The sequence below is a fragment of the Nyctereutes procyonoides genome, unplaced genomic scaffold (genome assembly GCF_905146905.1).
Source record: "Nyctereutes procyonoides isolate TBG_1078 unplaced genomic scaffold, NYPRO_anot_genome, whole genome shotgun sequence".
NCBI lineage: Eukaryota > Metazoa > Chordata > Mammalia > Carnivora > Canidae > Nyctereutes > Nyctereutes procyonoides.
In genome coordinates, this window is record NW_026575046.1 from 40439724 (window position 1) to 40511812 (window position 72089).

At 39.7% G+C, this 72089-nt stretch overlaps 2 protein-coding genes across 3 annotated transcripts; one reads left to right on the forward strand and one right to left on the reverse strand.

Annotated features, from left to right (window-relative positions):
- Positions 1-421: 421 nt before the first annotated feature.
- On the reverse strand, positions 422-3011 carry LOC129509898 (uncharacterized). Its single transcript, XM_055325800.1, has 2 exons — positions 2351-3011; positions 422-530 (listed from the first exon to the last, which is right to left on the reverse strand). The coding sequence occupies exons 1-2, from the start codon at positions 3008-3010 to the stop codon at positions 525-527; spliced, it is 666 nt and encodes a 221-aa protein (XP_055181775.1). The 5' UTR covers position 3011; the 3' UTR covers positions 422-524.
- MAT2B (methionine adenosyltransferase 2 non-catalytic beta subunit) lies at positions 440-17916 on the forward strand. Of its 2 annotated transcripts, none has more exons than XM_055325799.1 (7): positions 440-556; positions 9581-9775; positions 11851-11965; positions 12155-12307; positions 14917-15110; positions 16504-16617; positions 16971-17916. In XM_055325799.1, the coding sequence occupies exons 1-7, from the start codon at positions 527-529 to the stop codon at positions 17139-17141; spliced, it is 972 nt and encodes a 323-aa protein (XP_055181774.1). In that variant the 5' UTR covers positions 440-526; the 3' UTR covers positions 17142-17916. The 2 variants fall into 2 exon arrangements, with proteins under 2 accessions (XP_055181774.1, XP_055181773.1); XM_055325798.1 differs by lacking the exon at positions 440-556 and adding an exon at positions 2938-3071.
- Positions 17917-72089: the final 54173 nt, after the last annotated feature.

A 72089-nucleotide genomic window follows, 5' to 3' on the forward strand; every position in this document is an offset into this window, starting at 1 on the left:
ATAAAACCTTAAAAAAAAAAAAAAGAAGATACTAGGCAGAAAAGCACTGAAAAACTTTACCAAGACTCTGTTGCAGTAAGGCATAACTGAATAAAATATTTCAGGACTCAATTGCAAGATCTGTGTGGTTTCCAACTGTGAGTCTTGCTTTTCTTCTGCAAGAAAATTGCAACAAGTCTTCACAGGAAGTTTTTTTGTTTGTTTCTTTGTTTCTTCTTTTTTTTTTTAAATTGGTTCTCCTAATGGTTTTGCTAATAGACCCTAACTTGGCATGCAATTAAACATAAAACTTCTCATTGGGTATTTTCAAGACTGCCAGGGGGAATCAGCTGCCAGTTTACTGCAATGTGGAAAACTGCATGAGATTCTGGGATTGGAATCAAAATGCTAATTTAAAAGGTCGAGTGAAGCTGGGGCTCACGTTTTTGCGTGCCTGCGCTCTCTTCAGGCAGAACAAAGACCCAGGCAAAAGAGGCAGAGGCTGAGGCTCATCCCAAATCTGTTTTCCCGAGGTAATTCTGGAATCATGCCTGAAATGCCGGAGGACATGGAACAGGTAAGAGCTAGCTATTCAAGAAATGAAGCATTCTGGAGTTAGTTTCTTTAAAAAGCATCCCAGTGAATGGTAAAAACCAAAAGGGTGAGTTAAAAAAAGAAAAAGGAAAAAGAAGTGGGCGTCATTCATTTCTTTAAAACATGTAACTTTGGGACATGGAAGAATCAGCCAACTTTAATGATTGACCTGAGAACCAGGCTTTGAAGAGCTCAGCTAAGTCTCATTAATTGACAAAAAAATAAAATGCAAAACAGAACAGCAGTTTCTTTTACTGGATTAAATGCAATGGTGTCGGTGAAGGTTCTATATAAGAAAGGATTTTATCGGTAATTGTGTGCTCCAGCCTTTCTTTGTCTTAGCAAGAATTGAATTGCTAACCTAACTTTAGCTCCAGGCTACCCTCTTTAAATTCATAGATTTAGCCACCACAGGCACTTGGATTTTGTCAGTACGACAGTGGCATTTTTGTTCACGGAGAAACTTTCATTTTTAAAGAGAATGATTAAAAACTGTGCACGAACACAGTATGTCTCTCGAACTAGACTCAAGTTTTACCTGGGACGTGTCAACCCAGATTCTCAAAGGGCAAAAAAAGCTCTTGTTCCTAACTCCGGACAAGGCTGCTCTGAAAAATTAAAAAAAAAAAAAAAAAAAAAAAAAAGCAATCGCATATGCATGTGCTTAACTGTTCGCACTGGATACTTAATTTTTTTTAAACCAGAAGGATCCGGTTGCATCAACGCGGCGCATCTAGAAATTAACAACCACAAAATCCAACTTTTAAAGAAAAGGATTAGTCGGATCTTGAATTTGCCTCCCCTTCCCACCCTCTTTGTCTGCAGATTATGAGCGTTTTGCGCTGGGCCAGTCCTCTCAAGGACTCTCTGAATAATGCGAAACTCGATGAACAGGAACAGCTCGGGTAAAAATTAAATTAAAAAAAAAAATCGGAAAGTGCGAGGCCTCAGGCTCTCGTCCCCCCCCATCCCCCCACCATCCCCCGGTCCAAAGATCGGAAAGTGCGAGGCCTCAGGCTCTCGTCCCCCCCATCCCCCCCCATCCCCCGGTCCAAAGATCGGAAAGTGCGAGGCCTCAGGCTCTCGTCCCCCCCATCCCCCCCCATCCCCCGGTCCAAAGAAAGCTTGTTTACTCGAGTAAGGAAAGGAGTTCTGGTTGGGGGGTTGGGTAGAAAGGAGACTCCGGGGCTCAGACAAAGGAAAACTTTTCCAAAAGGCTGCTTAGTCTTTAGCTCTAAAAACAAGCAAACGGGGACTATCAAAATAAGGCCTTTGAGGAGAAGCCCCCCCCCCCCCCGCCGGCGGCCAGGCGCGTGGGCGGCCTAGCGGTCTGGCTGGTGCCCCCCGCCGGGCTCTGCCCGAGGGAATCGCGCGCGCGGGGACCGAGCGGACGCCGCAGTTCTGAGCTGGGAGGGAACCCAGCTGCCCCGGGGGCCGTTTCCACCCTGGGGGGTGGGGGAGGGGGGGCGTGCAGCTGATTCGTTACTTTTCAGAAGCCGGAGGCGCGGGGAAGGAAGGCCTGGCGTGCCCCTGGGTCCCCTCGGCTTCCTCGGTGTTGGACGGCGGTTGCGGAGGCCGGGCCCGACCCGAGCGAGGCTCGAGTGGGGCCTGGACTCCCCGGTTCGACCTCGCAGAGCCTCGTTCTGCGTTTATGGGTAAAGTCCGGGAGTCTGCGAACGATGAAGCGGCCCCCGGATCATTCCTCCCCCGAACCCGTCGCTTTTTATTTCGGACTCGGTTAAAAATAGTTTTGACTTATTTGGAATTTCACACGTACCACTTTAGAACATCCCAGGAAGACAAACGGGTTGTCGAGGTGTCCGTGACTCACCGACACTTGTATTTTTATTCTTTGCCTTTCTGACTCTCTGGACCAAAACAAAACAAAACAAGAAAAACCCCCACAAGACCCCACTCCTGTAGCTGCAGGGATAGATGTCTGCGGTCCTCCCTCCTCGTCCTCCCCAAACCCACCCCTGGCTTTAAAATATCTGCTCTCACGTAATGTATTACAAGCCCGGTTCACTGTTACGCGCTGCGCAGTCTGCAAACTTGAGAAGCCAGGCGATCCAGTCCAATCTTTCCCGAGTCCAGAACAAAGGCAAAGAGGAAAAAAAAGTACACAAAATAACCCCTCCCAAATCCCAAACTTGTGTTCGCTGCGTAGGGCCGAGGCCTCGGTTTGGCGTATCCCTTTAAGAGTTGGCGAGTGGGCTGGGAGCGTCCTGAACGCGCCCGCCCCCTTTTGGGGGGGCATCGGCTGAGCGTGGCCAATCAGCGGGCGCGGCCTTGGCGGCGGAAGCCGGAAGCGGAGAGCGGGGGCCGGGCCCGGAGCTAGGGAGGCGGGCCCAGGGCGACGGAGCTGCGGCCCTCGGCGTTCCCGGGCTGGAGGAAGTGGCGGTCGCTGCGGCGGCGGCGGCGCGAAGACGGCGGGCATGGTGGGGCGGGAGAACGAGCTCTCCATCCACTTTGTTCCCGGGAGCTGCCGGCTGGTGGAGGTGAGGCGGTCGGCCCTGGGGTCTCGTGGAAGCTGGGAGTGCAGAGGGGGGCGGTCCAGACCGTGGGGGCTCGAGTGCTTCACCCTGCGCATCCTGCAGGAATGCGAGCCCGGCCCGGAGTCGCCCCAGCACCTCCTTCCCAGCTCCGGGGGAGAGGGCGGCGCCACCGAGTTTGTTTATCTCCGTGCACACCCGCCGGTATTTGCGCTTCCAGTTCTGCGGCAGGAAACGAGTAGGTCTGGGTCCACTCCGGTGTCTTCTCTTTCCCCTGCCGATAACGAAGAGGGGCTCTTGGGAGCTCTTTCGGTTTTGCATTATCTCTCTGAATTTCCTTTTTTTCATTCTTTGTTTGTATCTTTTGATCTTACCCGTTCTTGCCCCTGAGAAAGAATGGGAAAGTGGTTTTTCAGAAATAGCAGTTTTGGAGAGGACAACTTCCTGAACTCTTAGTTCGGTGCAGGGCACTGTGTGTGCACTTTGCATGCATTGTTTAATCGTCATAACTCTAAGATACTGTTTTGCTCCATTTTACAGGTGAGAAAATTGAGCCCTACAGAATGAGTCCTTCGCCCAAGTTCAGGAATCTTTTTCACTTTGTCAGGTTTCAGAGCCGCTGTGGAGGTTACATAAAGGAAGGCGGTTACTGTGGGAGAGCTATCGCAGACCTCCCCCCTCCTCCATTCTTGTATTTCATTCCAGGCCTCCCAGCATTCAATCCACAGAATATATCTAGCAGTGGGGGAAAGAATGCCTAGACCGATATGTCTTAACGGGAATAAGATATGGGAGTTGGCTGGTTTTGATCATGCAGAATTTTTGTGCTTCCAAGATATAGTGTATTTAGTGTTTCTAATCAGTTTGGGGTTTGGGGGATAAAGTTAGGCTAGATGGGCTATATTTAAACTTCTGTATTGTTCCTATGTGCCCTCAAAAATACTGAGTGCCTAATGTTGCCTATTGTTTACATATATTTATATATACACACACACACACACATGCATGGGTGTGTGTAAAGCTTAATCTTTTTTTACAGTAGTTCAGTGAACTAATGAAAATAGGTTTTCATGATTCCCTTCACTAAAAACTATACATCCTTAATTAAAAAAAAAGATTTATTATAATTTATTTATTTACTTATTTTAAAGATTTTACATATTTATTCATGAGAGACAGAGAAAGGCAGAGGCATAGACAGAGGGAGAAGCAGGCTTTCCCCGGGGAGCCTGATGCAGGACTCTGACGCCAGGACCCGGGGATCATGACCTGAGCCAAAGGCAGACGCTCAACCACTGAGCAACTGGGGTGCCCCTGATTTTTTTTTTTTTTATTTTAAAATAATCTCTACACCCGACATGGGGCTCAAACTCACAGCTCTGGGATCAAGAGTCGCATGCTGTACAGACTGACCTAAGATTTAGGTCCCCAACCTAAATCTTGACACGTTCTTTGATGCTCTGTCAAAACGTGTAGAATTAAAATCCACTTGTGAGAATGAATTTCACAATGCCTTACAACTTATATTGGAGAAGGCAACTGTAGTGATACCTGTTAAGACTTGTAGAGGGCAGCTTGGGTGGCTCAGCGGTTTAGCACCACCTTCAGCCCAGGGCCTGATCCTGGGGTCCTAGGATCAAGTCCCACCTCAGGCTCCCTGCACAGACCCTGCTTCTCCCTCTGCCTGTGTCTCTGCGCCTCTTTCTCTCTCTCTTTCTATCTCTCTGTCTCTCATTAATAAATAAATAAAATCTTAAAAAAAAAAAAAAGACTGTCTATAAGGATACAAATAGGGTGACAGTAGCAGTTAGACCAGTGTCACCTAGGTTATCATAGCATCTTGAGTCCAGTGATTACTACTCAGAGATGCCTCCAGGGGAATGTTGAATGAGGATCAATTAAAGAAATGAATAGAAAACTGCCAAATTTAGGTTCTAAAAATAGCAAAGTATTGTATTTAACCACTAAAATTTAAGAAGATCTCTGTTTAGATGTTAGTGATGTCTCATTCTTTTTCTAGGACATTTTTAGTAGAAGTTAATGCATGTGTGCTAAAGTACAAACCACTGTCCCAAAGTAGTGTTTGACCATTTTGAAAGAGCCATTTATTACATTACCTGTAGTTTGGAATCATTTGATTAGGTAGCCTAATAAAAGTAGTAAGTCTACATTTATTTTTATGTGTTTAATTTTTCAGGAGTTCTTTTGGTGTCTATAAATCTGGTCACTGGGGGTTCTGTACTTCTAAGAGTTTATGTAATTAGAGGCAAATACGTTCAGAGTAATTTAAAGTAATGTTTGACAGAAATTAAGGAAGTAGATTTTTCAAGCAATAGAAATTAAGGAAGTAGATTTTTCAAGCAGAAAATATTTTCAGCCCTTTATTGTGATTTGGGTTAACTACAGCTTCTTATTCATTCTGAGTTCCTTGAAGTGCATGAACACTCCTATGTTTTGTAGGACTAAAATATTTTATGGAGTAACAGTCCAAAGTAATTTTTTAGGATAATGTTTCTTTTCTTTTAAAAATTTAAAAAAAAAAAAACCTGTGCACTTTTGAAAAACTTCAGGTGGATTTCTGTTTATATATAGAAAGTAAAAAATAGATGTTTTTGTTTGGCATTTTTTAATTTCAGAATGAGGCATATTTTATTTGCCAAGCACCAAAAAATTTGCAATCCAAGTGAAAAAAAAATCTTGTCTTGGCTCCTATAGTGGTGACAGAAGGTGCTCATTGAGTCTCTGGAGAGAACTCTGTGAAAAGAGGAAAAATTAAGTAAATAAAGTTCCTTTCACTCTTTTCAGACTCAGTCCCCTCTGTGTTAAGGATAATATGGAAAATGTTAGAATTGTAGAGCTGTAAAGTTGGAAGAGCCGTAGTTATCTTGTCCAAATGCCTCATTTTACTAATGAGGAATAGATCAATTGAGATTTCAATAACTTCTCAATACCACATTTTGTGGCAGAACAGTTAAATTTTAATCATTATGAAATCAAATAGAAGGTCCAAGGATAAAGACACAACTCAGTACGTATTTGGCTAGACCACAGAAGCTAGAAACAAAAGAAACAAGTTCTGGGCCCAGCCTTTTCCCTGTACTGTGGGTAAAGCCTTTAACATCTCTTGGGCTTCAGGTTGCTCAGTTTGGAAATATTTGCCTTGCATGTCCAACAAGGCTATTATGATTGGAAGGTAGGCTTACATAACACTCGATAGTTTTGAAATATAAGATTGTGCAGTATCATTTCCGTTTTAGAAAATGCTTGCACTTCAGATCTCTGCTCTTTTAATAAAGACAATTTTTGAGCATTGACATCTAGCCACTGAGTACCATGGACTATTACATATTTTCTTCTAGAGACCTTACAAATTACCCCAGAGTATGAGGATATAAGGTTGTATTTTTTCTATGCAATCTCATCCTTTTTTATTTATTCATTTTATTTTTTAAAGGTTTTATTTATTCATGAGGGATCACAGAGAGAGTCAGAGACACAGGCAGAAGGAGAAGCAGATTCCTCACAGGGAGTCCGATGGTGGACACAATCCCAGGACCCTGGGATCACGCCCTGAGCCAAAGGCGGATACTCAACCGCTGAGCTACCCAGGTGTCCCAACCTCATCCTTTTTTGAAGTTAAACATATTAAATTCCCTAAGAGCCTTGCTATCCTTGTAATTTAATACTATATTTCATCAAGTCTAAGACGTACTTGATTATAAGATAATCTGGGCTCTGATTTTAGGATGCACTAAAAAGCAAGACATTGCCAGACTATGACAGTAATAAGATGCATCTCTATTTCATACATTTAACAGGGATGTTAAAATGAGGAAAAAGTGTGCTTCACAGAATCAGTGAAATATGCAGGGATCTGAATTCACTGTTCAGTAACCTTTGTGGAGTACAGAATACTTTTTCCTTGACATTTCTTTTCCTTTTTTAATGGGAGAAGAGGGAAGGAAAGATCATGTCACTTTTAGAAAGGTAGATGATAATTTTTTGGCGTCTTTGAATAAGATAAATATATCTTTAAGAAAAACCTTGGACTTTCCCTAGAGTTCAAGATTACACTTCTTCTCAAAGGACAGTTCCCAAATCACCATCTTCAGCACATTCCTGGGGACTTGTTAGAAATGCAAATTACCAGGATTTATCCCGGATGTACAGAATCTGAAAGCCTTGTGCATGATTCTTAAACAGAGTGAAGCCTGAGAACTACGAACTAAGAACTGTTATATATTCTTTTGCTTCTTTAATGTGAAGTAATAAAAAGTGAGAAACTGAGAAGAAATCAAATCATAGCTCTTGTATAATATTTTGTCAGGGATCTTTATGGGACTTATCCTGTATAAATTGTTTTCTGATTGTATCTACTAGACTTGGCTGTTTTCTCTTCTTTCCAAATCAGTCTTTGTAGAGCTGTTTTCTTGCCAAAACCCAAAGAAAATATTTTGCTGGCTGAAGTTCTTGTTTTCATAGATCAGTTGGCTTAGAGCCAAGTTGTACAACAGAGAGCCGTGATGAATTTCCTTCAACTTTTAAAATATTTGGAATTGGTGAACTAAGGAAAAAATACCTTCCATAGTTTACCATTATGCTTTATTTTTAAAAATATTTTATTTATTTATTTTAGAGCAAGAGTGTGCATGTGCAAGAGAGGAGAGAGATAGGGACAACCCAACTCCTGAACGGAAACCAAGAGTTGAATGCCTAACCAACTGAGCCATGCAGGCATCCCTACCCCTTTATGCTGTTTCAGCCCTTTCATTTCTGGTTTTTCCTGTGGTAGGGATACCTAATTTCAGTGGCCTTTTTTTTTTTTTTAGGCGTATTTATTTATTTCAGAGAGAGAGAGAATGCACATGCTTGCTCATACTAGGTGGAGGGGCAAGGAAAGTGGGAGAGAGACTCTCAAGCACACTCCCTACTGACAGGGCTCAGTGTCACATCACAACTCTGAGATCAGGACTTGAGCTAAAACCAAGAGTTGGAGGCCAGACTGCACCACATAGGCACTCCACCCTCATGGTGGCTTTCTTGTAAAAAAAAATGCAAAAGATAGCGCTAAATTTTTCTGCTGAACCAAGGACTAACAAAGAAAGATCTTTAGTTATTGTATGCTTGTTTAAAGTTTTTTATAGCTCAGAATAGGTGACTATAAACGCTTGAAATAAAAAGATATCGAATTGATAAAATGTAATATATGTATATTTTTAAAGTAGGTTCCACACCAACTTGGGCTTGAACTCATGACCCTGAGATCAAGAGTCGCTTGCTGTAGGGACTCAGCCAGCCAATTACTCCAAATAAAACTTTTCGTTGGTGGCTTTTAAATAATAAATGTTGATTTTATTCAAGAGTCTGGGAAATTTAGTGTTACCCATCTTGGGAATAAGGGAAGTTTTTAAACCGCTTTGGAAACAGAACTTGTTTTCTAAATAGTAGTTCCTTTTAATTTCATTGTGTAAGGAACTTTTTCTTTTTCACATAAGAACACAAATCAGTTTAAAATATTCTAGTTTCTTTTTTTCGCTTACCCTCTGTGTTAGTTTTTTCTTCTTTTTTTCCCTCCCTACTCTGTGTTTTAATTGGCCTATTAGGTTAAATTTAGGGTTAACTCAGGAACATTTACCGGTTTGGAATATTATTACTATAAGGATCACATTTATTTATCCTCCACGTAAATTCCTGTGAAATCTAAATCCTGTAACTAAGACCTATCAAAATATGATAAATCACTGAGATTTGAAAGAAAACTTGGCAATCACAAACTGAAGATCAAATTTGTCAACTTGTATGTTGGTAGAACACAGCCAAATAGGCCTTAAGAAATTCATAAGCTTCAAACTAGTTGTATGTTTTTATAAACTAGAGAGCATAATTAAAATTGCTATTTAGGGGCGTGTGGGTGGCTCAGTGGTTGAGCTTCTGTCTTTGGCTTTGGTCCTGATCCTGGGGTCCTGGGATTGAGTTCTGCATCACACTCCCTGCAAGGAGCCTGCTTCTTCCTCTGCCTATGTCTCTGTTTCTTGTGAATAAATAAATAAAACCTTAAAAATAAAAATAAAATTGCTGTTTATTCATTTGGACATCGTTGATCATTAAAGTAAGATTCTTCCATTATTAACAGGAAATCAGAGCACCTGGCTAGCTCAGTCAATTGGAGCATATGACTCTTGATCTTGGGATTGTAAGTTCCAGCCCCATGTTGGGTGTAGAGTTTACTTAAAAAAATAAAATCTTTTTTTAAAAAAAAATCTAAATCTGTTTGACTAGGTATATCCTTATCGTATCATCTTAGGTTCTTTTTCATGAGTAGGATTAATAAAACTTTTTCTTAAATGATACAATTATTGATGCAGTTTGATCTTTGATCTTTGTCTAATAGATTTAGGATATGAAGCAAGCAACTTAAACTTGAAGTATTTGGTGAACAATGATAGTGCTAACTTTGTGGAGAGAATATTTTCAAAATAAGTAACCCTTTCCCCCCCCCCCACTTCACCTTTTAGGAGGACGTTAACCTCCCTAATAGGCGGGTTCTGATTACTGGTGCCACTGGGCTTCTTGGCAGAGCTGTGTATAAAGAATTTAAGCAGAATAATTGGCATGCCTTTGGCTGTGGTTTTAGAAGAGCAAGACCAAAATTTGAACAGGTTAATCTTTTGGATTCTGAAGCGGTTCATCACATTATTCATGATTTTCAGGTATGTTTATTTTAGCACATGAAAACTATATTAAGAATTGTCTGGATGATTTAGAAAATGTTCTTGCTTTCAAGGGAGTCACTATACTTAAGCTTTCACCATTAAGCAACAACAGTACACAGTTGACCCTTGAATAGTGCGGGGTTTAGGAGTGCTGACTCCTGCACAGTTGAACATCTATGTATAACTTTTTACTTCCCCACAATAACTGCTAATAGCCTACTGTTGACTGGAAGCCTTAGCAATAAAATATATAGTTGATAAACACATATTATGTATATGTATTATGTACTGTATTCTTAACAATAAAGTAAGCTAGGAGAAAGAAAATGTTACTGAGAAAACATTTATGGTATTATGCTTATTAAAAAATAATTGGAGCTTTAGAGAAAGTACATACATGGACTTATGCAGTTCAAACCCATGTTCTATGGTCAACTGTATAGTGCACTTTTTTTCTGGTAAGCATGGCCAAGTATATGCAGTCCTTAAAAAGATTAGGTTGAAACAAAGATTGACAAACCTTGGAAATATGAAGCTTTTTATAAAAAGCTTATGTTTGTGAGGTACTTTTGTTAAGTATTACTTTCTGTGCAAATGCCTTTTTAATATTATCTGTAATCCTTACAACACTGCAAAATAGGTATTACCATTTCCATTTTAGAGATGACAAAGGCTCAGAGAGGTTAAATAATTTGTTGATCATTGCCACAGAAGAGTTACTGAAAAATTTAGATTCTATTCTACCTGTGTCTGATCAGATTGAGAGTTAAAGTTCTTTTCAAAACTATGGTCCAAGAGATACGTGCATCAGAATCAGTTGGGGAACTTATTCTTTAGGTCTCACTCCCAGAGATTTTAATTCAATAAGTCTGTGGTGGGGCCCAGGACATTTCAAGGTGTGTCCCAGATTATGCACATTCAAGTTTTATTTATTTATTTATTTATTTATTTATTTATTTATTTATTTATTTATTTATTTATTTATTTATTTATTGGAGATTTTATTTATTCATGAGAGACACACAGAGAGAGGCAGAGACATAGGCAGAGAAAAGCAGGCTCCTTGAGGGGAGCCCAGGGCAAGACTTGATCCTGGGACTCTGGGACCCTGCCTTGAGCTGGAGGCAGATGCTCAACCACTGAGCCACCCAGGCGTCTCACATTCAAGTTTTAAAACAACTCTTAAGATGATGCCTCCTCAAAACAGTTATTAAGGAACGAGATAGTTTGGTATGTTTGTACATTAGTCCTGCCTGTCCGTTGTTTTACCAGATCTTCGCCTTTATTCATCTTCTCTGGGAAGTAGATGCCCTTTCTCTACCAGGGACTCTGAATTTCTTTATCTTTAATTAAAAAAAAATTTTTTTTTTTCCAAAGTAAGCTCTAGGCCCAACATGATGCTTAAAATCACGACCCCAAGATCAAGAATCGCATGGTCTGCTGACTGAGCCAGCCAGGTGCCCCCATTCTTCTATCTTGATGTCTGTCAAGCTGTACTGAAACAGTCTCTTTACCTATCCTTCTTTTCCAGTAGATTATGAAATCCTTGTTCCTTGCACAGTGCTTAGCATATAGCATTCAGGCATACTAAATGCTCAACTGGGAATATAGTTTTCATGGATAGTTGACATTCTTTAAATGACTGGCCTAAGAGATTTGACTTTATTAATTTAATTTGAAATTGGTATTCTCCTTTTAACATAGATTTATTAGGTATTTAGGTCATATTACATAAATATTAGCTCTTTCTCCCATCGAAATTAGAGGACATTAGCTTACTTTGATAGAGAAGTAGTAGTTGACGCTGAGTTTGTCTGGTTTTGCCTAGGGATTACTAAATTGATCTTTCCTTTCAGCACCTACATTTATTTTAAGGAAGTTTGAAACTTGGAAAACGGAAGCATGACAAAACTATTAACAGCAATTCTTGAAAAAAAAATTACAGTAATTCTGTAGTTGAAGGAATGTTGATTTAACAAGCATATTTTTATGAATTGAGTTACTGTTGGAAGGCTGTAGCTCCCCTGTTTTATTCCTTTTGGGTTAAAAATACATCAATGTTTAACTTCCAGCCCCATGTTATAGTACATTGTGCAGCAGAGAGAAGGCCAGATGTTGTAGAAAATCAGCCAGATGCTGCTTCTCAACTTAATGTGGATGCTTCTGGGAATTTAGCAAAGGAAGCAGGTAATGATGACTTTATAAAATTTTCATAAAATATTAAATAATTGCTGAGTTTATAATGATTAAAGTTTTCTAGATGGCTTATAAGAGATTTGTTTGTATTTGACGAAGAAGCTATTATAAATGCCAGTACAGAGTAATGTTCTGCAATAATTTAATAGATTCTTTTCTTTTATGTCTATCTTTTTTTAGCTTTAATTGGAGCATTTCTAATCTACATTAGCTCCGATTACGTATTTGATGGAACAAATCCACCTTATAGAGAGGAAGACGTACCAAGTCCCTTAAATCTGTATGGCAAAACAAAATTAGAAGGTGAAAAGGCTGTCCTAGAGAACAATTTAGGTAAGACACAATTTCTTTAGCCCCTGACTATTTTGATTGAGGGTTTATGTGTGTGTATATATAACATTGTTATACATAAAATACATAGAGAATATAGAAGTATGTAAAAATATATTTTAAAAAATATATAAAATATACTTTTTAAATTTTGGAAAAACTAGTCAAGGAGCATAAATCATTGGAGAAAATTAGAGAATATAGTTAATAAAAAAGAAAAATAAGAATTTTAGATACCATGAAGAATTTATGAATCCTTCCAGACTTTTTCCAGTATCAGTGTATACATGAATGTCATTGTATAGGGGCACCTGGCTGGTTCAGTCATTAAAGCATGTGACTTTTAATCTTGGGGTTGTGAGCTCAAGCCCCACATTGGGTATAGAGCTTACATTAAGAAAAATGTTATTGTATAAAGAAAAAAACTTAAAGTATAAACATTTGTAATCTACTTTCAAAAAACAGATTAGTATCATTTCTCCTAAATTGAGGAGTTATTATTATTATTATTATTATTATTATTATTATTACTTTAAAGATTTTATTATTTGAAAGAGAGCACATACAAGCAGGGGGGAAGGGCAGAGGGAAAGGAAGAAGCAGACTCCTTGCTGAGCGGGGAACCCAACCTGGGCTTGATCCCAGGACCCTGGTCATAATCCCATGACCCAAGCCAAAGGCAGACGCTTAACTGACAGAACCACCCAGATGCCCCTTTAGTATGGTTTTCAAAATTTTTTCTTTTCTTTTCTTTCTTTTCTTTTCTTTTCTTTTCTTTTCTTTTCTTTTCTTTTCTTTTCTTTTCTTTTCTTTTCCCTTTCCTTTCCTTTTTCCTTTCCTTTTTCCTTTCCCATCCCATCCCATCCCATCCCATCCCATCCCATCCCATCCTCGCAGAGGGAGATAGAGAATCTCAAGCAGGCTTCACACCCAGCACAGAGCCCAACATAGGGCTTGATCTCACAACCCTGAGGTCATGACCTGAGTTGAAACCAAATGTCATACAGTTAACCAGCTGAGCCATCCAGGTGCCCCAGTTTTTAAATTTCTGTTGGTATGGCTCTTCTCCTATGTGTATTTGTGTATACATGCACGTACGTGTGTACTGAATATAAAAATTATACCCTCATTGAAAAAAATAAAAAAAAAATTGTAAAGAGCAGTTCTTTTATAATGCTGCCTCCAAGAAGCACCGGATGTGGTTAGGTATGAAAGCATTTTTTTTTTTTTTTTGTGAATTTCTAAAAACAATGGGTTTGGTTTTATAACCTGGTCCCCCCATATCTGTATTTCAGTACATATTGAGTCATTTCTGGGTTATCTTTTTGCTATCAGTGGCTGCATAGTACTTGTTTTAATGATTCCTTGTACTGCCTTAGACTTATAGACTCTTTGAGAAGCATCTCCTAGTATAGGTACCATACTCACAGGCATTTAGCTTTCCACATGTTTTTTGTTTTTTGTATTAGAAATTATCCTGCAGGCATCATCCTTGAGTACATATTTATACATGGTTATCCAATATGTTAATTTAATTAAAAAGTGGTTTGTTAATTTTCAGTTTAAGTGTTAATTATTCAAAGTCTGTTGTAACTGCTCAGTAGGCACCAACAGAAAATCTAAATACCTCATAATTCCTTAATCAATGGTTTCAAGAATTATGTGGTAAAACACTCATATAACTTAATGTTTTGCCATGTGTCTTGTGTGTACGTGTGTATATTTTTTTTCCAAACTCGTTGGGAATTGTCTGAAATTCACCGCAAAATACTTCACTATGCTACTTACCTTCTTTTTTTTTTTTTTTTTTTTTTTTTAAGATTTTATTTATTTATTCATGAGAGACAGAGAGAAGGCCCAGACATAGGCAGAGGGAGAAACAGGCTTCTCGCAGGGAGCCCGATGTGGGACTCGATCCTGGAACTCTGGGATCACGCCCTGAGCTGAAGGCAGACGCTTAACCATGAGCCACCCAGGCATCCCTTCTTCTTCTTCCTTTTTTTTTTTAAAGATTTATTTATTTATTTATTTATTTGAGGGAGTGGAGGAGCAAAGGAAGTGCATCTTAAGCAGACTCCCCACTGAGCACAGAGCCCAACACATGGCTGAGATCATGACCTGAGCTAAAACCAAGAGTCGGACATTCAGCTGACTGAACCACTCAGGCGCCCCTATGCTATTTATCCTCTAACAAGAATGTTCTTTACATAATTACAGTGTAGTTATCATACTCAGGAAATTTAACATTAATATCATGTTATACTATATCATCTATGTAGGAATTTTCCCACCTGTCCCAATAATGCCTTCATTGCGTTTTATTTTTTAATCTAGGATCTAATCAAGGATCATTCATTGCATTTAGTTGTCATGATCAGTTTAATTTCATTAATATGATTGTTAAGAATAGTATGTAAAAATACCCCAAATGAACAGAACTTTAAAAATATTGATTACAATATTTGTTAAATGGGTATTATTATAGATGAACTGTGTCATTTTGAAATATTGCCAGTTTCTAAAACAGGATTGTTTAAATCCACATACTTTCATTTTATATCAAGATTTAACCAGGCAGCTTTAAAAAATTACTTGTTTTTATTAATTCCTAGGAGCTGCTGTTTTGAGAATTCCTGTTCTGTATGGAGAAGTTGAAAAGCTTGAAGAAAGTGCTGTGACTGTTATGTTTGATAAAGTGCAGTTCAGTAACAAGTCAGCTAACATGGACCACTGGCAGCAGAGGTTCCCCACACATGTAAAAGATGTAGCCACTGTGTGTCGTCAGTTAGCAGAGAAGAGAATGCTGGTGAGAATCTTTGGAAGGAAGAGTTCCTAACTTCGATCAACAAGTGAAAGTCAAAGTGTTTTTGTTTTCTTTATTATTATATATAATACATATTACATATAATAATATGAATTAGTTTTTATTTAAAACCTTTTTAAAATTACAAGCAGAGCAAACAAAAGTAGTTTGCAGATAGTAGGCTATATTTATAAATAGTAAAAATATTTTGCTCCTATGTTTGAATTTTTTTTCTCATGTACTGTAGTCTTGTCATTCTTTTATTGCAAGATGACTAAAATCTTGTATTTTTTTCTTTGGATGACAAAATAATGTCTTTAAGAAGTTGTTCTGTTTAAGATTAATGTATGCCAATGAAGAATCTCCAAAGGAATTTATAACTTCAGCCATTTTAAGAATGATTTATAATTTTCTTTTTAGATATTTGGATAGGAGTTAATTTCAGACATTTGAAAAATTGGCAACTAAATAGAATATTCATACAAAGATGAAAGACTGATTTATTTTTGAATGTTAGTAATAGTTTGTCTATAGCTTTTTAACACATAAAAATTTGTATTTTAAATAATGTGCTCTGTAACTATTTAAGGATGTTATGCCTAACTAGTTCATCCTACAAAATGGTCCCATTAAGTTTTGGTTTTAGCTTAGGATAATTAGAAATACTCATTAAATTGGCCTATGTTTCCATAAAAATCTGTGATCATTCTCAGGTTTCCTTCTAAATAAAATTGGAACCATTAATATTTTTATTTAAAGGGATCCCTGGGTGGCGCAGCAGTTTGGCGCCTGCCTTTGGCCCAGGGCGCGATCCTGGAGACCCGGGATCGAGTCCCACGTCGGGCTCCCGGTGCATGGAGCCTGCTTCTCCCTCTGCCTGTGTCTCTGCCTCTCTCTCTCTCTGTGACTATCATAAATAAATAAAAATTAAAAAAATTTAAAAAAAAATATTTTTATTTAAAAAAAATTCTTAAGGCTAAATCCTAGAAATTGCTTCTCATGTTTAGCTGGGTATATTTATAAATAATTTGATTTTAGACATCTCATGGGAACATTCCAAAAAGGAGGGATGCATTTTAATTCCTGGACCTTTTTTTTTTTTTTTTAAATTTTTTATTTATTTATGATAGTCACACACACAGAGAGAGAGAGAGAGAGAGAGAGAGAGGCAGAGACAAAGGCAGAGGGAGAAGCAGGCTCCATGCACTGGGAGCCCCATGTGGGATTCGATCCCGGGTCTCCAGGATCGCGCCCTGGGCCAAAGGCAGGCGCCAAACTGCTGCGCCACCCAGGGATCCCTAATTCCTGGACCTTTTAAATTAGCTTTTTTATCCAGCCTGTCAAACCACTCAACTCAAAACATTGAAATTATTTTGAATTTTTATATCCTTATTAGGATCCATCAATTAAAGGAACCTTTCACTGGTCTGGCAATGAACAGATGACTAAGTATGAAATGGCATGTGCAATTGCAGATGCCTTCAACCTCCCCAGCAGTCACTTACGACCTGTAAGTACACGGCGTTTAAAACCTTCTCACTTGGTGAAAGCCCAGATCTGTCACTATAGTATATATTATTGATAACATTTTTCTTGTTGCTTTGCAAATTTTGGCTAACTTCATTTTTTGGTACTAATGAAAGTGAATTTTGTATGTTGGAAGTTTATATTGTTTATCTCTAAATTATCATGTACAAGGAGGCCCATGAGTATTGGTGAAGTTTATAGGAAAAGTGTCTTGATTATTTGTTTGTGTATTTTTCTGGGATCCAAATCATTTTTAGTAAGGGCAAGGGAAATAGAGAATATGAAACTGCAAAATAGGTTTTTCTTTTTTTTAATTGTTTTTATTTTTCTTTAAAGATAACTGACAGTCCTGTCTTAGGAGCGCAGCGTCCAAGAAATGCTCAGCTTGACTGCACCAAATTAGAGACCTTGGGCATTGGCCAGAGAACACCATTTCGAATTGGAATCAAAGAATCTCTCTGGCCATTCCTCATTGACAAGAGATGGAGACAAACGGTTTTTCATTAGTGTATGTGCAGGGTTTTGTTTTTTTTTTTTTTTTTTTTTTTTTTTTTTTAATTGAGAAGTATATAGTAAGTGGCACTTTTTAAAGAAAAAAGGAAATAGTTTTGTATGAGTGCTCTTTAATTGTGACTCATGATCTTTCAGGTAAATGATGCTCTTGCACTAGTGAAATTGTCTAAAGAAACTGAGGGTGATAATGCCTCATTTGACGTAATGATTTTTCTTTTTATCATTTTGTTCTGGCTTCACTTTGTTTGAGTATAGTAAATTATGATTCTTAAATACTTCCGAGCCAGGATGAGACAGATCTACTGTAGACTTTTTCTTGGATGAAATGCATTGTTCATTCCTATAACCTCTCCATTTTCAGGACTTTTGCAACTGTTGACCTTTTTATGTTTTAAAGTGAGTTAAGTAGTATGAAAATCATTGGTGTTCATTATTTGCATTGCTTGAGCTCTGATCAAAATGTTTGAAGAAAGAAACTTTATTTTTGCAACTTACATGCAGTTTTTAAGCTTGAGATATTTCAACATGTTATGTATATTGGAACTCCTGTAGCTTGATGCCTCCTGCTTTTGTAGCAGTGTATGGTGAGCACTTGACAGAGAGAGTATGTGTATATGTGTATGTATTTTTTTAATATGTGTAAAACTGTCCTTTTCACTCCATGTCACTAAGTGATATTTCATATCTGTGGTTATACTAATAATGATGGGCCTTGTAAGTCTTTTGGCCATTCAAGAGTAATAATAAATATATACTGCTGGCATGGTAATGCTTAGTTTTCTTTTATTTATGTTTTAAATGTAAGGACCAAACATCTAAACTCACTGTTATTTTGTTGCTTTAATTTTTAAAAATTACATTCTTATGTAACATCTGATGGTATAAGAAAATATAGTTGGTGTCTATTGAGATTTAAATAATAAAATGAATCCTGGTAAACGCACCACTTGAGACCTAGAATGTTACAGATAATGTATCTACATGTGCCAACTGATTGTTTTTTAACTAAAAATAACTATGTAATGTTGCTATATATTTACTTAGAATGTTCTTTCTGAAGAATACAGAATATTTGAATGTATTATCTATACTAAGTAACATTGAGGTGACCTTAGCCTCAAGGATATTTTAGGTCCTTAATAAGGAATCAGAATGGTGGAATGAAGAGTATGATTTGTCTGCTATTCAGGGGTCAGTGCGAACCCTGGTTTTAGATTTTCTCATTTTTACTCTGGGGATATCCTTTCCCTAGGTTATGATTTTATTCTTCATTGAACAAAAAATATTTGTTTCTAAGTTCCTAATTAAGAATTTAAGTGTAGAGAGAATCAGGTTTGGATAATTTGGTTAAAGAACCAACAATTAAGTAACAAACAATGTTAAATTTTATAATTAGGGAAATTTTAGTGGTACCTGACCCCTAAACTGGACTCAACTGAAATAGAATTTTTGGAATTGAGACCTGCTGATCTCGTTTTAAGTTTTCCCTGGATGCTTTAAAGTACTCAGCCTGGCACTTGCATTAGCAACCACCAAATTAAAGCCCCCCCCCTTTTTTTTAAGTTACTTCATTTCACATAGTACAAAACTGAAAAGTTTGAGTGCAAAACCTTTTTCATTCTTCTCTAACTACTGATTTTCCATCTGTGGAAGAAACCAGTGTAGTGATTCAGATCCTGGTACATTTCTGCAGGCATTCTGTATAGTAAGAATACACTCATGTGTGTATATATATATATCACCATCCCTTCTTTATGCAAATAGTATCATAATATGTATTTTTCTGTACTTTTAAAAAATTTAATATGCTTAGAGGTTTTTCTATATTCGTTATAAAGAATGTCTATAGTTTTCTTTTTTGTTGGTTTTTTTTGTTTGTTTTACTATTCACCTTGAAATTTCGATCTTTTTTTTTTTTTTTTTTTTAAGATTTTACTTTTAAGTAATCTTTACACCTAACTTGGGGATCGAACTCAAAACTCCGAGATCAAGAGTTGTGCGCACCACTGACTGAGCCAGCTGAGTGCCTTTGAAATTTTAATCTTAAAAGAAAAGTTGTCATAATATCACAAAGAATGTTTGTATTCCCCCTTCCAGATTTCCCAATTACCAACGTTTAGGTACATTTATCCTGTCATTTTCTCTTTCTCTTTACATACACACACAAGGTACAGTTTTTTTTCCTGAGCCATTTTAAGAGTAAGTTACAGATATGATTCCTAATCACCCATCTTTTATATAAGCATCAGAGTATAATTTCTAAACCTCAGGATGCTGTTCCACATAACCCCATAATATAATCATCAGAATCAAGAAATTAACATTGATCCAGTATTAACCAATCCACAGACTCCATTCATGTAAATTTGCCAGTAAATAAGTGTGTCCAATCCAGGATTACTCGTGGCATTTTTTACCATTTTCTTTCAACTTCAACCTGGAACAGTTCTTCAGTGTTATTTTCTCTTTCCTGATCTTGACTTTTCTGATCTCTCTCTCTGAAAGAAACGGAAATTCATGTTGATACTTCAGCACTAGTATTGTTCCATCCTTTGTGTTTGTAGCATCATTCTCTGATGAGAAATCTAGCTCCCATTATTCTTTTTTTTTTTTAGATCCCCATTATTCTTAATATGCTTACTAATTAGCTCAGGTCATCTATTAAGAACCATTCTGATCACAGACCTCCATGAGTCAGTTGAGCATCCCTGACCCCTGGGCCATGGTCCTGATGACAGTGACCGTGTCAGTCACTGTACCTGGTTAAGGCCACCCTTTCCTTTCCCAGCCTATGAGGTGCACTGTGTCAACAGCCACAGAATCTACCACATGCCTGTAGAGCGCCAAAGAGAAGGAACGAAGTGTTCTTTCATGGCAGTATGTATTCTATTGTATCAGTGAATGAACCACCGTTTATTTAATTACTAGTTTTTTAATGATGTACTTAGGTTGTGTGGAATTTTAGAGCATGCTTTTAATGAGTCCAATGTATAAAACATTCACATTTGTTAGACTTTCTGTTCTACTGGATATCCACAGTTTATACCTGTAAGCTCACAGGTGTGTGTGTGTGTGTGTGTGTGTGTGTGTGTGTGTGTGTGTGTGTGTGTATAAAATCCTACAGGTTCTGGATGTATCAATCTGTGGAGTAAGAATGAATTCAGAAAAAAATCATTACCAAAATAGGAAAAGAGCTTGGCGTAAAGACCTGAATGTATGAAGAATAGAATGTATCTTAAATATTTCTCAGACTATTTTTGTTAGATGTTTAAACCACTGTCATATGTAGTTAAAGGTATTTGCTTATTTGGGGTTTTAATACAAAATAGTAATCATTTCAGCCACTTTTCAGAAGGAAATAGGAAACATCCAACTGTCTAATAAAAACTTTGGGAGAAATTACTGTTGGAGTCTAAATTCTATCTCTTTGCAAGCCAAATCATATCATTAGCAGTAAATAAGGCAGTAGATTATAATTCGACAGTGCAGGTTAAGAGAATTTTCTAACTTGAGGGCAATATTACATATAGCAAAAAGAAACAGGCAAATCTGGATTTGAATATGGTTCTACCACTTTTTCCTAGCAAGTTGTTTTTCCCTTGAGTTTCAGTTTCTTTTTACGGTTAAGTGGGAGTAATACCACCTATTTCACACGTCTGCTGTGGAAATGCCTAGAGCACAGATGCTTAGCAAAAGGAGCAGTGGACTTACAAGTGTCTAGAGGAAGGGCTTGATGTGTGAAGGAGCCTGTGCTTATACTCTCAGTGTTAGCCGTACTTTCTGACATAAGACAATAGGAGTTTTCCCGCATATGTAGGAGTACGAGTGGGTTTTTTTCTTTGTGATTTTAAAAATATTTTTCAAGTTCTCTACAATGAGCATACATTTCCTATTTTGGAAGTAAATTTTAAAAGATTTTATTTTTTAAGATTTCATTTATTTGATAGTGCAAGTGGGGCAGGAGCAGAGGGAGAGGGATAAGCTGACTCCTCACTGAGTGCGGAGCCCAATGTGAGGCTTGATGGATCCCACAATCCTGAGATCTTGACCCCAGCCAAAGTGAAGAGTCAGACACTTAACCTCTTAAGCCACCCAGAAGCCCTTAAAAGGTTTTAAAGAGGATAAATTATTCTTATAACTTTTTCAGCCTGCTTCTCAAGTTCTGTATTTTGCCATATTTGGCAAAATACTTGAATTTTTATGTAGCTAATTGTATCTCTGGAAATTGGATTCGTTAAAATTCCTGTATTTGCAATTGATTTAATTTATTTTTAGTTTTTGTTTTTTTAAGTAGGCTCTATACTCAATGTGAGGCTTCAGCCTCACAGCCCTCAGAACAAGACTTGTATGCTCTACCAACTGAGTCAGCCAGGTGTCCCTCCTCCCTGCCCTTTTAAAAATATTTTGTTGTTTTTTTCAATTGACTTAATATCAAGGGATGGACATGAAATTGCTTATCTTATTCTCATAATTGTTTTGCTTTCCATGGATTCCACCTTCCTTCTGATTTTTGACAAACAGAACATATTGAACAATTTCAATTTTGCCCCTTACAGAACTTAAAAAAAAATGTTTCTTTTGAAATGTAAACTTGTTATAGAGGTTTCAAAAAAAAAAGTTTTTTTAAAGTTTATTTATGTGGGGAATCCCTGGGTGGCTCAGTGGTATGGTGCCTGCCTTTGGCCCAGGACATGACCCTGGAGTCCCGGGATCGAGTTTCACGTCGGGCTCCTGTATGGAGCCTGCTTCTCCCTCTGCCTGTGTCTGCCTGTGTCTCTGCCTCTCTCTGTCTCTCTCTCATGAATAAATAAATAAAATCTTTTTAAAAAAAATAAAGTTTATTTATGTAAGTAATCTCTACACCCAGTGTGGGACTAAAACTCGTTACACTCAAGATCAAGAGTTGCATCTTCTTGACTGAGCCAGCGAGGCACCCCAGTTTCAAAATGTTTTAATGTGGGATCCCTGGGTGGCACAGCGGTTTGGCACCTGCCTTTGCCCCAGGGCGCGATCCTGGAGACCCTGGATCAAATCCCACGTCGGGCTCCCGGTGCATGGAGCCTGCTTCTCCCTCTGCCTGTGTCTCTGCCTCTCTCTCTCTGTGTGACTATCATTAAAAAAAAAAAAAAAAAAAAAAAAAGTTTTAATGTGAGATGCCAAAACTTTTCCAGGAGAAGTCTAACACTTGGGTATACTGGGGAGCTGGGAATAATTTTTTGTTCTCAGTCCCCAGGCTGTAGTATGTGCTTTAGTACATATTAGGTTCTTGGATAGTTGAAAGTGTGATGAGGGTTCTTCGGAAATGTTCTGTAGTTGGAATTCACCCTGAAACTATAGGACAGGGATGGGTGGTGGAAAAAATACATGCTGTGTGAGATAACACCACATAAAACAGCATCACTGTCTGCCTACTTTGAATATATGTCTCTCAGCAGCATGAGGGATCATCATCTTTAATAATGTCAACCTCAAAACATTTCTAAGTTCTCTTAGTGACTCATTACAGATCCGTCACCCATGATCCACTTAAGTCAGCTAAACCAACTTAACACCTATCTCCAGCTACAGATGGCTTAGCAGGCCTAGGTTGTTTATTTAAAATCTGGAAGAGATAAGAAATCTAGATGTGAGTTTTAGTGAATAAATTTGTTTCATCCTGATCTTAGAATCAAAAAAAATTTTTTTTTAAAAAAATTTTATTCATTCGAGACAGATGCAGAGAGAAAAATAACACAAGTAGGGGGAGAGAGAGGGGGAAAAGCAGACTCCCTGCTGAGCCAGAATCCCAATGTGGGGCTTGATCCAAGGACTCTGAGATCATGACCTGAACCAAAGGCAGATGCTTAACCATCTGAGCTACCCGGGCACCCCGAAAAACATGTTTTTAATTGTGATAAGTCATAAGTACAAAAGTGCATAAGATGTATATACAGTTTAAAGAGTAATGATAAACACCGTGTGTAATAACTCAGGTTAAGAAATAGAACATTATGGGATCCCTGGGTGGCGCAGCGGTTTAGCGCCTGCCTTTGGCCCAGGGCACGATCCTGGAGACCCGGGATCGAATCCCACGTCGGGCTCCCGGTGCATGGAGCCTGCTTCTCCCTCTGCCTGTGTCTCTGTCTCTCTCTCTCATTCTGTGTGACTATCATAAATAAATAAAAATTAAAAAAAAAATCCAGACATAAGTCAGGTATTACCTTTAAAAAAAAAAAAGAAATAGAACATTATGCATACCTTAGAAGGTCTATACAATAGTCCCCCCTTATCTGCAGTTTCACTTTCTGTGGTTTCAATTACCTGCGGTCAACTGTGGTCCGGAAGCAGATGATCCTCCTGACGTATAGTCAGAAGGACAGTAGTAGCCTAATGCTACAACACAATGCCTACATCATTCACCTCACTTCATCTCCTCACATAGGCATTTTCTCATATCACCATAAGAAGGGTGAGTACAGTACAATAAGAAAATTTGAGAAAGAAGCCACATTCATACAATTATATTTTACACTATATTATTATAGTATGCTATTGTTAATCTCTTACATTGCCTACTTATAAATTAAACTTTATCATAGGTATGTACATATAGGAGAGATAGTGTACAAAGGGTTCAGTACTATCCACTGTTTCAGGCATCCACTGGGAGGTCTTGGAATATAACCCACATGGATAAGAGACTATTGTATGACTTTGCCCTATTCTACTTGTATTGGGGTTCTCCAGAGAAACAGAACCAATAGGGTGTGTATATATGTTGAAAGAAATTTATTATAAGAAATTGGCTCATGTGATTATGAAGGCTGGCAAATTGAAGATTTGCAGGTTGCTCCCACAGGCTTGACACCCAGGAGAGCCAGTTTTCCAGTTTTAGTCCAAAGGCAATCTGCTGTAGAACCAGGAGGAGCTGATATTGCAAATAAAGTGTGAAGGCGGTCTGGTGGTCAATTGATTGAATTGAGGCCCACACACATTATGGAGGGCAATCTGCTTTACTGTCTACTGATTTAAATGTTATCTCATTTAAAATGCCCTTATAAAAACACATAGAATAATGTGTGACCAAATATCTCGGGTCCCTGTGGCCTAGCCAAGTTGTCACAAAATTAACCACTATAGTGTCACTTCTCCCTATATTGTCAACCATTATCCTTACGTAAGACACATTTTTTTAAAAGATTTATTTTAGAGAGAGAGAGAGCATGCATGAGCGGGGGCCCGGGCGGGGGTGGGGTGGTGGGCTGGGCAGAGGGAGAAGGGGAAAGTCTCAAGCAGATTCTGTGCTAACTGCAGAGTTGGACATGACACTCGATCTCATGACCCTGAGATCATGACCTGAGCTCAAACCAAGAGTCGGATACTTAACTGTGCCACCCCAAGCATTCCCCCCCATTCCCCCCCCCATTTTTAAAATTGTGGTAAAATACACATAACATAAAATTTGATATCTTAACCATTCTAAAGTGTATATATAGTTAAGTAGTATTAATTATATTCACCAACAAATTTCCAGAACCCTTTCCATCTTATAAAACTGAAACTCTGTCCATTAAACACCTTCCTATTTCCTTTCTACCTCTGGCCCTTGGCAACCTCCATTCTACTTTTTTATGAACTAGGCTATTCTAGATACTTAATATAAGTAAATCTTGCAGTATTTAATTTTTTGTGACCAACTTATTTCATTTGGCATAATGTCCTCAGGGCTCTTTCATATTGTAATGTGTCAGGATCTTCATTTTTCAAGTTTTTAAAACATTTTTAATATTCCATGGTAATGTATATGCCAAGTTTTGCTCATTCATTCATTGATGCTTCCACCTTTTGGCTGTTGTGAATAATGCTGCAGTGAACATGGTTGTCAAGGGGCTCTGAGACCGTGCATTCAGTTCTCGCGTCATACTGAGAAGTAGAATTGCTGGATCATATGGTAATTCTATTTTTCAATAGGAGCTGCCGTACTGTTTTCCATAGTGGCTGCATTCAGTTCTCGCGTCATACTGAGAAGTAGAATTGCTGGATCATATGGTAATTCTATTTTTCAATAGGAGCTGCCGTACTGTTTTCCATAGTGGCTGCATCATTTTACATTCCTACCAATGGTGAACAAGATTTCCAATTTCTCCTCATTTTTGCCAGTACTCACTTTCTGTTTTTTAATACTAGTCATCCTGCCATCCTTCTTTTTTTTTTAATAAATTAATTTTTATTGGTGTTCAATTTACCAACATACAGAATAACACCCAGTGCTCATCCCGTCAAGTGCCCCCCTCAGTGCCCGTCACCCATTCACCCCCACCCCCCGCCCTCCTCCCCTTCCACCACCCCTAGTTCGTTTCCCAGAGTTAGAAGTCTTTATGTTCTGTGTCCCTTTCTGATATTTCCCACACATTTCTTCTCCCTTCCCTTATATTCCCTTTCACTATTATTTATATTCCCCAAATGAATGAGAACATACACTGTTTATCTTTCTCCGATTGACTTACTTCACTCAGCATAATACCCTCCAGTTCCATCCATTGAAGCAAATGGTGGGTATTTGTCGTTTCTAATGGCTGAGTAATATTCCATTGTATACATAAACCACATCTTCTTTATCCATTCATCTTTCGATGGACACCGAGGCTCCTTCCACAGTTTGGCTATTGTGGACATGGCTGCTAGAAACATCGGGGTGCAGGTGTCCCAGCGTTTCATTGCATCTGAATCTTTGGGGTAAATCCCTAACAGTTCCTGCCATCCTTCTGAGGTATATCCTGACCTTTGTATTCCTCGCATATCTTTGTATATGTATGTCTAGCTATGTATTATTATTTTTTAATATTTTATTTATTCATGAGATACACAGAGGCAGAAACATAGGCAGAGGGAGAAGTAGGCTCCCTGCGGGGAGCCCATGCAGGACTCCATCCTAGGACCCCGGGACCATGCCCTGAGCCAAAGGCACATGCTCAACCACTGAGCCATCCAGGCATCCCATTATGTATTATTTCTTTCTAAAAAATTGATAATAAACATTCTCTAGCCAGAGAAGAGAAGGGTAATATTGCCACAGCCAGTGACAACTCCCAGGAGATGATTAAAGGAATGCCTCTGGGTTCGCCTTTCCTAAGTTTGTACAGAGCTCCTGGGAATTCAGTGGATAAAAGCGTAAATAATAAGTCCTAGGAAAATTGGTCCTACTATAGAATAACGCTATGAACCAGGGACTGGATGGCCAGTAGGAATGTGGTAAGGGGGATTGCTTCAAGAGCTCGTCATGGCCTACCTCTGGCTCTCAGACATTTTGTGGGGGAGTAAGATGAGGTTACTCACCTATTGCAGGCATCACAGCATGAAGGACAGAGTAGGAATAGATGATATTTTACTCAGGCTCATCTGCCATTCTTAGATTTTAAAACAAGATGGAAAAAAAATAAAACAAGATGGTACGACTGCAGAAGCTTCTTGATGGAATCAGCCCTCAACTTACTCCCTTTAGTCATATTGCTCTAATCTGGACTCATTGCCTTGTATTTTCTGATCTCCCTTCACTGTTGTCCTGTAATTTCCCCTGTTCCTTCTGTATTGGGTCTCCTGTTTTCCTGTATTTCATTTCTCTTAGCTTCGGTTGGCTTCCTGAGAAAAGGTATATAAGAGATAAGAATGTCGAGATTTGACTGAGTGCTACAGCACAAAATTTTAACAGGGGAATAATTTTTCCCCAATTTTTTTCCCCAAATTTTTGAAGACCATGTTCCATTGTGTTTGTGTTTCCAGTGCTGGTATTGGTAAGTTCAGAGCCATTGTGATCTTTTGTTTTTTGTTACATTTTTTTGCCCCCTCTGGAAGCTTGTTAAATCTTTTTGTTTTGGGTATCCTGAAATTTTATGGCAGCGTGCCTTATTGTGGGTCTATTTCCATCCATATTGCTTAGTACTCAGCCCCCTCCATCTTTAAACTTAAATTCTTCACTATTGGGTTGCTATCTTTTCCCCATTTTCTTATTCATTATGCTTTATGGTTACTGTCCCTTAAGTTTTGATTGTGGTAGGTTGAGTAGTGCCTCCGACCCCAAGACATCCATGTGCTGCTAGTCTCCACAACCTGTGAATGTTACTTTATATGGCAAAGAGACTTTGCATATGTAATTAAGAATCACAAGATGAAGTTATCCTGAATTGTTGTAGTGAGTCCAGTATAACCACAGAGGTCCTTTTAAGAGAGAGGGAGGAAAGCAGAGAAGTAAGACATGTGAAGCAAGAGTTGGGAATGATGCAAGGAAGAGATCACAAGCCAAGGGATACAGCAGGCTTCAGAAGCTAGAAGAAGCAAGGAAACATTTTCCCCTAGAGCTTCTGGAGGGAAGACCCTGCCACCACTTTGGTTTTGGCCCAGGGAAACCCATTTCAGACAAATGATCTTCCAAACTGTAAGATAATAAATTGTTTGAGATACCAAGTTGATGGGGGCACCTGGGTAGCTCCACTGGTTAAGAATATGCCTTCGACTCAGGTCATGATCCTAAGGTCTTGGATCGAGCCCCATATTGGGCTCCCTGCTTAAGGGAGAGTCTGCTGTTCCCTCTGCTCTGCCCTACCCCCTGCCTGTGCATGCTCTCTCTCTCTCTTTCTCAAATAAATAAATAAATAAATAAATAAATAAATAAATAAATAAATAAATAAATAAAATCTTAAAAAAAAAAGACATCAAGATGATGTTTAATATGTTACAGCATCAACAGGAAATAATACCATTGACCCTTGAACAATGTGGGCATTAGAGGTGCCAAACCCCATGCAGTTGAAAATCTGCATCAAAGTTCTAGAACCCTACTACCACCACCAAATTAAATTACTAAAAACATATTTTTGACTGGAAGCTTTACTGACAACACAGTCGGTTAACACATTTTCTATGTTGTATGTATTATATACTGAAATCTTAAAATACAGTAATTAGACTGAACAGATGTTTAGAAAATAATAAGGACAATACATTTACAGGGGTGCCTGGGTGGCTCAGTCTATGAGTGTCCAACTCTTGGTTTCCACTCAGATCATGATCTCGCAGTTGTGAGATCAAGCCCTGAGCTAGGCACTGTGCTCAGTATGGAGTCACTTCAGATTCTCTCTCCCTCTTCCTCCTGCTCATGCCCTCTCTCTCAAATAAGTAAAATCTTATATATATATATATATATATATATATATATATATATATATATATTTACAGCACTGTACTTTAAAAAATCCACATAAGTGGATCTATGCAGTTGTTAAGGGTCATTGTTAGAACCATGTTCACCTTGTATATAATAGGCTTTCTTAAGACTGTGCAGTTCATTTAGTAGAGACCTAGTCCCAAGACACAGCGTAAGCAGTTTTGGATTCTTTGCTAGATTATGTGAGAGTTCCTACACAGTTCAAAGTTCCTGCAATTAGCATTTTGCTTTCATATGTTCACTTAATCCTCCCCTTTTCAGTGCAGTGCCTCCATCCTCACACTCCTTCCAGTCCAGGTCGCTAGAGAATAAAAAGTCCAGTTCTCAGGGTGTGTTGGGGAAGGGATTGGGATTTCAGAATAAATTATTTTGGTTCTCAGCTCCCTAGCCATAATTCAGCTTTTTGGGGTGATCAAATTGTTTATATTAGTTCTCTTTGCCTTCTAGTTTCCAAAATTGTCAGCTTTCTTGTTCTCCCTGTTCTTGTTATTTTGTCTTTTGTTCAAAAATATTTTTTTCACCGGGGTTTTGGGAGGAAACAAAATTTGATACATATCTTCCATCCACCATCTTAAGATGGAACACCAAACTTTTATTGATTTTCATAGGCTTGGATCATAATTTTCTTCCTGACCCACACTTTATGAGCTAAACACTCAGTTTTCTTTAGCTTAATGCCTTCCATGGCAGATTTTGTAATGTCGTGTGTGACTCACTTGAATGGCAATTCTTCCCATGATGTATTTGGGAAAGTTGATTACACCTGGAACATAAGTATCTTAGATGAGCTCATCCATCACTTAATACAAATGAAGCACCAAACAACCATTTTATTTTTGTTATTAATATTGCCTGCATTCACCTGGAAAAAGTGAAACTTTTATTAGTTATTAGTCATGATTCTTATTGTTTTGGAGTGGTTTTTAGTTGAAAAGTCCTAATATTCCTTGAATTCCTGTGGACCTCTTCTTCAGACTTTCAAAGATAAGCTTTAAAATTGAGAAGAATCATCTCTTGGGAGATGATTGAGGGGTCATTAAGGCATATTAACAATGTTGATCTAAAATAAAGCTAATAATTTTCATCTTTACCAATGTGCCAGTCAGTGTCCTTAAGTTAATAATGTCAGCTTTTGAAAGGACACTAGATTATTTATGTTTTCCGTTTGTCAGATATAATTTAATTTGATTTTAGCAAATGGTATTTGACTTTCCATTGCACAGGCTGGTAGTGACTAAATACTATATGTTGATATAATTAATATTAAATGTCTTGTATTTGGGCATTTCAAGGATGATCTAGGTATATAAATAGGATGTTACAGGGGTGCCTGGCTGGCTCACTTGAAAGAGCATGTGACTCTTGGTCTTGGGGTCATGAGTTCAAGCCCCCGCATTGGGCATAGAGCTTACTTTAAAAAAAAGGGGGGGGGGGATATTATACTATAGATGGTGTATTGATTTTCTATGTGGCTTTAACAAATTACCCCTGTGTGGTAGCTTAAACAGTTCTGTAGGTCAGAAGTCTGACACAGCTCTCCCTGGGCTAAAATCAAGGTGTTTTCAGTCCATATTCAAGCTGTATTCCTTTATGTGAGGGCTATAGGGAAGAATAAGTTTCCTGCTCATTTGGGTTGTGGATAGAACTTAGTCCCCTTTTGCTAATTGTAAACCGACACTTCTTACAGACTTGTAGAGGCCACCACATTCCTTGGTTCATGGCCCCTTTCTCCATCTTCAAAGCCTGCAGCAGTGGATTGAGTCTTGAATTTCTCCAATCCTTCTCTCCTCTCTCTCTGACCACAGGTGGGAAAGATGCTCCATATGATTAGATTGTATATCCCCTGATAATCCAGGGTGATCACCCCATCTCAAGGTCAGTGGCCTTAATCACATCCACAAAGTCTATTTTGCCATATAAGGTTCTGGGGACTAGTGTATGGTATCTGTGGGTGACCATTATCGTGCCTGCCATTAAATGCAGTATGTTCTGTAACTAAAAATGAAATTATTTAGAATTGGTAGGGTGAAAACACAGGTAAAAATGTTCCCTAAAATAAGCATTACAGCATTTACTTAAATCTGTTAAAGAATGGTAGCAGAAACAACCACCTTTTGACAGTATTCCTTCTCCTCCCCAAATTTGGTTATCTTATTTTTGCTGCTATCTTTATTTTTTAAAAAAGATTTTATTCATATATTAGAGAGAGAGAGAGAGGGAGAGAACCGGTAGGGGGAGTGGCAGAAGGAGAAACAGGCTCTCCACTGATCAGGGAGCCTAACTCAGGGCTCAGGCCCAAGACCCTGAGATCATAACCTGAGCCAAAGGAAGACACTTAACCAACTGAGCCACCCAGGTATCCCACTGCAATCTTTATTTAATCTTTGGCTAAGATTCTTCAGAATATGGGGATCCCTGGATGGCTCAGCGGTTTAGTGCCTGCCTTTGGCCCAGGGCATGATCCTGAAGACCCGGGATCCAGTCCCACATCAGGCTCCCTGCATGGAGTCTGCTTCTCCCTCTGCCTGTGTCTCTGCCTCTCTCTCTCTGTGTGTCTCTCATGAATAAATAAATAAAATCATTAAAAAAAAAGATTCTTCAGAATACAGACTATCCTTTTGTCCTTTCATAAATATTGACTGTATCTATCACCAACGTGACAGCCATTGAAGTGGGGCAGACAGAAATGATGGGAAAATTTCCTTTTTTCGTTTTTTTGACAATGTCATTAAAAGAGAAGCTAAATTAAAATGGAGATATTGAGTAGTTTCGGAGGCAAATATTGCCTTTATTTGCTTGTACCCAAAAACTTCAGCGTGTGATCCTAAGACAGACTGGCAATATTGTCTACTGTCTTTTATCATGCTCCAAAAAGCAGTTGATTATCTTGGAAAGGCTTCAAAAGCAATTAAGAAAATCCCTTATGTCAAGTTACATTTCAGACAGGACAAATTAGATGTATGGGGAAATGTCCTGATAAAGTACTTGAGAAATAATGAATCTGTGTACAATTTGTAATTGCTCCTGCAAAAAATTTACAACATAAAAGAGGCTGTTAACCTGAGACTGGAAGCTCAGAGATCTATTTTTTTTCATTACAAATGCAAATGCCTTATGAAATTGAGCCCAGAGCATTTTAAAATGTCCAAAATGTAATTCAAAACATTGTTTATTACATCTCTGTCTGGGCTCTTCCCTGCATCACAAGCTGCTTTGTAAATGCTGATTTTTTTAGGCAGCAGGTCTGCAGTCGAAAAATGGCTGATTCAACTCACTAATATGGCACAGGCCCTATATGGCCACTCTGTGCCAGAATAAAGGGTCAGGGTTAGCACCAGTGCCACAAAAGGGTAGTGATGGATGGTGATTGGAAAGACATTTAGTTATGTGTCTGAAAGATTATTGCATTTCGTTCCTATTTTATGCATTAAAGATAGATAGATGATCTTCAATCTGCATAACCCTATCACCATGGCTAAGAACCAGCACCATGGATGGTTGATAATGAGTTAGTGGGTCAGAGGTTGTGGGTTGGGTGCTGGAGGCTAGAGATACTCAGTGAGAAATAGGTATCATCTAGATAGAATATTTTTTATCACAATACAGAGAAATTCAAACACAATTTCCTTCCTTTATGAACTGCTATTCCCTTCTGAATAAAATGCTTTCAACTCTTCCAAACTACTTGGATTTTTATCCTCAATTTCCTAACTTTTGAAGTATGAGTGTGCCCATTGCTAATTTTTCCCCAGTGATAAACATTAGCAAGTGGGAAGTTATTCTAGGGTTATTATACAATATTTATAGACTACTTTTTATTTGTGAAGTGTTTGAAGGTCTCTTAAATATGAACTGTTTCCAAATAACCTTGGGCTCATTTTTCATCTTGATCTAAATCCCATGGAAGCAAACCAATCATGAAGCGCTCTAAAAAGTCATTGGGAGCCCCAGGCTCAGGACCCAGCTGTGGAGCATGAACTATTAGGTTCTGTGCTGCTGGAAGCTTTGAGTAACTGAGCCACAGGGACTGATGTTCATTTAGGAATCAAAGTTGGTGCTTTGTTTCTGGAAGCCTTTGCCTGAGCTGAGGAAGGTGGACTAAATCCCTCATAGGAGTTCAAATTGTATAGACTTTACTTTTTACACAATTGCTTTTGAGATCATTCCAACAAAGGGATGTCTTTTCTGTTTAAAGAACAGAGAACAGGAACAACAAACCAATGAAAAACAAACTTCAGGGTATTCCAGTCTGCAGGATGACTCTGATTCCTAAGTTTGTCTTCATTAATGTTCTATTCCACTTTCATTGGTTCATGTTTTCTCTTGGTGGTGAGCTTTTCCCCACTCCCATCCATCCTCAAACACATATCTCATTATTTCTTACTTTGATCTGCCTTCTCCTGATTTACAGCTTGATCGTGTTAATTTCCATCTCTCATCAAAGTATGTTTGTCCTGACTCTCTCCAGAGTCAGCATTTGACATAATAATAGTAATAATGCTCGTTAAGTACATTTCTAAGTGCTTTACTTTTGTAAAATCGACTTATGCTCAAAATAACCCTTTGGGGTATTTACTTCTTGTATTCATTTTACACATGGAGGAGGAATGGGAGACATGATGATGCTAAGCATGTTGTTTAGGCCTTGCAGTGGGCAGTTGGTAGTCAGGATTCATGCCCGTGTGATCTGACCAAGAGCCCATACTGTTCACCTTTGATTTTCATCGGCTTTTATAGTGGGGAGACTGTCAACTTTAGGTAATATAGACCTGGATTCAAGTCAGATCCTGATATCTATACTGGCTGTTTTGCCTTGGGAAAATGAGGTAACTTCTCTGGGCTTTTGTTTCCTCAGCAGCTAAGTATCTGTGCGCAAAAACCAGATAACCCTCATAAGTTTTCATGGTCATGGTAGGTGCTGGAGAATGTTAAAGTGTAGCTAACTCCTCTCCCTCAGTGTTGTCCCCTCAGCTATGTAATTTGAGATGATGCTGGTTGATTTCTGTATGTTGCTGGGGAAAGTGGTTCAATATGTTTCCTCTCTCTGAGATAACCTCAGACATCCAGACTTTTCAGACTGGCAGATTTTTCACCCCTTCAGTCCACTTAGGCAGACATCTCTGAAGTTGTACCAAGTTACATGTTCTTAGGTGTATTTTTTTTTAAAGATTTTATTTATTTAAACCTGAGACACACACACACACACACACACACACACACAGAGACAGGCAGAGACAGGCAGAGACATAGGCAGAGGGAGAAGCCCCCGTGCGAGGGGCCCAATGCAGTACTTGATCCCAGGACCCTGAGACCAGGACCCTGAAACCATGACCTGAGCCAAAGCAGACGCTCAACCACTGAGCCACGCAGGCACCCCAAATGTATTGGTTTTTGACCTGAAATTTTAATATTTCACTTTATATGTGCCCTTTGATATGATCTTCAGAAAATGTTTTGAATGAAGAAATGAAGTGGAGCAGCAACCACCTGCTTGTGGGTTTCTATGATATCAGGAAGAGCGGGTGGGCTGGTCTGATGCTCCAAGAATGGCAATGACCCATGGCAAATGCTTTGGCAGCAGTCAGCATATTCCCTGGCCATGGGGCCAGCTGTTTCTGACTGTACATTGTGTGGTGGAAGTTTGCTCTCCAGGCTGGACCCTCTTCTGGGAACCACACGGGCTATTAATTTTACAATGGCAAATATAACTGCAGATGTCTGTGTGTGAGACTGGGTTGCAGAGTAAACCTGGTGAGTTATCCACTTTCTGGGGACAAAATAGAAAGTTTTCTCTTTTCTGTGACTTATTGCAACAGCAAGTAGAATGCATAGGCTCTTGCCTATGTATACATATATGCTTCATTATTTTTAATTGCTTCATAGTATCCCATTATATGGAAATCAGCTATTTTCTATTATTATTGCCATTTTGTTTTTAACTCCAAACATGCACATCAAACGTGCTCACTCACCTGAGCCTTGGATTTAAGTGAATTTTAATTGATTACAAAAAGTCTGCTTTTAAGGGCAAAAAAATTTAGGAACAGAAATTTGGAACTTCATTGAAGCAAATCTGTATCTTTTCTTTATTTTGAAGGTTGATGATGACATTTTTTGGATTTATATTCTGGCTTATTTACTTAAGAAAAACAGCTTTATTAAATCATAGTCATATCAACATACCAGGTGAAAGTTAAAATATTAAAGGTGTTCTGCGTATGGAGAAATTGTAATTTTTTAAAAGATTTTACTTTTATTCATTTATTTAAGAGAGAGCTGGAGAGAGAGAGAGAGCGAGCACGAGCAGGGGGGAGAGTAAAGAGAGAGAGAGAAGCAGACTTCCCATTGAGCAGGGATTCTGATGTGGGGTTCAATCCGAGGATCATGACCTGAGCCAAAGGCAGATGCTTGACTGACTGAACCACCCAGGCGCCCCTTGTTGGAGTGATTTTTAATAAAGTGGTGCCCTCATGAATTATGGCCACCAGTAACAGTAGACGTAATGCCTACCCTGCTTTCTCCCCACATTTGGAAGTGGGCCTTTGACTTCCTCAATCACTGTAGGTTTAAAATTTTATTTTATTGTGGTAAGGGCACTTAGCATGAAATCTACCTTCTTAATACAGTTTTAAGTGTTCAATACATTATTTTAATGTTGCACAATGGTTGTACAGCAGATCTCTAGAATTTTTTGGTTTTGCATAATTGAGACTTTATTCCTATTGCTTAGCAGTTTCCATTCCCGCTGCACCCTCTCATTCCCAGTCCCTGGCACCCACCATTTTACTCTGCTTCTAGGAGCTTAACTATTTTAGATATCTCCTATAAGTGGAGTCATGCATTATTTGTCCTGTGGCTGGCTTCTTTTACTTAGCATAATGTTTTCAAGGTTCATCTGTTTCATATTGCAGTATTTCCTTCCTATTTATTTATTTTTTACTCTTGTCCTTATTTTTTTTTTTTCAAGGAGATAGGCTGCTGAAGGGCTGAAAGGAGAAAGGAGAGGGAGGGAAGGATCCTTCTGAAGGGCAGAAAAAGATATCCTTCACCCTTTCAGGCAAGAGAGGCCTGGCAAGTTCCTCCTGGGACCTCAGATCTTCATTAGGAGTAACCGTGGCTGTAGGTCACAGTTTCCCAAGGAGTACTAGAGTCAGTCCATAATTCCCGGAGAATATGGAAAAAGCCCCGGTCTGGCAAAGGCTTCTTGTTTAGGGTCCACCAAATTGATGTGAGTGGGTCCATATCGGTGTACAGGCCACTAAGTGTAGTGTCTCTCCTGATCAGAAAAGTGGCCACTTGGTTGGAAGCATGGGCAGTGGAAGAATTCACCCAAGACAGAACAAAAGAAATATGTTTATTGAATACACAACAAGGAAGCCACTGGCAGGACAGCAAAGGAGAGACCATCTGCCCCTTCTTTTTTAAAGCTAAATACTATTCCCTTGCAGGTATATACCACATCTTCTTTGTCCATTGACGGAAGCTTAGGATGTTCCCGTATCTTGCCTATTGTGAGTAGTGCTTCATTGAATATGGGAATGCAAATATCTCTTCCTCATTTCATTTTTTTTAAAGATTTTATTTATTTATTCATGAGACACACACACACACACAGAGAGAGAGAGAGAGAGAGAGAGAGAGAGAGAGAGAGAGAGAGGCAGGCTCCACACACGGAGCCCGATGTGGGACTCAATCCCGGGACTCCAGGATCCAGGATCATGCCCTGGGCCAAAGGCAGGTGCTAAACCACTGAGCCACCCAGGGATTCCCCCCCCCCCCCATTTCATTCTTATGGATAAATCCATTAATTTTTTTGAGGACTCTCCAGACTGTTTTCCATAGTTACCGCACCATTTTACCCTCCAGCAACAATGTTCTAATTTCTCCACATCCTTGTCAACACTTATTTGTGTTAGTCTGATGGTCACCCTAACAGATGGGAGGCGATTTCATTATGGTTTTGCATTTCTTTGTTTATTAGTGAAATCGAGCATCTTTTCATAATACCTGTTGGCTATTTGTATGTCTTTGGAGAAATGACTATAAAAGTCTTTAGCCCATTTTTAAGTTGGGTTATTAGTTTTTTTTTTGCTATTGAGTTGTATGAGCTCCATATATATGTTGGAAATGAAATCCCTTCTGGTATGTGGTTTATAAATATGTTCTCCCATTCTACAGTTTACCATTTCACTCTGTTGTTTCTTTTTCCTCACTCTAGTTTTTGGTGGTGTTATTTTTTGTTTGTTTGCTTGTTTGTTTTAGTGCCACCTAAAGGAGATACAACATGCTCAGCAAATTTTAACTGGTAATTTTCACATTTTTATTCAATAATAGCTGATGTTTATAATGATGTTTAGAAATTCTAAAGATGCTGGTATTATTGTTGAAGAAAGATGAAATTCATGCTAGTTTTTTTCCTATATATATTTTCTATATATTTCCTTTATTGTTACCTATATTTTATTCTCATTTTTTTCTTATGCATTTACTGCTGTGCTAGGTGCTTTATATGCATCATGTCACTGAATTCTCATATCACATGAGGTAAGTATTCTATTTGACAGATGAGAAAGGCTGAGGGAGACTAACTCACCAAAGATCATATAGCAGGTGGCAGAGATGGAGTTGAGGTCTACTTGTATCCAAAGGCCTATTATTTCTGTTTTGCCACCCTATCTCTAAATCTTTGAAAACTGTGGGTCTGAATGTCATACACATAAATGCAATCGTATATGTGCACACTTACCCACAGTGTTAACTAGAATAGTACTTAGCCATTCCAGGTAGCTTTTTATTGTATACAGGTGGAGGGAGGGTTTAGATCCCCACAGTATAACATTATACTCATCTTTTCACTTTGAAAATCTTTGGCAAGCACTGCCAACAGGTAGCCAACTTGATTTATAAGAATTTTATCTCATCTCAGATTTGCCTTTTTGGGGATGCAAGTGACAAAATGAGGCAGAAGAGTGAGTTGATGGAATGGTCGTTATATAATATTCACAATGTGCTGCACTAAGCAAAGAGCTTTATAGATTAATATGTGGTAAAAGCCCATTTGTATCATATCAAAGCCCACTTTTCTTGAGGAAAACCCATTGCATGTGGTTCTCATGAAACTGAATTCCTCCCTGCCTGTCAAGAAGTGGTCATTTGATCAGTACTTAGGCAGAGTACCCCATTTCCCTGGCCAAAAGGATTGGATCAGAAATGGGCATATGACCAAGTCTGTGTTAATCTAACCTCTTCATGGGACTTTTGCTGTGACTATCAAAAGTTTTCCTTTTTTTCCCAGGAAAAATAGTTGTGAGGGTAAGGTTAGTGGCCATCTTAGCCACCATGTGTAGGCTATAATGTAGTCAAAGAATGAAGCTGAGAAAAAGCAGAGCCAAAAGTTTGAGAGAAATATTTGAATTACTAGGACATCAGTTGAACCCTTTGATTGAGCTGTGCTTAAAGCCAGCCTGATTGCCTTGAACTTTACAATGGCATGTGGCCCTTGGAGCAATGGTATATTCACGGCTGGAATTATGAGGTCTATATAGGTGCTGGCAAATAAGGAAGTGATAAAAAGAGGCATGTCAAAAGGACAAAGGAAGGAACCAATGTGAGGACTCTCCCAATAGCCACATCTGGGACAATTTTAGCATGATAATAATAATAGAATAGAATATTTGGTATATAATAAGTAAATATGTGAGTTCATACTGATTTAAATAAATCATGGGATAAACAAATAAATCCTTGAGATGGGACAGCTCTTCCTGAATAGTAGAATTCCAGTTAATAAATATAAGATGCATGGTAGAAACAGAAGCTTATCATTTGCCAAACACTATAATAAAAATTGTTGTGAGCAATAATCATTGGTGGATGCTAAAATGAGGGAATGAAAGCATGATGAGAAAAAGCGTATTTTCACAGTCCCAAGGTATTACCTTACAAAATACTTACTTACAAAGGAAAAACTACTAACTCTACAGTGGAGAGACCTTGTAGACACTATCTTGACCAAGTGATCAAAGTTAATATCACAGCAATGAGACAATGACCTGTGGCTCCTGATAGGATGCCCTAAGAAGGATACAATGTCACTTCTGTGATATTCTTATAAAAAATGTATAACCTAAATATAAATCATGAGAAAATATAAGACAAACTCAACCTGAGGGACTTATTTAAAATAACCAGCTAGGGGGATCCCTGGGTGGCTCAGTGGTTTTGCGCCTGCCTTTGGCCCAGGGTGCGATCCTGGAGTCCCGGGATCGGGTCCCACGTCGGGCTCCGGGCATGGAGCCTGCTTCTCTCTCTGCCTGTGTCTCTGCCGCTCTCTCTCTATGTCTATCATAAATAAATAAAAATAAATCTTAAAAAAATAAATAAAATAACCGGCTAGTGTTCAAACTTGTCAAAGTCAAGAAGGATAAAGAAAGACTGAGGAACTTACCCAGATTGGTGGAGACCAAAGAGATATGAATCCTCAAAGCAACATGGGATCCTGGACCAGAAAAAGACAATTGTCAAAATTTGAATCAGGTTTGTAGACTAAGGTATTTTATCAATACTCATTTCCTGGTTTTACGAGTTTATGGCAGGGGCGCCTGGGGGACTCAGTCTGTTAAGCTTCTGCCTTCAGCTCAGGTCATGATCTCCAGGTCTTGGGATGGATCTTGCTCAGAGGGCTGTCTGCTTCTCCCTCTCCCTCTGCTCCTCCCACTACTTGTGTGCTCTCTTTCTCTCTCTCTCTCAAATAAATAACTAAAATCTTTAAAAAATAGTTATGGCAGTTAACTTGTTTATATTTGGGGAAGCTGGGTGAAGGGTATATGGAAGCTGAGTAATACTTTTGTAATTCTTTTGGAAATCTAAAATTACTGTAAATAAAAGTTATTTCCCCTCATCTGAAACCAAAAATGCCAGAATTTCATAGAATATACTTATTTGGGGGCAGCCCGGGTGGCTCAGTGGTTTAGTGCCACCTTCGGCCTAGGGTGTGATCCTGGAGACCCGGGATTGAGTCCCACATCGGGCTCCCTACCTGGAGCCTGTTTCTCCCTCTGCCTGTGTCTCTGTCTCTGTCTCTCTCTCTCTCTCTGATGAATAAATAAATAAAATCTTTAAAAATATATATATACTTATTTGGTTGCATTTTTCACAGTAGCCTCATAAAGCTTTAGGTAGTTTAAATAATTTTCCCAAGATGACATAATAAATGACAGACCGAGGATTTGAATCTACATCTGCTTTGTTTCAAAATTTTATGCATATTATAAAAACCAACTGTATAAGCAGTCTAACTTATTTTAAAATTTACTGTATTTTCAAAAACTCTATCTTGTTCCCGAGAAGACTTGAGACAGAATTCTTGAAATTTGAGTACAGGTTAGCAGAAATATTGGCAAAATATTAGAAAATGTTTTGGTGTTTGTGTTTTATAAGCTTACAGTAAAACTCTGTAATTATGTGGTACAGGAGGGCATACCAATTAGCCTCAATATGGACTTCCTCTGAAAATAATTAACATTTGACAGACAGTATGATCTAATAAACCAGATGACTGAGGCATTTTTCCAATGGGATACATACTTGGTTTAAACCTTTGATGAACTGTTTTTTTATATGAGAGTAGTTTAAATTTAAGAAAAAGCAAACAGTAGGGCATGTTAAAATAGCTATTAACTAAACACCCTGAAAGGGTATAAAATGCCTCCAGCTGCCAAAAAACAATTAGGCTGCAAATATGCCTTTGGTTACCTAACTACACATTCCCTAAACATTTAGTTCTAATTAATTTTCTTCATTACACAACAATGCCTCTCCTAATTACACTAGAGAAATTCTATAAACCTACTAGCTATTCAAAGTCTTTATTGCACAAATTATTCTGGTAGGCCCCTATCAGAAGCAAATCCTCACTCTGTAATTTATACATACCTCATCTCAGCGGACATGGGCTACTTAGTAAACCCTTGACAGCCAGGCAAACTAATCCTGTATGTGACCATTTTCCAAATTAGTAATTTTAGCGTGATGGAACATCAAGCTGAATAATTTAAAACATACCAAGGTAAAGGTGAAAAGTACAAACACAAGAACGTGTAGCATCTGAATTCATACACATGTTGCCAAAGCTTGTGATCCCTGGATCAGCAAGAGATGCTGACTCAGAGGAACAAAACGCCTGCACTTTCAGTGAACTTGGAAGTACGAAGGGTAGGCAGTGGCAGTCTTCAGGCCCCAGAAACAATGCAGAGAGTACAATGAGTCTAAAGGACTGAATGAGTCATAGAATCATAGGCTTTTAGGGGTAGGCAAAAACCCCAAACCCATCACTTACTAAATGAGGGAATCAAGGCCTGTTGAAGTGATGTGGGCTGGTACCAGGCTCACCAAGATCCTGACAGAGCTGACTACACAACACAGTGTCACTCTAGACAGGGTTAGTACATGGAGCCTATTAGCTGTTTGAAAGCTGGGGCAAAACAGAGTTTCGTTCCTAGGAAGCTATTTTTGGCTTCCTTTCCCAGCCCCATAAAAATTGGTGAGCTTGGGCAGCCCTGGTGGCTCAGCGGTTTAGCGCTGTCTTCAGCCCAGGGCGGGATCCTGGAGACCTGGGATCAAGTCCCATGTCGGGCTCCCTGCATGGAGCCTGCTTCTCCCTCTGCCTGTGTCTCTGCCTCTCTCTCTCTCTCTCTCTCTCTTTCTCTCTCTCTCCTCTGTCTCTCATGAATAAATAAAAACTTAAAAAAAAATTGGTGAGCTTAATTATCAGGGTTTTGGAGGATGGTATGTAAGCCAATCAGTACAAATGCATCCTCAGTATTCAAAACTCAAAGCCAACGGATGGTGTTTTAGCAGCTTCACTTTCTATGCCTGGAGTGTGCTGATTAGCCAACCATTTCAGCCCAGGCCTAGGGACCTGTTTCTGACTTTTTTTTTTTTTTTTACATATGAATTTTCTCTCATGACATTAGATCAAAAGTAACCTAGAGTTTTGCTACTCAAAAGCATGGTCTGTGAACCAGGAGCATCAACATCACTTGGGAGATTATTAGTTCCCAAACCTCCTGAAACAGAATTTGCATTTTAACAAGATCCCCAGATAATTCATATGCTCACTGAAGTTTGAGCAGCACAGGTCTAGAGCAGTAATCCTCAAATTTTAGCATGCTTCCACTCATCGGGAGCGCATCCCATCCTCAGAGTTTCTGTTTCAGTAGGTCCAGGCTGAGGCCTAAAATTGGCATTTCTAACAAGAGCATTAGGAGACTTTTGAGACAAAAGTTTGGATTCTGGCATAGATTCTCTGCTTTGTCAGATCTTTGGGGGTTTTGGAAATTCAGTTGCTGGAGTTTTTGGTAGCCAAGGGCTTTTTACTGTTCACGAAGTGTGGATTTGTGCAGTCTTTTTGGTGATTCTGGGAATCCTATACATTTGAAGATAGCAATAAGTTGGTGGTTTTAAAAGTAGGTTGTTAACAATGCAGATTCCCAATCCCCACCCCACCCCCAAATTAGTGGGTCCTGGATGAGGTCCAGAAATATGCATTTTTAATAAACATCCACATGATTCTGAGACAGGCGGTCCAACAACACACTCTGAGAAACATTGATTTAAATGCTGAACATCTTAGGGAAAAAGCAGGATTTGTGCCCTCTCAGCAGCAAGATTTCAACATTCTCCCAGTGCGGGCAGCAAGCGCTTCTCATAATTCAGCAATTGAAGCAGTTCCAAGAAATCAGTCTACTGAGCCTTTCCCTCACAGAAGCCCCAGTATAACTTGCTCACTCCTCCTTTCTTAATTATATCTGGCCAGCAGTGAGCACTGCAGCCGCCGTGTTCTTTAATCTACTTATCCATCTTACAACTGCAATTAATCAAGTGCAGCCATCCATCTGGTTAATATAAGGACAAGCTGTTAATTTGTGAATGAAGATAAAGGTCTAAAGACAACAAACAAACTAGCAAGGAGCTCTGGAAGGTAACATTTACCCCAATCCTTGCAAAGCAGGGGGAAGAAACAGGGGAATTCATTTGTTATAATAAAAGAAGGAAATGCTTTTTGGTGGAAGGAAGTGAATATAGAATTTAGGTACCTCTGGGTACCCATGTGGCTTGTCCCCAGGTCATCTCTGAACTTAGGCTCTTTAGCTGTAATATAGGAAAATAATAGGGCTGAATCTTCATCTCAGGGAAGTGCAGAGACTCCACTGAGATCAAATGAGACAAAACACTTTGTAAAATGTGGCAGAAATATTTTCAGTTGTTTCTGTGTATTTCTTTTACTTATTTAATAGATATACGTAGGGGACTCTCTTTACATGCACATCTGACACTGGGTTTTTTAGCAAGGAGAATGCACACATTGACCACATGATAGCTTTACTATTTTATAGTCTTCAAGTTTTTTTGCTTTGTTTTGTTTTGTTTTGTTTTTTGATCTCTAAATTCTCCCCATCCTTTCCAATCCTAGTCTTAAACGTAAGTCCCCATTTCAGGGTGTTAAGGACTGAATGAGTCCCCTTCAAATTCACTTGTTGAAACCCTTATCCCCCCTGTGATGGATTTGGAGGTAGGGCCTTTGAGAGGCAATTAGATTAAGATCACGTCCTGAGGTTGGGACCCTAGTAATGGGATTACTGCCTTTATAAAAAAAGGAAGAGAGCACCTAGGAAAGGTCAGGTGAGTACACAGCGAGAAGGCATCTTTCTTCAAACCTGAAAGAGCATTCTCACCAAGAACTGACTCTGCCAGTACCTTGGTATTTGACATCACACCCTCCAGAACTGGGAGGAATAAATATTTGTTGCTTAAGTATCCCCAACCCCACATCCTCTTCAGTTTATGGTTATTTGGTTATAGCAGCCTGTGCTGACTCAGATGGGGCAGGCTCCCTACCACAGTGTCTGATTCAGTAGGTCTGGGAGAGGCCTGAGAATTTGCGTTTTTGACAAGATCACATGCTTTGTAATTTTTAAATTTTATTTCTTTATTTTTAAAGTTTTATGTACTTCTGGGATGCCTGGGTGGCTCAGTGGTTGAGCATCTGCCTTTGGCTCAGGGAGTGATCCTGGGGTCCTGGATAGAGTCCCACATCGGGCTTCCTGCATGGAGCCTGCTTCTCCCTCTGCCTGTCTCTGCCTCTTTCTCTATGTGTCTCTCATGAATAAATAAATAAAATCTTTAAAAAAATTAAAAAAGATTTTATGTATTTCTTTGAGAGAATGAGCACGAGAGAGAGAGCGCTTGAGCATCCACACTAGCAGGGGGGAGGGGGGAAAGGGGGGAAGCAGACTGCTCCCCTCAGCAGGGAGCCCAGTGTGGGCTAGATGTGGAGCTCCATCCCAGGGCCCTGGGATCATGACTGGAGCAGAAGGAAGACACTTAGCCTTATAACCTTAACCAACTGAACCACCCAGGTGCTGCAGATTACTTTCTTTTTTAATTCCGCTGGCTCTGGACTGCATTTTGAGGACCACTGCATTAAAACAAAATTTCCCCTGATTACAAAATGTAAGCTTTCTTTACTCTAAAAAGTTTATGTTCTCTGCCTCATATTCCTACTCCTGGTCTCCAATTTAAAAGGAAACATACCCCAGACTTAGAGCTAAATGAGGTGTAGAGAAAATTTACACCTAATGACCTTGAATGCACTTTTGTCAACAACACTATGCTAAGCACAGTCTCTTTCCATGTCATTAAGAAATATTTTGAGAGCCTTTCAACTACTCCAGGAGTTTATGATCAAGCTGGGGAGACCAAATCTACCCTGCAAAAACACTCTGCGAATAATTACTGAGCAAAATAAACTATAAATGCAAAACAGCATTGCCTAAAGTCCCCAGGTGAGAGCACTGTCACATTCCTAAAAGGAGAAATCGAGATTTAAATCCCAAATGCTCAGAGAATCTACTTTATCACTTCAACTTGTTTACATCTAGCTAGAGGCAAACCTCTTGACTTCAGTTCAATTACAGACGGGATAAAACTTTGAGGTGCTTCCATTGGCCTAACGGTCTGCCCCGTGTTGTTAGATAAAGTCTGAAAGCACTGTTTCTCAGAGTGTGATCTGTGGGCCACCTGCAGCACAACTGCCTTAGAAACCTATTCAATGTACGCATTAAAAATGCCCTACCAAAAAAATCCTTGGAGGCCAGTTCGTGGAAACTTGTCATTTACCTAAGTAAATCTTATGTTTAGTTTGAAGGGACATCCTCCAGGAACTTCTCCCCAACCCCACCCAGTGTATTTGACTTCGGGATTACCACTTTGTTCTCCAGATGATGCTCTGTGGCAGGCATTAGTAAACCTGCAGCTGTAGGATGTTTAGTTGTCAGTTTGAGTCTTAATTTCTGGGTAGATTCAGATAGGATAGGAGCCTTCTCATTGCACCTGCAAGAGGCACAGAGATCTGTGATGGAAAAATAGGAAGTGACAGTCTGCTACATAGATAAGAAATCCAAAGAGAGAGAAAAAAAATGATCACGGGGTCTGAGAACAGTTGGAAGAACCACGTTGCTGTTGGGTGGGTCCCAGGAAGTATGACAGATTAGGGTGAGATGGTAGTGTAAACCCTGCCAGGTGTGTTTGTTTGTTGTGATGCAAGTGCCTGATTTAAGTCTTGATTGCCCAGGCATCCATTTCAAAGAGGCATCCACTTAGAGGTGGCTTTTTCCATAAACACATGCCAGCAAGTGATTAGACAAAGAGCCAGGCCACCTTCCGGCACTCAGGTTCCTTGGTTTTACAGATCTTGGTCAATTTTGGTAACCCTCTTTTCCTTTCCCTGCACTTTAAACTCCTCCAGTTAGGTTTAAAATTTTCCAATAAAGAGAGGGCCCATGAAAGCGTAGGCCCCCACCACCTTCAACCGCAATATAAACAGAACGTTTGACATTCTTGTGCTCCCTCTCTCTCCCTCGCTACCTTTCACTCCTCCCGGAGACCTCGCTGTGTGGCCCCAGGTGTGCTGTGTAGCTTCCAGGACTTGTAAATGATAAACCCCTATTTTTTCAAAGTTTCCGGATGGTTGTTGCTGAAGGGCGTCTTGCTATCATAAGAACCACAAGGGTCAGTCCAGTGGCAACATTGGTTTGGAAAAGCGTCTGTGGGAAGCTCACTGGAGCCCAGGTGAGTGCCCCCAGGCATTTCTAGCATTACTATTGATAGACTGAGACCAGCACAAAAGAGAGGTAGACTTATTTTTGTTTGTTTTCTTAAAGAGTCCTATTTCTAAAAAGAAAATTGCTTTCATTTACCCATGCTGTCTCCAAAGGGTAGATGACAGGAATATGAGGGCAGTAAATTTAGTCCTGTGATCTACTTATGAGCTTCAGGCTGAAGCAAAGTCTTTCTGTTTGAAGGCCATTGAGCCATTTCTTTTGTGTGTGTGTGTGTGTGTGTGTGTGTGTGTGTGTAGCAATTTCTAATTACGAGTGACTACATATCCATTGCAGACACCTGTAAAAGCAATAATAAATGCAAAGAAATCATCCTACCAAATTAATCTGACGATTACTGAGTATATAGTGGTGTGGGATTTCGGCGTTTTAGATAAATGGAAGCACACTATGCATTTGCTACCTGCCATCTTCACCTAATACAAATACTGTCACCGTTTTTTTTTCCCTTTAAAATATATTCTATGCTACGTAGTTCTCCGTTGTATTGAGATTATGGTTTATACACATAGTCATCGATTATGGACTGCAGTGTCCTTTGATAGGACAAGATCTCTCTATTTTATACCAGGTGGCTTTTCCTAGCTCTTGCCTAAGGATCTGGGTTAATGTTGTGATTTCCTAGTTGTACCATTTCCCCTCCCTCTCGATCACTTAAGTTCTCATTTCATCCCTGGGGGCTTTCTGAAAACAACTGCAGGAGTCTCAACTCCTAGTATTTCATTTATTAATTTGTTTGTTCATCAAATATTGAGGAAGTGGAGATGGCAGATACAAACTTATGTTTGTGTCCAGAGCAATGTACGAGTAAAAATAAGTATGATACCAAGTAGTGAGAAGAATAACTTGAATAGGTCTAGATTTATCTCTCTTAATTGGAAGGACATCTGTTAGACTGCAGACATTGCTGTCAGCAAGATCAGGGTAGCAGGCTGAGGTCACAGGAGGTCAAGGGGAGGAGATTAAGGACACCCTCTCCTCACTCTGTTATTCATGGTCTTCCTGGTTCCCTCTTTCATGTACCATATAGAGATATGATCCAATTATTAGTTCAATGGTTAACAATTTTTAAATTAGGTGGAGGACACTAGGCCTCCTTTCTGAGGCAGATCATTGTATTTATAATGGTCTTGTCTTTGGCTTGCTTCCTGCTATTTTTGTGCTTTTTATCCTTTTCTTTTCTTTTCTTTTCTTTTCTTTTCTTTTCTTTTCTTTTCTTTTCTTTCTTTTCTTTTCTTTTCTCTTTTTTTCAATGAAGGACTTAGACCGGATGGACAATATTGGGAGTCTAGTTTCTCTTTTACAGTTGAACAGAATGCTATTTATTGTGTAATTCTGGGGTCAAGCAAATCAATAAAGGGGGCCAACAAACGTGTCCAGAAGTCACCAGCTCACTGAACGTGTGTTGTGGCAAACGCTGGACTTTTGTATCTTAAGAAAAAGGGATGGATCCCAATACTATCCGACTTCTCCACCAGACTGCAGATGAAGAGAAACCTGTCCAAAAAGTTGTCATGGTTCCTAATTGAACTTTCAGATGTCTGTTCATAGATGAGCTTCTAATTAACCAAAATCTAGCTCTCATGAGGTCACTAAAAACCTGACACTTTTTCAGAAGTAAATTTTAGAGTGACCTTCTGGTCATGTTAGCATTGAAGCATAAAAGCATTTTGCTTTCCAATGGAAGTTCTTTTCTGTTAGTGACAAAGACAAAATCTCTGTGATCCCTTCTGTGTTTCTAAGCATCACAACTAAACAACTTAAAGAAATTTCCCATCATTTTTCTATAATTTAAACCTAAGCAGGCTTGAAGGGAGCAATAATGATATCTGGGATGGCTTCATGGAGACCTCAATGGCTTTTGCATATTTTCATTATGTATTTATTTTCAGAGGAAGTTATTTTGCTTCTTATATATCCAATTCCTCAAACAGAGTAAAGTCAAAATAAAGTGACCCATCAAGTGTTATAAAATATCCACATTAGAGGAAAATACCATTTTAGGTTTATTTTTATCAGAAGGGAATTAAGAAGTGCAAGTTCAAAATTTGGTAAGTCTGACTATTTAGAATCTATTTCCTTAGTGTGTGATGCTTAAATTTTTGTGGGTTAAAAAGAAAAAGGTGATATATTAGTTACCTTGGGCTGCCATAATAAGGTATCACAGACTGGGGTGGCTTAAACAATAGACATTAATTTTCTCATAGTTCTAGAGGCTGGAAATCTCAGATCAAAGTGTTGGCGGGTTGGGTTTCTGGTAAGAGCTCTCCTCCAAGCTGGCAGAAGCACCTCCTTGCTGAGCGCTTCCATGGCCTTTTCTTTGTGCATGTGCAGAGAGAGTGCTCTTGTTTCTTTTCCTCTTTTTATAAGGACCAGTCCATTTGGATTAGCATCCTGCTCTGTGACCTTATTAACTTTAACTATTTTGAGGGCCCTATCTTAAAAAATAGTCACATTATGAGTTAGGGTTTCACCGTATGAATTTTGAGGGACACAATTCAGTCCATAACACAGATGGATCAGTTCTGAGGGACTTTTGTGTGGGATATTTCTGAAAGAGATTTTCCCAAGTGTGAAAACCCTTGTAGCCTCTATCATTGGAGTGGGTAGGGAAGGGAATGATAATTTGAAATGGGACCTTTGAGTACTGACAGAACCTCAGACCTGAGCATTTATGGTGACCCAGGACCCATGGTCCCTAACCAGGAGCTTGTTGAAACTTTTCAATCTACCTATGTGAGGGTGCCCAGATTGAAGCCTGGAGAACTTCTACAGAGTAGTATGATACTGTAATCTACCAAAAGCTCTCTCAGCTTTCTTTTTTAAGTAAGAAATATGTTTGTTTGTTTATTTATTAAAGGGAAGAATCACTTAAAAATATTTTATTTATGTGAGAGAGGGACAAAGAGAGCGAGAATGAGCAAGCAGGGAGAAGAAGAGAGAGAATCTCAAGCAGACTCTGTACTGAGCATGGAGCCAAATGCAGGGCTCCATCCCTTGACCCTGAGTTCATGACCTGAGCTGAAACTAAGAGTCAAGTGCATTTGACTATTTGCATCCTCTGACTGTTTATGCAACAGATGACACCAATTTTCAGGTTTTTAGTCCTGTCCTTACCCCGCAGTCCCAAGTCTCTAACATGACAAACTGCTGTGCCTTTCGGGTTCTGATGTCAAATGGGTCACTTCTTGGCTCTCCCTCTGGTCAGCTCAGGTTTCTTCCAGGTCTGCTAGCTGAATTCAGTGACCATCTAGTCTGTTTTCCAAATCCCCAAACTTTATTTTCATTTTCTCTTCTATCCTTTGTCCTTATGAGTTTATGCCTTTTTCTTTCATTTTTTATTTTATTTTTTTTAAAGATTTTATTTATTTATTCAGAGAGAGAGAGAGAGAGAGAGGCAGAGGCACAGGCAGAGGGAGAAGCAGGCTCCATGCAGGGAGCCTGACATGGGACTCGATCCAGGGTCCCCAGGATCAAACCCCGGGCTACAGGCAGTGCTAAACTGCTGCGCCACCAGGGCTGCCCTACCTTTTTCATTAGTATTTATATAATGAGGTTTTGGGAGGCAGGGGAGATAATGTGTGTGTTCTATTTGCTGAATTTTACTGAAGCTCTCCTAACACTTGCTTACATGATAAAACACTTTTTTGTGTGGTGTGTTTTTACTCCTATATAGATGAAGCATACTACTGATTATGAAGCCCTCTGAGTTTGTCTTATGGCACCATTTTTATAGTTACAAGTGCTCAATCGACTGAGCCACCCGGGTACCCCAAGAAATATGTTTATTAATAACCAAGTCACCTTTACCTTTAGAGTCAGTCCCCAGCCAAGCTAAACACGTTTCTGAACTGGATTTAATGCGTAACTAATGACCAATGTAAACAGTCTTCTTTGTGTTCTTTGAGAAACTTCAAGTTTGCGTAATTTTTTTGACCTGCCTCATTCTACTCTATACACGTCAAGCCTCTCAGCCTTCATAAAGGAATAGTTGTTGTACTCTCTTTGGATATAAATGCTCTTGCTGCCAGTGAAACCAGGTCTGTTTTTCAATTACAGGACTTTCTCTGGATGCCTACAATGGAACATTATGTCTGGTCATCTAGTGGTCCTTTATCTTCCAGGTAGAAACAGCATGGCCTGGAGAAGAAAATTTATTTCTTTTCCTGATTAAAGAAAAGGATTATGGATGATCATTACAGAAAACAGGAAGGAGGAGGAGGAGGAGGAGGAGGAGAAAAGCAAACCACACATACAAGAAAGCAAGCTCATGATCCTGCCAAACAAATAGTCATTGTTAACATTTTGACTGATTTTCACCTGGTCTTTGTTTTGATAGTATTGACAGAGTGTTTGTCACCTACTAAATACTTTGCATTTATGGAGAGGTAGATCTTGTTAAGTTCTTAGAAACCACTATGCTACATACAGACTAAAGGGCAATGCACGGAGGGTAATCCACATCTGCACGTCCCCGTGGATGGATTCCCCTGTATGGGTTTCTCTGTACCTAATTTTGCTCAATATTGCTATTATATCTATTTAATCATGAAAATAAATAATCTTTAAAAATATCTGTATCGTACTGTTTCAGGCTGCAGGCGTTAACAGGCTGCAGTGATGTATTTAATCACTTCCCCACTGTTGGCTTTTGAGGTTGTTGCTTGCCTTTTTCTGCTGTTGCTCTCAGCATGCTTGGCTTCTGCCGAATCAGAACCAAAATGTCTATAATCTGAAACTTGGTGTGACAATAGGTATCAGGGCTTTTTACATTTTTTTAAAACTATCTGAAAATTCTCTCTTATACAGGGTTAATAGACAAACAGACTTTGAATATGAGCATTTCCAGAAAGGGGGAGGGGCATCAAAACCACTTTAAAGATTTGAAAGCAGGATCGGAAGTCCTCTTAGACCACTGTTCCTTCTATCACTAGATCCTCTCCATCAATTCCACACACACATCCATGTGGGATGCAAACAACACCTTCTCACTGAGTGCTTGCATGGCCTTTTCTCTGTGCATGCGCAGAGAGAGTGCTCCGGTTTTATGGCATGGGTAAGTTTTTATTTTGATAAAATTATAAGTTTTCAAAACACTTGTAAGAATAATAATACAAAGAGCTTCCGTTTTAAAAAGACTAAACCTAAGTTTTAGATTCACAGCAAAATTGCAGGGAAGGTACAGAGATTTCCCATACACTTCCTGCCCTGACACATTCACAGCTTCCCCCATTATCAACATTCCTCACATCTTTATCCTGCCCTCTCTCTGCCCAGTGGCAACCACTGATCTTTTTACATTCTCCATGGATTTTGCCTTTTCCGGAATTCCATATAGTTGGAATCATACAAGTCTGGTCTTTTTTTTTTTTTTTTCTTTAGATTTTATTTACTTATTCATGAGAGACACACAGAGAGAAGCAGAGGCATAGGCACAGGGAGAAGCAGGCTCGATGTGGGACTTCATCCCAGGACCCTGGGATCACAACCTGAGCCAAAGGCAGACGCTCAACCGCTGAGCCACCCAGGTGCCCCCAAGTCTGATCACTTTTTAGAAGAAGGCACAAAAAGCTGGCATGCGAGTGAAGATTGTCAAGCTTCACTTGAGCTTCACTGTAAGGTGACTTCACTAGCTATTTCTTTAGGATAACCCACTATCAGTATTGTTAGGTATTTCCCTTTCGGCAGGTCAGATTTCCTGGAGAAGTCTTTTTTTTCTTTTCTTTTTTTTTTTTTTTTAAATATCATGCACTGAGGGTATAATTTTGGTGTCAATATTCTGGGCTCAAGTAGGGGAGGAAAGCTGGAGTCCCAGGTTCTGGTATGTAAACTTTCTATTAATCCTCCTGTTTTGGGTAGACGATACCTGCTGTGGCCTCTGTATTATTCTCATTGGTCTTCTGTGCAGAGTAGGGGAGGAAATCTGTGCCTCTGACTGTTTATGCAACAGATGACACCAATTTTCAGGTTTTTAGTCTTGTCCTTATCCCACAGTCCCAAGTCTCTAACATGACAAACTGCTGTGCCTTTTGGGTTCTGATGTCAAATGGGTCACTTCTTGGCTCTCCCTCTGGTCAGCTCAGGTTTCTTCCAGGTCTGCTAGCTGAATTCAGTGACCATCTAGTCTGTTTTCCAAATCCCCAAACTTTATTTTCATTTTCTCTTCTATCCTTTGTCCTTATGAGTTTATGCCTTTTTCTTTTAAAAATGTCATTAGTATTGATATAATGAGGTTTTGGGAGGCAAGGGAGATAATGTGTGTGTTCTATTTGCTGAATTTTACTGAAGCTCTCCTAACACTTGCTTACATGATAAAACACTTTTTTGTGTGGTGTGTTTTTACTCCTATATAGATGAAGCATACTACTGATTATGAAGCCCTCCGAGTTTGTCTTATGGCACCATTTTTATAGTTACAAGTGCTAGAGGGAGACAGAATTCTGTTCAAACAGTGGCTCTGCCAGCTACGAGCTTGTGACCCTGGGAAAGTCACTTCTCTTGCAAGCCTCAATTGCTTATAAAACAAAGATGCAAATAGTACTTGCTTTATATGAGTGTTTTAGGGATTAACCAAGGCAGCAGATTTAATATGTCATGCCTGCCACATAGTGGGTGCTCAGGAAATGACTGCCCTTGGCCTTTTGCTCACGTTTAATCAGTCTAAGCAGTGAAAATGGTCCACAGAGCTATGTTATTTCCAGGAATTGAGCCTATTTCTGAAATGCCAGTTTCTGTAAAAGTTAATCTTTAGATCTCACCTGGATGGGCAACTTTTGTCATTTGAAGCAGGGAGACCTAATCCACAGGTGAAGGCCATGGCAGCCCTCATTCATTCATTTATTCATTCATTCAACAAGGAGTGCTCACTGTGTGGAGCATTTTTAAAAACTATTTTCTTTATTTATTTGAGAGAGAGAGAGAGGGAGAACACAAGCAGGGGGAAGGGCAGACAGAGAGGAAGAAGCAGACTCCCTGCTGAGTGGGGAGCCCAGTGGAAGTCTCCATCCCAAGAGCCCAGAATCATGACCTGAGCCAAAGACAGACACTTAACCAACTGAGCCCCCTAAGTGCCCCTGTGTGGAGCATTTTAAGGTACATATTATAGCCTATGAGTGAATCACTAAATACTTCAGAATGCCTCTCATAAGTGACATTGTTTCATATTAAGACTTAATGGAATTAACAAATTACCTTTAATAGTATCTAATATTCAGTACATATTAAAACTGCTTTAATTATTGTAGTTTTCATTTTCTAAACATTTGCTCTGTGTATTGATTTGGTTTCCAAATGTGGTCTTTTTATTGTTTATTAATTCTTAAATCTGAGTTTTCTTTTAGCTCTATCTTTCCGGCCCCCAAACACTTCCCTTTTCTCCCCCTCCCCCCATATCTTCACTTGTTGAATAAAGAGGCTCATCATTCCAAAGAAAGTCCCATATTATACATCTGGCCACTGCATCCTTGTGGTACAGGTTAACTTATTTCTCTTTCCCGTACTCTGTGTGTTGGAGGAGGTAGGATTAAAGGTAGATTAGTTTCTCCATCAATTTATTTTTGACTTGTTTTGGAGGGATATGTTATAGTGGTGCCATGAAGTATATATATTATCATTTCATGTGCTACATAATGTTTGGTTGTTTAGTGCTTAGTGATACTAATAGATCAGTAGTGTCAGGTAGTGTGATGTTCTCACTCTCTCAGTATAAAGTTTCCCATCAACATTTTATTTAATTCTTTTATCATCTATTATTGACTATTATACGTTGAATTGGGTCCTCCCAAAAGATATATTGAAATTCTAACCTCTGGTACCTGTGAATATAATCTTATTTGTGAATAGGATCTTTGCAAATATAATCAAGTTAAGATGAAATCATTAGGGTGACTGTACTCAGAAGAAGAGAAAAATTTGATGTAAAGTCAAAGACACACAGGGTAAATGCCACACCTCAAACTGGGGAGACCTCCTTCCAGTTTGCCCTCACTCAGGGGAAACAAGGGCTGATATGGCCCCCAGTGATCCAGGTGGTGAGTGAGGACACCCCAGTCTGGATCCTGGGCTGCACTCACAAGGAGCCAGCAAGGATGCTTTCTCCTACCATGTTCTCTCCAACATCCTAGGCACATCGTTTTATAACCCACTTTCTTAGGTATAAGGAGCTGTGTTTTCAATTCATTTTCGAAGTCCTAGCACTTAATAGAAAAGCCTTTTAAATATTCTTTTATTTTATTTTTAGTTAATAGTTTTGAACTTTATAGTTTTAGATGCAGCTAACCAGTCTTTTCCCTAGCTGATCTTCTCCAAAGCATTGCTGTTTCTTACTGACAATAAAAATGGGTTCAGTTAAAAAATAAAACAAAACCAAAAAAAACTAGGCAAAGCCTGAGAATGCTTTGCAATCCTCAAGGATTGATGGGGTCACCACCAGAAATGAGAAAGAGCCAAAGTAGGGTTCTACCCAGAGTTGCAAAAGGGAGCATGACACCTTCATTTCAGATCACCAGCCTTCAGACCTATGAGAGAATACATTTCTATTGTTTTAAGCTACCCAGGCTGTAGCTTCATTACAGCATCCTGAGGAAACTAACACAGTGGGCATTTCCTGGATTTGGTGGTTTCATTGAAGATTGTGAAATGGTAATATTTGAATGCTATCATTTCTCCTGGATTTATTAGCTGGAATTATTTCAGTGGAAAAACTTTCTTTCACTAAGATTATTTCATTGCCTTGGAAAATATTTACTCTAGAAATATAGTATATGTCGAAGTTTTTCCCCTTTTATTCATTCATTCATTCATTCATTCATTCATTCAAGTAAGCTCTATGCCCAGTGTAGAGCTTGAACGCATGACCCTGAGATCAATAGTTGCATGCTGTAGGGATGCCTTGGGTGGCTATGTCAGTTAAGTATCTAATTCTTGATTTCTGCTCAGGTCATGATCTCAGGGTTGTGTGTTTGAGTCCCAGGTCAGGCTCTGTACTCAGTGTAGAGTCAGCCTGAGATTCTCTCTCTCTCTCTCTCTCTCTCTCTCTCTCAATTCCTCTGGTCCAGCTCCCCTTCAATTCTTCTCTCTAAAATAAATAAATCTTAAAAAAAAAAAAAGTCACATTCTCTAGTGACTGAGCCAGCCAGGCACCCTTGTTCTTTCAGTTTTGACTGTCAAATTTCAAAGCTTTTTTTAAAAAATATTTTATTTATTTATTCATGAGAGACACCGAGAGAGAGAGAGAGAGAGAGAGAGAGAGAGAGAGAGAGAGGCAGAGACACAGGCAGAGGGAGAAGCAGGCTCCATGCAGGGAGCCTTTGCGGGACTTGATCCTGGATCCCAGGATCACACTCTGAGCTGAAGGGAGACACTCAACTGAGCCACCCAGGTGACCCTGTCAAATTTCAAAATAATGAGTTGACAACACTTTGTGCTGTCCAACGAGCTCACTTTGTTCCCATTTTTTCTTTTGAAAATATTATGGACTTATGAAGAGAGCTTATTTAAAAGAGAATGTCATTAATAAATTATTCTGTGCCTCTGGGCTTCTCCCAGTTGTAAATGAAATGTAGGATTGATATCTTGCCCTTGAGTAAAATGTATACTAAGAAAAATGACCTTGTTAAGATCTCTATGAAAATACCTATTGGTCACCCAGTGGGAGTCTATGTAAGTTCCAGTAGGGTCAAAGTTGGGTTTGGTTCAGATAATTTTCTGAAAACGAGTATAATATCAAGTGTAATTATATTATTGTTTATTTTCCAGCTTGTTAAATCTTCTATCTCCTTAGAACTGCCACCATCTTGTCTGGAGAAGAACTAATTCAGGTACACTCTCAGAATTTCTTCCTATCTCAAAACCTTGCAAGCTATGAACAGACTCCCTCTTTTTTTGAGACAGATGAACATGAGGATAAGTTGCATAGTAGCAAATGAATGGAGATTTGTGTTGGTTTTTGAAAATAAAAATCTGGGTTTGAGAATTAATGTATTTGAGGGAAAAACACGGATAAATTAAAATTAGAGATGTCCTGAAAGATTCAATTTTATTGTTAGCTATAGTTCACATCTCCCTACAAAATTCAAGCTCCTTCAGTGTGAGACCATGTCTAACTTATCAGTATATCTTCAAACACTCAGTAGAAAGATTTCACAGAGGAGGTGCTTCATAAGGTAAACGAATATAATTAGAATTCAGTGCAATTAAAAAAAAAAGAATTCAGTGCAATTAAAGTTCTTTAAAAGATAAATATACATTAGACAAATTTAGGGCAATGAACATCATGTGAGAAGATGGATTGGATCCAATTACCATAAAAATGTTATATTAACTGTATACAAAGTGATGTGGAGGTACACTGATAAAGATGCACACAGTATAGAACAGGTATGGTATAGCATACTATATTCTTACATAGAGGAAAATGAGACGTAATATTTCCATATGAATTAGAAGGAACTTAGAGGAATAGTTATGTCTGTAATGGGCTTTGTCAGTCAGGATGCAGTTAAGCAAGAAGAAAGTACCCAAGATACTTCAACATAAGAGATTTTGTGTAGAGACATCAAAGCTTGGAAGTGCTCTAAGAGCAGGAAGGGATATTGAGACATCACTGAGACGGTCCTGTGGGAAGTGGCGACTGCCTCTAGGAGCAAGAAGCAAAGGGTGAGGTTGTGTGTTATTGGACCCTCAGAGGAGGGCTCTGAACCCTGGGAAGGTATTGGGGTATTGTGACAGAGCTGCCAGGAGCGCTGGCAGGAGCTGGAGCGGGGGGCTAGAGGCAGCAAGCAAATGGGAAGTGGGACTCTTCTCTCTCATCCTGTTCCAAATCTCCCTCCTATGAAAAATGCAAGGTGCGGAGTCCCAAGCAAAGCATCACAAAGCAGATCCACAAAGACGTGGAGCCCAGAGACAATAACTTAGTAAGTCAGGTCGGGGAATGGGAATGCAGACACATTTACTGTCTGCATTGGGTTAGAATGGGCAAGCTTTTTTTTTTTTTTAAAGTTTGTTATTTATTGATTTATGTTTAATCTCTACACCCAGCGTGGGGCTTGAAATCACAACCGTGGAGTCACATCTGATTTTGGCTGAGCCAGACAGGCGGCCCCAAGCCTTATTTTTTATTGAGATACATTTCACATACTCTTTTTAGTATACAATTAGAGTATACAATTCAGTACTTTTTAGTATATTTACAAAGTTGTGCAGTTAAGACCACTAAATCCACAATATTTTCATCAGCCCAAGAGGAAACCTTGTGCCCTTTAGGCTGTCACCTCCTATCCCACTACATCCCCCCACTCTGGTTAGGGGAGATGGTTGCTAAGGCAACCATAACACTGCTTTTCATCACTATGGAATTGCCTATTCTGGACATTTCATATAAATGGAATAATATATGATAGGACATTTTTCTGTTTGGCTTCTTTTCTTGGCAAAATGTTTTCAAGATTTATCCATGTCGTAACAACATATATGGGTGCTTCATTACTTCTTATAGATGAATAATATTCCATTACATGGGTATACAACATTTTGTTTACCCATCCCTCAGTTGATATATATTTGGGTTGTTGCTACTTTTTGGCTATTATGAATACTGCTATTATGAACATTTGGGTATAAGTTTTGTGTGGTTATATGTTTTCAATTCTATTAGGTAGAGTGGAAGTGCTGGGTCCTATGGAAACTCTATGTTTAACATTTTGAGGAAGGATTTAACTGTTTTCCATGGCAGCTGTACCATTTTATATTCCTACCAGCAATGTATGAAGGTTCCAAGTCTGTACATCCTCACTAAGATGTGTTACTGCCTGTCTTTTTTTTTTTTATCATAGCTATCTTAATGGGTATGAAGTGATATCTCACAGTGACTTTTTTCTATAAAATGAAATTATACTTTATTAATAATCCTAGCATATTTTCATGTGCTTATTGACCATTTCGTGTATATTCTTTGGAGAAATGTCCATTCAAGTCCTTTACCCATTTATGATCGGATCGTTTGTTTTTTCTTGTTTAGTCATAAGTGTTCTTTGTATATTCTGGACATTAGACGCTTATAGACATATGATTTGCAAATACTTTCTCCCTTCTGTAGGCTACCTTTTTACTTTCTCGAAAATATCCTTTGATGCAGAAAAGTTTGCAATTCTGATGAAGCCTAATTTATTTCTTTTTACTCATATTTTTGGTGTCATATCTCAGAACCCATTGCCTAATCCAAGGTCACAAAGATTTACATATGTTTTCCTGTAAGACTTCCATGCTTTTTATTCTTACATTTAGGTTTTTGATCTATTTTGAGTTAATTTTTGCATGTAGATATCCAGTTGTTCCAGCATCATTTGTTGAAAAGATTTCTTTCCCCCAACGCATTCATTGTCTTAGTACTCATGCTGAAAATCAACCATAACTGTATGTGCTTTTTTCCCTAGACTCTCAATTCTTTTTTTTATTTTAAAGATTTTATTCATTTATTTGAGAGAGAGAGATAGAGTATGCACATGACAAGTTGGGGGAGGAGCCGATAGGAGGGAGAAGGCATCTGAACCTGACTCTGTGGGGCTATGTGGGGCTCAGCTGGGTGCTTGACTCAGGGCTTAGATGGTGGCTCTGGGGGCTCAAGCTCAAGACCCTGAGGTCATGACCTGAGCCAAAACCAAGAGTTTTGGACTGTATATGCCTGTATATGATGATGTATATGCCTATTCTTATGCTAGTACCACACAGTCTTGATTACTGTAGCTTTGTAGTAAGTTTTGAAATTGATACCAACATTGGTCTTTTTTTTTTTTTTTTTTTTTTTTAGATTGTTGGCTATTTGAGGTACTTTGCATCTCCATATGGATTCTAGGATCAGCTTGTCAATTCATGCAAAAAAAGCAGCTGGGATTTTGATAGGGATTGCATTGAGTACCATGCTTACTTTTAGCAAAAACATTTCCACTTTGACCAGAAAGTCTGTTTTTCAAGATGCTAGTTCTCTTGGTAATAGGCAGTCAGTGTAAACTGCATTAAGTTAGCCAGATTAAAATCAAGTTTTGTCTCTCTTTTGTAGAACAAATCACACTGATAACTTTAAATTTATTTGGGTGAAATAAATATTTGTGTGGTTCGCTGAGGGCTATAACTAGTTTTCCTGACCACTGTATCACCAGGCTAAGCCCAGAGCCTTGAAGCACCCAGAAGGTGCTCAGAGTTTTTAAGAAATGCAAGCATCTTCTCTAATAGGTGAGGGAACAAAAGCAGAACGGTATATGGATTTAGGACTGGGATATGTAAAAAAACAAACAAACAAAGAAACAAACAAAAAACCCCAGCTTAACCAGACACAAAAGCACAGACATTGTATATTTTATATGACATGTTCAGAAGTCTGGAGGTGGGAATATGAACTGTCTGTAAAACTGGCATGAGGATTCTTTTTAGGTAATGAGAATATTCTAAAATTAATTTATGGTGATGATTGTCCTGCTCTGTAACTTCACTATAATTCATTCAATTGTACACTTAAAGGTGGTAAATTTCATGGTATGTAAATATCACAATACAACTAAAAAAGAAAAAAAAAATCCTAACAAATAACTCCAGCTTGAGACTGAGGCTTCCTTCAGTCTATTTCAATTTTTATTGGAGAAAGTGATACAGACGAAGTAGGTCAAACGGTGCTATATTTCCACTGGCAAAGAAGAAAAAAAAGGAAAAGGAAAGAAAAAGTGGAGGTGGAGTGATTGAAAGGAAAAGTGGACTACCCAGAGCAGTTGGGATTGAAGCTCACGGAAAAGGTAATGAGGGCTCAAGGGCCACGGTTCCTGTGGGGAATTGGTCCATAAAAGGGCCTAGAATACAAAGGAGAGAATGGACATTAGGTTGAAGGGAGACAAGGGACTGGCAGCCTAACCCATCTGCACAGTTTTTGACAGCGAAGAACCTAGGAAGGTCCTGGGCTTGCCTTTCAGCGGCACTGGGGAGACCACATTTGAAACACCCCGGGGCAGGGCTGGTCACCCCGGTGTGAAAAGACTGTCGTGGCAGCCAGAGAAACGTGGTGGTGGGAAAACCTTCTAGTTAGGAGCCATCACTTCACCATTCACCCTTGTCAGCCCAGCTGCTGGGACGGCTCAGCAGGGAAGGGAAATGATCGATAGTGGCCCCTGACAGGTTACCAGGGAAGAAGTAAGTGCTCGACAAACGGCTGCGGGTCATGTTGGCCAGGCTGTCTGACTCCTAATCCTGCCCTTGATCTCGATGCTGGAGCATCTGTGTCCCTCACAGTCACTAAGTCTAAATCACATCCGGAGGCTTTCTGGCTTCGATACTTTTGCTCACCCCAAGCTAAAATTCACCTGGCCTGCAAAGCCTGCTTCATTTATTTACGGTGCCAGCTTTCTTATCATTCTGTAACATGTGTGATGTGCCAGGGACTATGCTAAGACCTTTCCAGGCATGCTTACATTCTCACACAAACCCAAGAATTAGAAGCCGTTATCCTCATTTTTTTTAGATTAGGATCTACAGTCAAAGACATGGATTAATTTGCTGAGATCACAGGGCTAGTAAGTAGCAGAGGTGGGCCTTGAACTTGGGTGTGTCTGATGCCAAAGCCCATTTTCTCAGACAGTGCTATCATGTCTTTTCAAAGAGAATCTTCAATGGGCCATTCTAGTTGCAGGGTCTGATTAAAGATTAATTTCTTTTTTTATTTTTTAAAAGATTTTATTTATTTATTCATGAGAGGCACACACACACACAGAGAGGCAGAGACACAAGCAGAGGTAGAAGCAGGCTCCATGCAGGGAGCCCGACGTGGGACTTGATCCCTGGACTCCAGGATAACGCCCGAGCTGAAGGCAGGCGCCCAACCCCTGAGCCACCCAGGTGTCCCTAAAGATTATTTTCTTACTTCTAAAGATGGAATAAATAAACAAGTAATTCTTTCCCTCTAATTGACTGGAGTACTCAGAGCAGCAGACAAGCCTGATATAAATAAAGCAGACACTGGCTCTCTTGCCCCCTGGTCCCTAGTTGGAGGTCCCACTCAGTCTTTGTGGCATGGTCTGGGGCTGCGGGGGGAGTTGGGATGGGGCACTGGCCACAGTAGCCTGCAGCCCTCAGAAGTGCTCTCATTTCAGTTGCTAGGGGCTGGCCATAGCCGGACCGGGCATGGCCAGCCCCTCAGCCACCAACTCCCAACACTGACTGCAGCAGCACAGACCTGGTGGCTGTGTTGGGCTCCTGTGGGGAGGGGCGTGAGGGCCCTTCCCTTTTGCTGCCAATTGGCCTGATTTCAGCCCTTACTGGAAGCAATCAAGCATGCATGTGCTAGGTCACAAAGTTCAAATAACTAACTCAGCTTTCAGATTATTACCTAAACAATTACATTCATGAGATTTAAATCTAACAAACCCAAATTTAAACTAGAGTATTATGATAAAAGTCTATAGCCTTTGATCAGTCTTGAGGAAGAAAGTCTTATTGTATCTTATTCCTCCACAGAGTAATGATAAGGATTAAATAGAAAGCATTATCCCCATTTTACAGGTAAGAAGGCTGGCTCAGGGGAGTTTCTATCCTGAGTGTGCCTGACACCTTGTTTTATGTCTGTAGATACTCCATTTTAAATACTTGTTCATTGACCCAGTCTCCCTGTAATCAGTGGAGGATAGAAGAAAATACAGGTGTTATTTACTTAATTGTAGGTATAATGTTGTCTCCATTCTGTCTAGTTCAGCATATTGGAGAGTTTTCCTTTCTCTTTGTCCGGGCACCGAATTCCTGCCATTCCCTTGGATGAAGCCTACCTGGGAACAGCCTCTGGGATTATCTTGCCACCAGGGATTTGAGCAGTGCAGCCAGAGCATGGTGGTGCAAACTAATGGTGTGAAGCCAATAAGTGAGTGGGAAGTAAAAGGTCTTTTTTCCTCCTTTGCAGGAACTATGCAGGAAGGCAGTGAGGTGGGAAGCCAGGTGTGGACATGGGAGCAAGGGAATCACCAGTGTCATTAGGTCTGACAGTTGTGTGTCCTTGCTACACAGCTGCTTTCTAAGGACATTTTAACCCCCTCTTGATTTCTTTCTCCCTTTTGTAAGAAAGCTCAGTGCAGAATAAAACGGTCTGATTTGAATAGACGTTTTAATATAAGCCATATTTGTGTTCCTTAAGTGAAAGGTTTCTTCCCTCACATATTGTCCCCTGGTATAAATGATTTATATTTATGAGAAGTACAATTTTTAGTCCTAACCATTCAAACCTCCTTGGCAAACAGCTGCATTATGTCGTTAAACCACACGAGGGCAGTGGTGTCACATGTAAGAGATGCCTGCCTTCTGCTTTCTGAACAGATGGCACATTTGTTAGACTTCATTGGATGTATTTTTCCTTTATTGAAGCACAGGGGAATTTCACATTTGCAGGTAGAATGGGGGAAGATAGTTAAAATTTTATACCGTATTTTTATCTCTTTGTTTATGCTGATAAAGGTAGCAAAGGCAGTTGATTTATCTTCCTTTTTGCTGTTTTGAGAGATGGTTGAGCTAACAAGCTGGGGTGGGTGTTCATTACCACTGTGACCCTGCCAGAAGATGTTCTGTTGATTTTGCATTTAATTGGAAATGTCACAAAGATAATAAGTAAGCCCATCCTTCTTTCAAACCCTCAACACCCTTAGATATGACAAATCCTGCTGTTGCTTTCAGGAAATTTCTGCATTTAGTCTTTCTCCACACCTATTAAGTGGGGAGAATCTAGCCAGCTCTCTCTGAAGATGGAACTGTGTGACCTTCCTTAACCCCATGATCATAGGAACTCTGAAGTGTCTCTTTCACAGATAGGTCTAGTGCTGCTGGGTTCCGAATGTCCCCTGGCCCTTACGGATGCAGGAGGTCTTAAGTCAGAGCTAATCCGTTGACTCTTCCTAGGGTGGGATAATGCAGAGGTTGCTGCAGAACCACGGACAGTGCTAGCATCTGTCCTATGGGCATATTTGGTCTGTCATGCTGTATTGGCTCAGACAGTGTTGAGTTTCTAAAAATTGCTAAACCTAAATACAAAGAGTCCCATTAAAGATCCAGGATTCTCGCTTTTCTCAAAACATTGGACAATTGGTAGGACTTGCTTGCACAGTCTCTGGGTGGCCACAACCTTCTTTGTGGCTATATGTAGTCATTACATACCCAGGTCTCCCCTTTGGTTTTCCTGACACTAGCTGATTATAACCATGTTTGCACTGTTTTTGTTACAATAAAAAGGAAAATGAGAATTTAATACCCATGTCAGTCTCAGAATAGTAAAATGAAAGATATAGTGAAGGAGCCACATGTCTCAAGGTAAATGAGCCTGAATGCAGTCTTCTCTGCTGCAGCATTTAGGGAAACTACCTGTTCTGCTAGCACCTTGCATTTTGCACCTGGAAGAGCTGTGTCTTTGAAGGTGGGCAGGCCTGGGGCTGACCTGGGGTAAAGTACCAGAACTTTGTCGATCTTTTTATCCCCATGGTTAAATGGAGACAATCTCAATTAACTCTCACAGCTGCCCTGAAAGGTAATCCCTACCTTATCTGGGTATCTGGCCTAGCACGGTGTGGTTGGCCACCTCCTGGCTTTGTCTTACCTTCCTCTTGGGGGCGGTAAGTTGCAGATTCACTACCTGACCTGGCTGGGGGGAGAAAGGGTAAAGGGAGAAGAGGAGCAGGAGAGGAAAGCCCTTTGGATGGGGGATCAGACCCGGATATGGCTGGATGCCCATTGTGGAGCCTCGAGATGGCAGTTGAGCTCCGCGGGGCTCCAGGAGGATTGGAGGAACAGACAGGAAATCCATTCTTGCTCGGCAGATACATCAGCAAAACGCCCAAAGCAAACAGCAGAGGAAGTTTGCTTTAGTGGAGACAAACTCACAACTTTGCTCTTTCAAAGCCTCTGTTTACAAGTCAAAGCCGAGGCTCAGGCGGGCTTTCTATGCACACGCACCTGCGGAGGTCCTGCCTGCGGGCTTGTGGTTACCAGAGCAGGGCTGCTCGGATGGAGATCTGCTCTCTACCTCTTGGGGAGCCAGGACTGCTCACCCCACGCCTCCTAGGGTCAAATTTGGGAAAGGAGGAGATGAGAGGGAAAAAAAAAGCCCTTAGCACTGGTGAATTTTGGAGTGGAGCAAGCATCACTTGTAGGTTGCAGAGTGAGGGGAGCGGCAAGAAATTGACGGCCGCTGGCCCTAGGTAATTGCAGCCTGAACAAAGGTGCTAAATAAAGCGCGCTGCTGGGAGAATAGAAGCCACAGAAGATAGCTCCAAGGGGGAGTGTTGGTTCTGTTCCCTGAATGGTGTCTAATGTTGTAAGTGGATTGGGTGTGCCTGTTGCCCTGAAATACAATAGCCTGTAATAGTGTCCGGAATAAACATGTGTTGGCTAAAGGTGGAGTTGGGTTGAATTTAGAAAAACAATATCACAGACCTTAGGTAACTTTATATTTCAATGAAAAATTTCCCGTGAGAAGGGAAAGCAAAGGTGATGCTCTCGGCTGACGGAGGCTCTAAGGAGCCAGGGCAAGCGTGGAGGTTGGGTGAGCCGCTGCGTTTCTTGCCCTCGAGGGATGCTGATGAAGATAATCTTAGAGATGATCTGATACCAAGATCAAGCCCAAAGGTTCTGGAGGCAGCTATCTCTGGCCGTGAATCTTGGCTGTGATGCCTTTTAGCCGCGCAATGTTGGGCGAATCACATTCCATCTTTAAGCCTCGGTGTCCGGTGTCCGGCGACTGGAGAGGGGTGGAGAGAGATTGAACACCCGACTCCAGGTGGCCTCGGCCTGAAGGGCGGTGCTGACGCGCACCCGGACGTGTGTGTTCAGAGCCCTGGCTCTGCGCCCTAGACACTGACAAGGAGCTAGAAACACATCCCATCTCCCCACCCGCCCTGTCCCCCCCAACATTTCCTCACCCACCCCACTCCATCTTCGCTGCTTATGTTGGGAGTCCTCTGTGCAGGAACCTCTGAGCAGGAACCTCCCACGTTAAGTCCCTTCAGGCTTCTTAGCTCCTTTGTAATCTGGTCCTACTGTCTCAAAGCGAATCTTTGACTCTTGCCAGCTATAATTTCTGGTTAATCTTTGCTCCTCTGCATGCCTTTTTTTCTCAGGCCATCCCCATTCTGTGTAATAGTCTTCCTCCTCCTGAGAAGGCTCGTTTGGGTGTGGTTCTCTGCCCCAGCACTTCTCTAATCTACTCATTCCTGGAGTGCGCCCTCAGAGGGTCGGTGGCCAAATAAGTTAGGAAGATGGTTGCTTGTTTAAATGGAGTTTGGTGCTAGTGTGCATTATAAATCTCTCAAAAGATGCTCCTGCATGTAGGGTTTCTCAAACTGTTTGGACCTACAGACTTAAAACCTTCTCTCCCTCCTTTCTCTTCTCTTCTTCATGGGACCAGAATGTCATGGTACATGCTCTGGAGGCTACATTATGGTTGAGGTTATAGAATTCCTAATGGGGAAGGGGTGGGGGGGACCCTAAGGCCAGACTCTGGGACAAACTATATTCCTAGACGTGGAATAACAAGAGCATCAATCAGCCCTGCTCTTGTTCTGCCGGAACCCACATTTTGCATCTAGAACCGTGCTCTCACCATCTTACCTGGTGACCAAGTTTCCGTATTATAAGACATTCTAGTAAATGCATCCCTGCTTATGGTCTCCTGTCTGTTATCCGAATTCCTGTGGCCTTATTTATTTATTTTTAAGAGAGAGAGAGAGAGAGAGAGAGAATATACACAAGGGCAAGGGTGTGGCAGGGTGGGGTAGGGGGCAGATGGAGAGGGAGAGAAAGAATCTTAAGCCCCAATGAGGGGCTTCTCATGTCCCTGAGATCATGACCTGAGCCAAAATCAAGTCAAATGCTTAACCAACCCACTAAGCCACTCATGTACACCCTTATTTGTGATTCTCTGTCCCCAGACTTGATTCTGTATCACTTGTCCTCCTACACAATGCCCACCCATATCTCTACTTGTTTTCTTTCAATTGGTCTTTCCCTCTGCAACGGTTAGGATACCTTGGTCTTCATTCTAGGTCCTGATCGTGTTCCTTCTCCAATCTTCCTTACTCTTTGTCAAGTTTGATATGATTTAGGTGTTGATGAGTTCAGGCTGTAGGGTCTGATGAACTGACTTCTAATAATTGTAAACTCTTGGGGGAGTATTTAACCTTGGGGCACAGCAAAACCAGCGTAACCCCCTTATTCCATCCTGTTGAGGATTAAATGAGATAGCCCATGTGAAATGCTTCTCATACCACCCGGTGTATAGTAAGAGATCAATAATTATCAGCTATTATATTATATAAGTCCCAGAGCTTCTTTGATCAATTTAGCCCATGCTGAGCTCTCTCATCTCTTAATACTTTATAATTAGTGTCACAGATGTAGCACTCAGTTTTGTTTGTGACTTATTTATAGCTCCCCACATTAGATTTGGACTTAATTTTTTTAAATGGATAATTTCAAACATACTGTAAGTAGAATAATAGCATCTTTTGTAGGATCCTTTTGTACTTGTCACTGGATTGGGTCTTTTGTGATAGTTCTTTTCATTCTGTTCCGATATCTAACATTGCTCCATACACAGGAGATGTTGGCATGGGCTGTGACTGAGAATAAGCCACCCCTGTGTATAAGGTTGTGCTTGAGGATGTCTCTCTAAGGTCTTTCTTGGAGGATGGGACCAGCAAAAAGACCATCTTTTCCTACTTTTTCTAAGGGATGGGGAGATGGAAAATAGCAAGCGATTTCTTAGAGACTATACTTCATTCTCCAAAGGAAAATTATCCCACCTCCCCTTGTCAGTTCTTCAACAGAGCCTGGTGCAAAATAATTTTTGAATTGGCAACTTGCCATTTTTCCCCTAAGTTTTGTCAGAACTGTTTTCTAGTATCAGGTTTGAATCTCAGTTCTCGACCTTTGTGGCTTAAAGCAGTAGACTTGAGAAGACAGATCTCAGAACTAAATCTCCAAAGCTTCCCCCCCCCCTTCTTTTTTTTGCACTGGGTGATTGACATCTGGGGACACAGCTTTGTGACTTCTCTCAAGACATTGAACAAAATAAAGACTATGTGCAGGAGGAAACATGATCCTACATTTATTAATGTGGCGTCAGACAATGTCTCTGGAAACATGTTTTATGCCACACTTCCTCTTGATGGCACTGGAGCCTTAAATATCGGAACAAGTCTGGTCTTTCTCATTCTAAATCCTATTATCTAGGTTAGCTCATCTGTATTCAAAAGATCAATGTTGCATTATTACAAAGATCCTTTCAAGTGTAAAAAGGATGGCACTTCATTACAGAAAGTAAAAGAAACTAATCAAACTTTCTTGGTGAAATCATTGACTTTTTTAAGTAAAGGGCAAATTTAAGAATTTGAAAGTCCGAGATGCGAGAGAACTCTGCGGTTTGGGCTCACTCCGGCATGCATGCATCTGGTTGTAGTGTGTGAGTCTTGGATAATCTAAAGAAGAAAGAAGCTTTCTTAAAAAGAGTCTCAGTGCTTGCAGCTATGCTCAGTTCTTCTGAAACTGCGTGGTTGTGTGTCTTGGAAAAAATGAGCTGCTGGTGGGAAGACTCAAAGTCCGTGGTGATCCATATACAGGCAACACTATATTGACCTGGTTGATAGAAATTGTTAGGAAAACACTGGTAAATATTATATACTCATTGTCTTAACTCTTCTTTTAACAGACAGTTCTTGCTTCTTATTATCACCAGTTGGGTTCTGTGGGTTGTGTATTAGTATGTAGGATGTTTATTAGGGAGTGTTTTTGGGGTCAACACCTTCACCTTCAGGGGAAGGAAGTAAGAGGGGTAGTGGGGGGGATCCACAGTGCATGCCCAAGGATACAGACATAAGGAAGAGGGTCTCTGGAGCAAGAGTGGCCTTTTGGTGCTGTCATTCCTGAGGAGGAGGGAGCCTGCCTTGTAATGTAAACAAACAACCTTGGACAGGTGCTTGATTTTAGCAAGCCTTTGGTCTTTAGTTGGGGCAATTCCCCAAAGGGAGGTGATAGTTGAGGACTGTTTGCTGGCAGCACTCCCAGCAGCCTGAGTAAAATTCCTTTTATTTCTGAGAGTTGGATTTGGGCAGCACATCACAGTGTCCACCACCCTTAATGCCTTAAAGGAACATGTTCATTGACCCTCTTCCATATATCAGAGCTGTGCTAGGTCCTGGGACTTACAGTGATGAATAAAGAACAATCCTTGCCCTAAGGTGTTTCTGACCAGCCTCTTCTGATTTGTTGGTTCGTATGACAGGGCAGATGCATTTCCAAGCACTTTATTTGTATTCACTAATTTCACTTACTAAACCATATGAGACAGCTAGATTTTACAGATGGGGAAACCGAGGCATGTGGTGGTGAAGCTTGGGCAGGCTTTCCCCAGAGATCTGATAGCCTGCTGCTCTACTACTTCCCAAATGTTGCCATTTCTGTGAGATCAAAGCCAGTCTTCATCTTTTTTGAGCTTGTGTCAGAACTAGCTATAACATTTGCTTACTGAAAGATGTTTAGTGTGGCTCTCACCTGATAGCTGCACTGTCCACTTTTGGTAGCCAGTAGTCACATAAGCCGATTGAGCACTTGAAATGTGGAAAGTCCAAACTGAGATGTTAAGTGTAAAATACACATCGGAATTCAAAGACTTAGATGGAAAAAAGATGTAAAAAATATCATCTGTCCTTTTATACTGATTGCACGTTGAAATGATAATATTTTTGATATGCCATGTTAAATTAAAAAAATAATTGAAAAATTAATTTCTCCTGTTCTCATGTTTTAATGTGGCTACTGTAAAATTTAAAAATTACTTAGTGGCTTGAATTTGTGGCTTGCATTTTGTTTTTATTGAACAGAGTTGTCTTAGAATATCTGAGATTCTTCCTATGGAGACATTTTTTGCTCTTAAATTCAGAGAAAATCCTATTTGGTCTGGTATTGGGAGCAGGTTTTTTTGATATGCTTCATTTAATTTGTATTTATTAATAGGGATTCTATCCACCAAACAACCACTACTTGCTGGTTGTTTCGTGATTGTTGAAAACTAGTTAGAGGCAGCCTGAGTGAGATGAATTAAAGTTCTATTGTTGTAGGGGAACAAGGTCATCAACTTGAAATTAATCAACGGATTTCAAATCACCAGGAAGGGATATTTTACCCACAGCTTTACAGTTTCAGCATGTAAATTGCTGTTTAGAGGAGAGTCTGTAAAATCAATCCAGCCTTTCTCCCTTCAGAAATTAAAAGCAATTTATTTTTATTTTTGGCAAATCCTGGGAAATACTTGTACGTCCAACTCCTTCACCCTGACACCACCTGTGTTGCATGTTGTTTTGGACTTTTGAGTAGAGAGGTGGGAAATTTGGTTGTCTTGGTGTCCCACGGGATTTGGAGGAGACCCTTCTGATCCCTGTTGGGGAGCCCATCTGTCTCCACCTGATACATTTTACTTCAATGAGTCAGAAACCCCAAAGCTAAACTTGGCCAAAGTAGCACGTATCATGTGGACTTCAACCAAAGCCATATAAATCATCCCCAGATCATACCAAACTTGGCCCCTAAACTGGGCACAGATTTTCCAATCTGGTCCCGGAGTTTGCCAGAAGGCAGGAGGACCATAGGGATGTGTGGGTTGCAACTGGCTTTTGTCCCAAACTTCTGTGGTTAGTGAAGCTAGTCTTATCTGGGATTGGATATAAACACAGCTCATGGACTCAAAAGATACCAAACTACCTTGAAGGGTCAAATAGCTGTGTATCCAACCAACAACCTAACCCCTACCCACTGTGGCCCTGGAAATCAAGAAAGATCCAGAGATGATTTATAAAGAATATATTAAGCATTCCAATTTATTGTGCTCTAGTATTTAATATCATTATGCTGATGATAACACTAAATGGGGGCCCCAAGTGAGTGAACTTTTATGTCTTTCTGAATGGAATTGCAGAGGCTGCCTTATTTGGTAGACTGACTCTTGAAAATAGCAGGTGTATTTTGTTTATCTGATTTCTAGGGAAGTTTTTTTTTTTTTTTAATGGCAAGGAACAATAATGATTAACTCTAATCATTCTTTGTTCTTCTTGGTCAACAATTTATTTTCTAGTTTTCATTGACGTGGCACTGTGCTATATAGTATTTGTCTGATTTGTGAAGTAACCTATACTTTGGGGAAGAAGACCTGGGAAGGCAGTAAGCATTTTTGTCTTAAACTCTACTCAGGAGCCCCCAAATAACTGCATTTCTGCATATAGAGAGGTACTTATCCTCAATTTGTTTTCTGGTTTCTCTAACACAACAAATAGACATCCCATTTGATAATCAAGTAAGGGCATTCCTGGAAACAAAAGAGCAGGTGTGGCTGGAGCTTCCAATGAAGCGCCTGTTAAAACAAAGTCACTGGTTTCTTTATGAAGGAGTCTTCAATCTACCCGGGCAATCAGCCAGCTGGGAAAGAGTTTAGGATTTATTGGGTGCATATTTGGGCAATTTACTTAACCTCTCTGTGTCTCAGTTTCTTCATTTGTGAAACAATGATAAGACCTTGTCTTATAGAGTGGCATAAAAAATGCTGTAAAATGACTGGCACAGTTTCTGGATTATCAAATGTAGGGGAGAAATGATCAAATGTAGGAGGCAGCAGTGGGGGGGGGGATTATCTCTTCTAGTCTTAAAGCATTTCCACAAAGTTGTTTTTTTAAATACTGGAAGAGGTTTCTAGTAGCATTTGTGCAATGAACCTCTTACAAATAGAATACATGTATAATTCCTGAGAAACTAGTTTTGTTTAAGCATAAGGTAAATTGGGGTCAAGGCCATGAATTTGATTGCCTCCTGAGTCAGTATTTTCAGAGTTGAAATTGAGAATAGCTAGGCTACTTTTAGTTCAGACTCATGCCTGCAAGTCAGTTGTTATATTTCTGAAACACTTAGTAGGATCACAGCAACCTGGTCATGCTTCTAGTCTTACATCTTATTTTATGCTCATTTTTAACACACAGCCTAACCAGACATCCCATGTAACCATTTGAACCTGTCCTGAGAAATTGTTTCTGACATTGCAATGATTCTGTTTTTATTCTTGTACCAGGCTGATTATTGGGACAGTCTTCTTTCTAGGAACTTTGATGTTTGCCATTTCCCTGTAACATCTGGTCTTGGTCTTAGATCTGTCCTTTGCAGAATAAGGCTGTTCTCTAGCTAACATGCCAAAGTTTCAAATATTTGTGGATAGTTATTATACTTTCTGAAGTAAACCGTTCTCTGGGCCAAATATATATTGCTCCTTTAATCATTCCTCCTGTGGCAGGGCATGGCTGGTGTGAGAGGAACCTCATGTTCCCCTACTGTGTAACAAACTTAATGAGTGAATCTCACTTTTTTTATGTTAATACTTGTATATGCTATAGTAATATATAAAATGATTATCGTATCTCAGTCATCTGGTTCTTACTTAAATCTCTCAAGTGGTTGCAATCAAATTGTGAGTGGTTCTGGCTTGACTCGGGCTGACCATTGTGGATTCATCACTCACACCACTGGCTCTGATTTGGGAGGATTTGAATGGTTGGGGCCTGGAATAGCTTGAGATTCACTGGGCTTCTGTATCTCCACAAGGCCATTCCCTTAGGCTAGCTTGGGCTTCCTCACAGTATGGTAGCCACAGGGCAAGATGGACACTTGGTAGCTTAGAGCACCAAGATGGAAGCCACAGGGCAGGATGGACACCTGGTAGCTTAGTGCACCAAGTTGGAAGAAGAAGTAGAGGCTGCTAGGTGCCTTAAAGTCTGGATCTAAAAACTGCCAGAGAGTCAGCTATGTTCTATTGATCAAAGAAGTCTCAGGGCCCGCTCAGATGAAAGGAGAAGGGAGATAGATTTTGCCTCTTAATGGGAGGAGAATCACAAAATTTATGGCCATCTGCCCCTCCACTCTCAGCTCTTCTGGTGCTAATGTCAAATGTCACCTCTTAAAACAGCTACAGTCTTCAAAACAAAACAAAATAATCTGGCATGCAATCAGGTCACAAGATTTTCTTTTTCTTCTTCTTTTTTTTTTTTATTTAAAATTTCCTAATAGCTTTTCCAATAGCTATCAAATGCTATGGGCTTCTAATAAATTCAGCATTCACTAGATTCTTCGAATCTTTATTTCACAAACTATTATCAGGTTTTATATTTGTATAAATTCCTTTTCTCATCAGAAGGTAGAATTTGATTTTTGTTCATGGAAATTTCATCCATTAAATTTGTTGTTTTGAACTGGTTATTGTTCTGGAGGTAGCTACCTTTAAGATGTTTGAAGGGTGTATTCACACTTCAGATGGAGTTTGTGGCCTTTATACATCTTCTTTAAGAAGTGTTTGTTTAAAGGCTTGGCCTATTTAGAAATTGGTTGTTTTCCTATAATTGAGTTGTGTTTCTTATGTATATTCTGACTACCAAGTTCTGTATCTGATACATGTTTTTTGAATATTCTCTCCTAGTATATGTCTTACTCTTTCATTTTTAAAAATATCTTTGGAAGCAAAATTGTCTA

Coding starts and splice junctions, on each gene's coding strand:
- LOC129509898 (XM_055325800.1), bottom strand. CDS start 3,010: ATGCCCGCCGTCTTCGCGCCGCCGCCGCCGCAGCGACCGCCACTTCCT.
- MAT2B (XM_055325798.1), top strand. CDS start 3,009: ATGGTGGGGCGGGAGAACGAGCTCTCCATCCACTTTGTTCCCGGGAGC. Junction 3,072..9,580: donor GGAGCTGCCGGCTGGTGGAG/GTGAGGCGGTCG, acceptor TTCACCTTTTAG/GAGGACGTTAACCTCCCTAA. Junction 11,966..12,154: donor GAATTTAGCAAAGGAAGCAG/GTAATGATGACT, acceptor ATCTTTTTTTAG/CTTTAATTGGAGCATTTCTA.